Consider the following 72,089-nt stretch of genomic DNA (forward strand, 5'->3'; position numbering starts at 1 on the left):
AATTTTGTACACGAACATAAATAGAAACCAGGGTTGCCGTGCTTTCAGCTACGTTTTAAAGTCTGCCAAACATTATAGCGACCATGCTAGGGCATTAACTTTATGTTAAATACAAAACAGCTGCTATCTTCTGCTGATAATGCTAATTTATGATTCATACAGTGGAAGTCGACATTTAATAAACTTAAAAGGGAATGATCCAATCCAACATGTCAAAATATACCCTGACATTTTTCGCACAGAAATAATACATCGAAAGAAGTGAATTGTCAAAATTTTAGCTTCAAAGGCGTACTAATTTTTGCTGCACGAAGATTCTCTTGTAGCAGCAGTTTGTACATCCTTTCTACATCTACATCTATATAGATACTCTGCAAGCCAACGTGAGGTGCGTGGCAGAGGGTACCGTGTACAACTACTACTCATTTCCTTTCCTGTTCCACTCGCAAATAGAGCGAGGGGAAAATATCTGTCTATATGCATCCGTACAAGCTTTAATTCCTCGTATCTTATCTTCATGGTCCTCACGTAGTGTTTGTTGGAGGCAGAAGAATTGTTGTGCACTCAGCTTCAAGTGGAGATTCTCTCAATTCTCTCAAAAGAATATAGCCTTCCCTCCTGGGATTCCCATTTTTATTGGATCCTATTGGCAACAAATCTAGAAGCTCTCCTCTGAATTTCTCCAATATCTGCCTTCAATCAGTTTAAAAATTACGATCATATTTTGTCATCTTATCTGTTTATTGATGCAGCTGTCAACCAAGGCTATACACTTGCCGAGTTGCGCATCGACTGTATGCTACAACTATGGTGTACGGGTGTACATTTTTCCAGCCACCTGACGGGCCACTAATCTGGCAATTTTCAACATTTTTTAAAGAAATGGTTGCAGTTTTTCTTATCAGCTAAAATTTCGACATAGTTTTTTCATTGTATTCTTCACGTACAAAAAAATTCAGGGCGGTTTCCACATGTCGGATTTGATCCTTCTTCTGTTAGTGTCAAATATATCATCCAATTTACAGTCGTAAATCATAGCTTCAGCCAAGAAAGACGTAAATGATGCTCTTTGACGCATTTTAGGGTCACTTTTTGGAATCGATAAGATAGTGACTGATGTCATTCTTCGTCTTGGGCTTGTTTTTTGACTAAAAATTTGTTATATATCTTTATTATATAAAAGTTGATCAAAGAGTTCCGTTCGAAAGCCGTACAGTCCAGAATCAGTTTTCTAATCAGGCAAAATTATCCTGAGAATTAAGACAATCATCCTACCCATGCACTAGGTAGAAGATACCCATTCTGAAAAACACTGTGTCCTGCTGCGTGAAGAAGTTGGTATTTGCTTGCTGCATATCCTCGTCCGACAGGAATCGTCGACCCTACAAGGCCTTTTTAAGGGACCGATGGTGTGATAATCACAAGGGGCAGATCAGGGGTATAGGACACGCGATAGAGTGTCCCCCACTTGAAATGGTTACGACGTTTGCGACATGGATATGTGCACTATCATAAAGCTGCAGCAAGGAGCTTGACGCACCATTCCATAGCGGTGGTTATCGACTGACATACTCCCCCGTGTTCATTCTTCATTCTCTGATGGAATCATTAGAAAATGTAGTCCATCAACAAAGGAGGTGGCTTACAAAACACTCGTTCGACCTATACTTGAGTATTGCTCATCAGTGTGGGATCCGTACCAGATTGGGTTGACGGACAAGATAGAGAAAATCCAAAGAAGAGCGGCGCGTTTCGTCACGGGGTTATTTGGTAACCGTGATAGCGTTACGGAGATGTTTAGCAAATTTAAGTGGCAGACTCTGCAAGAGAGGCGCTCTGCATCGCGGTGTAGCTTGCTGTCCAGGTTTCGAGAGGGTGCGTTTCTGGGTGAGGTATCGAATATATTACTTCCCCCTACTTATACCTCCCGAGGAGATCACGAATGTAAAATTAGAGAGATTCGAGCGCGCGCGGAGGCATTCAGTCAGTCGTTCTTCCCGCGAACCATACACGACTGGAACAGAAAAGGGAGGCAGTGACAGTGGCACGTAAAGTGCCCTCCGCCACACACAGTTGGGTGCCTTGGGGAGTATAAATGTAGTTGTAGATGTCCACCGGTGCTTGTCCTTCGGCTGTCAAGAAAAGAATAACACCATGTTGGTCCTTTTTGGACGCAATTGGTAATGACTTTGCTGTGGTTCACGTCTCCGCATTTATCGCATGCATGCAATGACGTAGCCAAAATGAGAGATCGGGAAAGTCTGGACCCGCCACCCTATCGCCTATATGAAATTGCATATGACATAGTTGCTGTATATTTGCTGTATAGTGAAACTGAAAAAATATTTTAATTTGCAGTCAAATGGCATAAAAGGGCTATGCACTGTGGATGATCAACAACGCCATCGAAAGGTATCAACTCTTCGTGGCACTATGGGCTACTAGTCGTACCTACTTTAGCCAACACCAGCTACTGTACATTGCTGTCCTTACTTTATCTCAGCTGTTTCGTCAGACACTTCAGTTCTTACTTATTGTAGTGAGTGCTGCCGTTTATTACTGTTGTGCTGTGTGCTGTTGTGATACACTCCTGGAAGTTGAAATAAGAACACCATGAATTCATTGTCCCAGGAAGGGGAAACTTTATTGACACATTCCTGGGGTCAGATACATCACATGATCACACTGACAGAACCACAGGCACATAGACACAGGCAATAGAGCATGCACAATGTCGGCACTAGCACAGTGTATATCCAACTTTTGCAGCAATGCAGGCTGCTATTCTCCCATGGAGACGATCGTAGAGATGCTGGATGTAGTCCTGTGGAACGGCTTGCCATGCCATTTCCACCTGGCGCCTCAGTTGGACCAGCGTTCGTGCTGGACGTGCAGACCGCGTGAGACGACGCTTCATCCAGTCCCAAACATGCTCAATGGGGGACAGATCCGGAGATCTTGCTGGCCAGGGTAGTTGACTTACACCTTCTAGAGCACGTTGGGTGGCACGGGATACATGCGGACGTGCATTGTCCTGTTGGAACAGCAAGTTCCCTTGCCGGTCTAGGAATGGTAGAACGATGGGTTCGATGACGGTTTGGATGTACCGTGCACTATTCAGTGTCCCCTCGACGATCACCAGAGGTGTACGGCCAGTGTAGGAGATCGCTCCCCACACCATGATGCCGGGTGTTGGCCCTGTGTGCCTCGGTCGTATGCAGTCCTGATTGTGGCGCTTACCTGCACGGCGCCAAACACGCATACGACCATAATTGGCACCAAGGTAGAAGCGACTCTCATCGCTGAAGACGACAAGTCTCCATTCGTCCCTCCATTCACGCCTCTCGCGACACCACTGGAGGCGGGCTGCACGATGTTGGGGCGTGAGCGGAAGACGGCCTAACGGTGTGCGGGACCGTAGCCCAGCTTCATGGAGACGGTTGCGAATGGTACTCGCCGATACCCCAGGAGCAACAGTGTCCCTAATTTGCAGGGAAGTGGCGGTGCGGTCCCCTACGGCACTGCGTAGGATCCTACGGTCTTGGCGTGCATCCGTGGGTCGCTGCTGTCCGGTCCCAGGTCGACGGGCACGTGCACCTTCCGCCGACCACTGGCGACAACATCGATGTACTGTGGAGACCTCACGCCCCACGTGTTGAGCAATTCGGCGGTAAGTCCACCCGGCCTCCCGCATGCCCACTATACGCCCTCGCTCGAAGTCCGTCAACTGCACATACGGTTCACGTCCACGCTGTCGCGGCATGCTACCAGTGTTAAAGAATGCGATGGAGCTCCGTATACCACGGCAAACTGGCTGACACTGACGGTGGCGGTGCACAAATGCTGCGCAGCTAGCGCCATTCGACGGCCAACACCGCGGTTCCTGGTGTGTCTGCTGTGCCGTGCGTGTGATCATTGCTTGTACAGCCCTCTCGAAGTGTCCGGAGCAAGTATGGTGGGTCTGACACACCGGTGTCAATGTGTTCTTTTTTCCATTTCCAGGAGTGTAGTTTCTAACTGTGGATAAATTTGTAACAATAAAGAAGGGGAAAACCGATATTGAATCGACCACTAGCGTTTAATAAGTTAAAAATATGTACGCACTTTTATCGTAACCTATTTACCTGTCTACAGCAGTTTAATGTTAGCACTGGAGTCGATGTTTGGAGACTGGTAGGACTTTCGGGTTGCTGTATTTCAGTATTTCACAAGGCGGCGGAGCGGTGAACATCATTATAAATAATTTTATATTAAAATGAGGTCACAAAAATACCCCTGAATTTGCTGTGTCATCTAAAAATCGCGTCGATAAACAAAACTATAGTCGAAATGGCGATGGTTGCATTTCATTAGAAAAATTGCTCAAAATTCTATTAGTAACCCAAATGGCAAAATATCTCTCTACATAGTCACTCAGGTGGTGCTCAATTATGAAAACCAGATCCGATGTGCAAGGATAGGGAAGGGTTTATGGAGAGCGGAATGGGTATGTGATGACACTTTTTATTAGTTCGTTTTTCAGCAGGCTATTTGAATTCGTCCAACTCGACTGCACCCTGCACCCCTAACCTCCTTCCTCCCCTTCCGAAATCTTGTAATACTACAACAACTGAAGCGTTGTCAAATGTTCTCCGATTTTCTTCAAACTGCAATGTTTTTAATTTGTAGAAACAATTATATAAAAAAGTAATTTATCCACTACTTTCGTAACAGCACATATCTTGATTAGAGAGTAGTTCTTCATTTCATGGGCAGACAGTATTTTATTTTAAAAATAGTTTGTGTAAGATTTCGACAATATGCGTAGTTCAGCGATATTTACATCGGAAGGCGGCTAGATATTTCACTTCAAGAATGATGTTCTGCTTGAAATGTCTTACTCGTACTATCCTTCGAATAGTGAGTCCAGCTGTCACAGCTCCCACTTATTTGTAAATAAACGACTATAAGCGTCAATGTATGTTGTAAATCGCAAAGAGTTCATCAGCAACTATGACTATATAACTGTATTATCACTGATAAATACAAACTGCTTGATGAGGTCGAGTGAATCAAGTTCCCAAGATCCCAAAACTATAACTCATATATTTAAGTATTCAGATTTTTTTCACGGATAAATTTGGTTTCTACAGTTTCAAATTGACTGTTGAAGTAATGATACTTCAAAAATAAGTTCTTGATCATTTAAGGAATCTGAGGAATTTTAATGAAATGAAAGCTACTTTAATAACCCTTCCGGTTCCCTGATGTAGAGAAAGCTATTTACAGAAACAGTGGGAATGTACTTAATTCATACATCTTCGCAGCAGTCATTAGCCTCTGTCATCTACGGTCCATGGTGCACCACAGTTTCCTTGGCACTTATTTTGGACAGCGCCATTTGGAATGCAGTATACGTTAAACCATGGTGATGACATTTGAACAGTTTATAAACTTAGCCGTTTCGGAAATGCTTCCAAGCCTGTACCGAAAGGCAATGATCATGCCCTTTTGGACGTTAGATAAATCGCTGCCATTCCTCATTAGGACGACGACCGGACTGTTTTTCGTTGACACCCTCTATATACCCTCCACTGCAAGTGGTGCCACATGCCGATTGTGAGTGTTTCTGGCCGTTGACGTTGAACATAGGCGGCGGTGGCTGGACCGTGTACATATGCTGGCGGAAAAAAAAAAAACGGCACGCCAAGAGGGACTTGAGCGACATAAACGAAAGACGGTAGGCGTTTTTCTACATCTGGAAGGTGATGTCTATTCCAATTTCGCGCCGGTCGATTCAGAGGGCGCTACTAATGCCCGTGCGAGGTAGTAAATCAGGTTTGCTTCAAATATATTGTGTAGCGGTCGTAGGCGTTAGTTATCGTACACATTGGAGATGGTGACGTGATGATAATCGAGGAGGGCTTTAAGGCGACAAAGACGCCGTTATCAACACCTCACTGAGTTTGAACGGGTTCGTGTAATGGGTCCACGAGAAGCTGGATGTTATTTCTGCGATGCAGAGGAAGACTTGCAGGAATTTAGCACTGTACATAACTGCAGCAGTGTCCACGAGAATGTATGGTTGCAAGAAAACCGGGCTCCAGGCTGCGACATGGCACTACCGAAGAGGAAGATCATCTTGTTCGGTATATGGCTTTGACGCATCGTACAGCACGTGCAGCAGCAATCTAAGCATCAGTTGGCACCACAGTGACTCAACGAACTATTACATATCAGCTACTTCAAGGTCAGCTCTGTGTCAGACGCCCTGTACCGTACATTCCACTGACAGAGACCACCGCCATTTGTACCCATAGTGGTGTCAGGAGAGAGCTCATTGGAGAGAAGAGTGGAGGTCTGTCGTCTCTTCTGATGAAAGTTGGTTCTACAGTCTGGAACCGCGCGACTGCTACGGTCGCACGTTCGAATCCTGCCTCGGGTATGGACGTGTGTGATGTCCTTAGGTTAGTTAGGTCTAAGTAGTTCTACGTTATAGGGGACTGATGACCTCAGAAGCTAAGTTCCATAGTGCTCAGAGACATCTGAACCAGCCAAAGTTGGTTCTGCCTCGGCACCCGTTACGGCGGTGCGTTAGTTCGGAGGAGGCCAGTTGATGATGATGATCATCATCATCATCATGTTTGGTTTGTGGGGCGCTCAACTGTGAGGTTATCAGCACCCGTACAAATCCCAACCTTTGCTCATTCCAAAATCGCCACTTTCATGAATGATGATTAAATGATGACGACAACACAAACACCCAGTCGTCTCGAGGCAGGTGAAAATCTCTGACACCGCCGGGAATCGAACCCGGGACCCCTGCTCGGAGGCCAGTTGAGGACCTGCAACCAACCTTTCTACGTGCTAGACACACTAGAACTATAGTTGAATTATGGTCGACGGTGCGACTTCGTATACCGGGAGGAGTACTCTCGTGGTTAACCAACGCATCCGGAGTGCAACTTTCTATGTCAGTCTTGTGATCTGACCTACTTTGCTGCCATTTACGTACAGAACTCCAGAGGTTGTTTTCCAGCACGATAACACAAGCTCTTCTATAACCCAACATGCTGTACAGAGAGTCGACATGTTACCTTGGCCTACTCTATCACCAGATCTGTCTCCAATCGAGCACATATGGGACATAATCAAACAACTCCAGCGTTATCTACAACCAGCATAAACCGTCCCTGTACCGACTGGCCAAGTGCAACAGCCATAGAACTCCATTCCTACCACCGGTAACTGTACATACAGTACAAATACATTTGCATGCTGGCTTCCACTTCCATCATCCTGCCGGTTGCACCCTCTATTAATATACCAGGATTTCACATTTTCATTGGCTTATCTCACGCTTACATTAACCTGTGATCTTGCAGTATTAATCACTGCACGAATGCATTTCATTACTCCAAGTTAATTATTTTTTGTGGTTTCGATTTCTTTCCGTCCGTATATATACAGGGCGTTCCAAAATTACGACGACAGACTTCGATGGGATGTAGACGGTGTCTTGACTAACACAATGAGGTGTCCGGAAACGTCATCCAACGACGCTACAGAGCGTCGAAGCTATAGGTGTCGGCACCTGTATCACAGGGTGATTCCGTGATGGTCTTACAAACTTTCAGGATCGATGCAGAAGGATAAATGTTTCAATTTGAGGGATGGCACCCGGAACCTGATTTGAATGAGCCGTAAGTTGTAAGCAAAAATCTTTCTGATACCTCTGAGCTTGGAATAGGTGGATCTGTACTGTTGTTGCTATGGCTGTAATGTAGAGGTGGTATTGTGGACCAAAACAAAAAAAAGTCCAGTAAACATGGGCTAACATGCATATCTTCGCTAATATGAAACTCATCTCCTCTATTGAACTGACGCTCATAGCTCTTAACGTATGCATTTTTGAGACAATGTTTACTAGAATTTTTTCTTGTTTTGTTCCATACTAGCATCTCTGAAAGTTGCCTGTCCTATAATTTTAGTACACGTATTCCACTGTCAGAGGAATCAGGACGATTTCTGTCTATAACCGTCGACTCACACTCTATATATATATGGTGTGTGGTAGCGTTCTCGCTTATCACGCCCGGGTTTCCGGGTTCGCTTCCCGGCGGGGTCAGGGATTTTCTCTGCCTCGTGATGGCTGAGGGTGTTGTGTGATGGCCTTAGGCTAGTTAGGTTTAAGTAGTTCTAAGTTCTAGGGGACTGATGACCATAGATGTTAAGTCGCATACTGCTCAGAGCCATTTGAACCATTTTTTTATTCCCACCTTTTCGCGATTTCTTCAGTTTTAATCTACAGTTCATTACCAATACATCTGCCACTGGAAACGTCTTACAGTTTAAAACTTGGTTCCTAAATCTCTGTCTTGCCATTATATAATCTATCTGAAACCTTCCAGTGTCTCCAGGCCTCTTCCACGTATACAACCTTATTTCCTGATTCTTAATCCAAGTGTAAAGTATGATTGAGGTTTTCTCTGTGTAACATTCTACCATGCGGCTTCCTCTTTCATTCCTACCCCCATTCCATTTTCACCTACTACTTTTCCTTCTCTTCCTTTCCTACTACCAAGTTCCAGTCCCCCATTACTATTTAATTTTTGTGTCCATTCCCTATCTGAATAATTTCTTTAATCTCCTCATACATTTCTTCCATCTCTTCGTCATCTGCGGAGCTAGAGGCATATAAACTTGTACTGCTATGATAAGCGTGGGATTCGCGTCCGTCTTGGCTACAATAGCGCGTTCACTATGTTGCTCATAGTATTTTACCAGCGCTCCTATTTTTTATTCATTATTAAACCTAGTCCTGTATTACCCCTATTTGATTTTGTATGTATAACCCTGTATTCATTTGACCAGAAGTCTTGTTCCTCCTGCCACCGAGCTTCACTAATTCCCTCTATATCTAACTTTAACCTATCCATTTCCCTTTTTAAATTTTCAAACCTACCTGACCAATTAAGCAATCTGACATACCACGCTCCGATCCGATCCTAATAATGACGCTCTCCTGAGTTGTGACGCCCCCCCCCCCCAGAGGTCCGAATGGGGAACTATTTTAACTCCGGAATATTTTTTCCCAAGAGGACGTCCTCATTATTGAAGCATACAGTCAAGCTGCAGTTTCTCCTTACTTTCAGCCGTTCCAGTACCAGCACAGCAAGGCCGTTTTGGTTCATATTACAAAGCCAGATTAGTCAATCACTCAGACTGTTGTCCCTGCAACTACTGAAAAGGCTCTCAACAGATACCCTTCCGTTGTGATGGCACCTACGGTACGGCTATCTGTATCGCTGAGGCACGCAGCCTCCTCAACAACGGCAATTTACATGGTTCATGACATATATATATATATATATATATATATATATATATATATATATATATATATATATATATATAATGACCCCTTATGGCATTGGAGCTCTTCCACATTTAACTGTCTATTCCAATTGTCTTGTCGTTATTCCCACTCACAATGCGGTTTCGCTGGTAGTCTTCTTCCACAGAGAAACAATGGTTAGACTTTAGGTAATATCAAATCTGCAGTTTGCTAATAGTTTGAGTAAGTAAAGTGGACTTTTCCGTGATGCGTTTGTAACAGAATTAGAGCTACAATGTCGTTTTACAGCTTAGGTTCTGGCACAAAGTACTCAGCACATGGCACTTCAAACATAATAAACAAACAAAGGAATAGAACACTTCCAATTTCACACTCATGTCAATACGAACACACACTGCACTACATTTGCAATAGATAACTGATATTAAGTCATTTACTAAAGTGCAATGTAGTGGCCAGTGGTCTCTAAGGTTCAGTATAGTTTTTGATAAGTGCCATGCAACCTAATTTTTGTGAGTTTTAACCAATCACTACATGAAGAACTTCTAAAATGTCCGTGTACTTGTTAACTGCAGAACTAACAATGGATAACTCCAGTAATGTAGCTCAGAGAAAGAACTACTGGCTCTGGATTAAATATTCCTCAATAACAGAAAAACGCATCAGAAATTAATTTCGAATAACTGTATTGTTCTTGAAAAAGTGCACGAATTTACTGAGTGGTCGGTTCGCAGTCTAAATGGGGCCAACCTGAAACATAATAATATGCAGCACATTGTGGATTCGTGTTAAGATGTCAACGTTTACAGCTTCATGAATATGCCAATCCAGCTTTAATTAAACTCACATATAATCTTTTGATTTGGATCACTCAGTCGAAATGTGGAACAAGGAAAATGATCCACAAGAATCTTCATGTTTCGCGGCATAATGACTGCTCCATTCAATTTCGGGCGTGCAGCCTCATAAATTCCACTTCTCCTTCTGATATTTCGGCTGTGTATCGTTCAGCCATTTTCTCAGTGAGCGGAATGACTCTGTCGACTCTCTCTGAAAATGGGTGAGCGATAGACGGCTCAAATGCCAGAACAAGCAGTGAAATTCAAGCAGCTCCACACCCAAAGTTTAATGGATCAAAATCATCCACGTTCATTCGGTACTAAAACTCATCTCCAACCTCTTTCTGTCCTGTGCTACTTCGAGCACAAAGCGCAGTTAACGCCGAAGAGGTTAACCCACCACTTCCAAAAATATTCTTTTTTCTCAACGTATTTGAACATGGATACTCTCACCATGTTTCAGCATTGTTGTTAGAAATGACTGGAAACATATAAATAGAGTAAATAAAATGTAAAGTTTGACAGTTTGTGAAAATTATAGTTCATTTAAAATTAGTTGTGACTTTTGACGTTTGGCTCACCGGAGTGGACGTGATGCCGTTGCCTAGAGAACACCAACAAATGACTCTGAGCACTATGGGACTTAACATCTGAGGTATTCAGTCCCCTAGAACTTAGAACTACTTAAACCTAACTAACCTTAGGACATCACAAAAATCCATGACAGAGGCAGGATTCGAACCTGCGACCGTAGCAGTCGCGCGGTTCTGGACTGAAGCGCCTAGAACCGCCTGGCCACCGCGGCCCGCCGATAAAACCAACACCTTGGACACCAACGGCGATCCAGCTTTCCATACCACGCCACCAACGGTTCGATTGGTAAACCCACCGTGTTGCCAACTGCATATATTTTCCTCAGGTCTCGTTGTAAAGCGATATTTTATGGTGTTCAAGTGACCTGCAGTCGTCAGACGCTGTGAACAAGTGTTTTGTGTTTTCGTTGTATTAATAACAACAGTACAGCACGTCTGAACACGAGATTCACAATACAAGAGGTAGTCCACGAACTCGTTCATTGGCAGTGAAGATAACGTTCTGCTGCAAAGTATTCCCCAGAATTCGACATTAATACCTTCACTGCATCATATCAATCTGTTGTGATGTACAGAGCGCCAAGAACGCAGTGGAGGAAAAATGGTATTTTCTTCTGGGTACAAAGAAATATTCCGTTGGATGTAGGTGAACCTAGTATGTATAAAGCGGAGGTAATGGAACTCGTAGTGCTGTACAAATCAAAGACTTCTCGTTACCAGGTCGACGATCTAGCTAAAAGCATAGCTTAATCAGAATTCCTTCTTATTATCGTCATTCAGATCCGACTGTGAAGGTTGAAAGTAATGTGGCAAAAAGCAAGAAGTAGTATACGCTGATGACAAAAGGAGCTGTTGCAAATGTTACATCACAGGCTGGCCTCGAATAGTCAGTCATATCAAGAAGGTAGTTGAGGAGATATGGATTCATGAAGGACTGTCATGAGTTTTGAGCAAGACGTAACTTCCCCAGTTGCCATACTAAAATCTGCTTCTTTCGCCAAAACACAGTAGAGTTTACAAGTTTTCATCTCACTAAGATTTTAAAGCACTTGAAATTGCGACAGAGTCCTTAAACAGTGCATTATTCAACAAGTAACTGAGGGCTAGACAGGTCAACATTGTATGAAAATGTCCATTTTCAGAATAAAATCAAACGCTTAACTTTTTCACTTATCTTGTTGTAAAAACTCACAGCAGTTCTTATTGCACCAGCTATCGATTGTCCTTAGAAAATACATCATTTCAGTGAAAAAATCTGTAATTTCTTTAAGATAGGTAGATATGAAAATCTCGAGTATGAATCAAATGGCATAATGCTCTCCTCCTTGGGAGCTGTCATTTGCCAAAATCTTTTTTCCATAACTCAGACCAATTATTAGATATGAGGGATCTATGGATATTTCATTATGGCTTTTTCACAGGCGCGTGCGTTGTTGACGGAGCACTTTACATGAATTCCATCTTGTCGAGATTAGATACAGATAGCGATAACCTTCCAGATTGCAAGTATAATTCAATATGATATTTACGTTTCATATTCAGCAACATATGACCAAACGCGCACCAAACGCCAAATCGTAGCCACCTCTATTTTTCAGTGCATACTTTAAGAATTTCTTGGAGTAGTTTACCTACTACCGAAATATCACATTAACGATGACCATTTAAGGAACTGATAGGCAGTTCATCATGAAGCTGACGAATTAAGCTACAACATGTACTACAATCACGAGGATATTACGGGAGTAGTTTCTTTAAAATATATTTTAGTGTCTGCTAGTATAAGCGTAGGCATATCAAACGTTCCACCAGCTGTTTGCGCGACCAAACAAAATTGTTAGAGCACATTGATCCCAGAAGCTGTACAAAATGAAGAGATGCAGAGGTCCTCTGAATAAAAGGAAACGGACAATAACACAGGCAAACGAAAAATTTTTTTTGAAATATTGTTTTTACTTTGATAGCGGGTCTTTATAGATTTTTATGATATCAATCCAAATCTAGCCTTAGTTTTTTGTTTCACACACAGTTTTCGAGTTATATACTTTTAATTATATGGTATAAAAATCCTGTGCCATACGATACACGAGGAAATTCATGAAACACTTTGTTACAAAATGGTTCAAATGGCTCTCAGCACAATGGGACTTAACTGCTGAGGTCATCAGTCCGCTAGAACTTAGAACTACTTAAACCTAACTCACCTAAGGACATCACACACATCCATGGATTCGAACCTGCGTCCGTAGAGGTTGCGCGGATCCAGACTTTAGCGCCTAGAACCGCTCGGCCACTCTGACCGGCACTTTGATACAACATAAGCATGATTTGTATTTACAGTAAGCTACTTAAAACAATGATATGTGTTAATAGATGTTGTCAGCTGTAATTGGTTTGTATTTTCTTTCTCCTTCTCCATTAAAGCTTCTTGTGTAGCTTTTTCTACGATGGGTCGTTTGCTGAACTTCTCAGTGAAGTGACCAACAATAGTCCCGCATCATGTTCGTGTTACAGCGGCCTTGGAAGCGTTTTTCCATGGGATGAAGTAACAAACAGCCTCCAATCAACCGCTTTGTATTCAACACCAAACAAATTCATCAGACTGGGAATGTTTGACCAGTACATTAACTCACATTCTTGTTGAAAAAACTTGGAAAATTACAGCTCTCTCTTTCTGTACATGTACATTCTAGTTCCAACTGCCAATAAGTTCTTTTCTTTTAATCTAGAGCCCAGCAGTTCAGCTTTTTCTTTCGTTAAGCACAGATCCCCAACCCAATCGTTAAGCTCGTTCTGAGTAAACAATTTGAGCTCTAGACTTTCTGTATTACAATGTAATTCATCATCATCCGGTTCATCTAAATCAGGTAGTACATCAGAAAATACTTCTGTTGGAATAGAATTTAAATCAATTGGTGGTTCAGGAACTGGGAAATCTGCCCCATTCACGCCATTCCATTCTGGTTGGATGGTGGATGGATGGTTAGGGCAGCTTATTACCTTCTTGTTTTTCGAATTATGACTAGTAATATCAGCTCTGCAAAAGCAGCACTCATCAAAATGATTTCTTGGCTCCCTCCATATCATAGGAACAGCAAATCTAAAGACTTTTTTCTCGTTTTGAACCATTTTATCAGATATTCAAAACACACATAACATACCTTATGCTGCGCATAAGATTTGTCTTGATCACCAAGTTTAGATCCAAAGTATGATAGGTAAACCTTTTTCAAAAAGTCTGCAACGTTTCTTAGGTGTTTTTTAAACACAGATTCACCACAAATACAACAAAATCTGTCAGAAGAGTTTTTACAACCATGATTAAACATTGTACTGAGCACATGTACAGGAAACGGGAAAGAGAGGTTAGGTTGACAGTAAACAAAACACCATCTGTTAACACAAAAATAGAATCGCACTTTTTCGGCGAAATGTTTTTCAGAAGTGCTACCAACGTCATCTACAGTCATTACATCTTCTTTTTAAATTATTTTAACTATATAAAAGCTGTTAAATTCTTTAAAAATCGTTTAATTTAAAAAATTTAACTGTAAAATGTGAAATGGTGAGTGATACAGTTTTTTAGTATCATATTTGGATTTCCCACTTTAACAAACATAAGAATAAGGTATTTTCAGCAAAAAAGTTTTCCATCATTGGCCTGTGTAATCTAATACAGTCACTAGAACAATGGTGAATATTTTAATCTCGTAAACAAAAGAAGTGGAATAGTGTTTCTGCAAACTGCGTGTATATGTTCTTCTTCTCTATAGCGTTAAAATATTGGTCCAGAAAACCAAGTAATTGTGAGGAGTACTGCAAATAGTAAGCACAACAATAAACTTAAATTTCCCCAGACTAAAGTGTTATTATAGCGTTCCTTAGTAGTGTAATACAGTTTTAGGAAAGCTCTAACTTCTTGCGCGAGAAGCCGAACCAATTCCACACAAGGAGGGGAGATTTTTTTAAAAGCAAAAGAAGTACAGTTATAACGAAGAGTAAACAACAGTCTCTATTTTATTTCATGGAATAAACAACAACGTGCACTGTGTGCTCAATCTGGTGATGGCGATCCTCACATTATTAATTTCATAATCAGCAACGTATCGTACACTGATTGCTTAATTGAGCTGGCTGCCGCCTCCGAGTTCCAGATCTTATCTTATTCAGCGATATCTTATCTGAGGTAAACCGCATAAGAGTGTAGCAGGCACGGCTGAAATACCTGTCACATGGAGCGCGTGCCTAGAGAATGATGTGAGTACGAAGTATTAATTATAGCACTGACACACGCGCAGCATTTCATTTTTCATCCATTTATCGTGTTTCGCAGGTACTTGTACCATAAAACTTTAACAGTGACGAATGGAGAACTGTCAGAGAATACATCAGTGAACATTCATTTCCTACTACTTCTGCTTTCTGTGGCATCAGTATTGCTAATCTGATTATGTGATGTTAATCAAAGTTGACAGCCTTAGTCCCTTACTCTATTTATACACGGTTTGACTATAAACACATTCTTTCTTGGTTGGAACGTCAACTGTTTTGAAATAGGGGGATACTTTCGCAGTTATGCTCCTTAGTTAAGATTAATAGTCTTAACCACCTGTATAAATGTATAGCTATCTCCGTATGCACTGCATCAATGTAGTTTTTGGAACAGTATTTCCCAAGGTATTAGTGGATATCAGAGATCGCAGGATCGGGATATTCAGAATAGAATACGTGACTAAGAATACTCTTCTAAAACGTTATGAATTTCTGCGTTTTCATAATTACTTACATTACTGATGTCGAGAGACTTGTAAACAGCTTTTACATCAGACGAGCCGGCCGTGGTGGCCCAGAGGTTCTAGGCGCTATAGTCTGCAACCGCGCGACCGCTACGGTCACAGGTTCGAATCCTCCCTCGGCAATGAGTGTGTGTGATGTCCTTAGGTTGGTTAGGTTTAAGTAGTTCTAAGTTCTAGGGGATTGATGACCTCAGATGTTGAGTCTTATAGTGCTCAGAGCCATTTGAACCTTTTTGAACATCAGATGACATTAATCTGCTCTGAATTACAAACATGTATCAGAAGTCCAACTGAAAATTATTGTCTATCTTTTCACGTTGTTGTGTTTACATTTGAATCTGAACTTTTCTGTCCAATTCATATCCTTTCAAGAGTTAAGGAACACGTTTGTAAGTGTAAGAACGCCACCGATATTGACTTGTATAATATTCTTATTTATTGCTGTCGGAATGTGGTCTCTATGGTTGCTGATTTACATAGGGTAAAAAAAGAAGGGAGGCGACAGTATAGACTTACGCTGTACGCTGTTTTGCAACCAGAGTGGGCGAGTCCTGCCACCATCTAAAACAGCCCAATACATTAGCATTTATGACTGCTTCCTGTTCATCATTACTCTCATGGCATCTAACATCTGCTTTAAATAATAAAAATTACAGTACTAACATGAATAACATAATGTCAGCGAAGCAATTTCGAATGTTTTTCTGTTCTTGAATTTGTATTTGCTGTAATAATACGACACATTTGGCCTCCTTGACGTAATTTCAATTTCGAATAACCATGAAGAGAAGGAAGTGATGTGAAAAAGCATGGTTGCGTAATCCATTTAATTCCGCTTTTACTGTATTTGAATCGATAGCACATAAAGCTGGAACTCTGAAACCAATGATTGCTTACTGATGTTGCTTCTTGTTAGTTAAATTTTTAGTTTTCAGCTTGTATGCAGAACATTTTTTAAGTTCACGTTTGCAAAAACTTACCTACGTGCTGTTTGCTAGCCCATAAATGTGTGGAGTGAGGAAAGAAGTAAGCCATGCTATCGTATCTTGTGCGTGTCAACGAACTGAAATGTCAAAGAAACGAACTGCGTAGAGGCATTCCTCCATACAGAATAGAGTTCTTGTTTTATTAAACTGTCAATGTTTTAGTCTCATTGTAGTTTACACACCTCCTCTGCTTCAAATCACGTCTAAGATGCAACATTCAATGTGTGACCAATAATAACAATTTGCAGATCATAAAATACTATATAATTTCATAAAACATGTTCAAACATTGTGCAATACTATAAATGTTATTGAGGGAACAGTCAGAGATGCTTTGAGAAGTGACACGCCAGCCTCTCACGTTAACAACACTTTTAGTCAGATTGATATCCATATTTTGAGTAATGATCTTGGTATTCCACAGTACTACATTTGGTATTTGTGACTTACGACTCTTTTACATGAGGAAATTGGAAGCAGAATGTTCATATAACTACACTTGTAGCCTATAGAGAACTTGTACCCGAGTGGCTGTAGTGGAGGTGACAGAGAACAGGGAGAGAGATGGATTGTAGGCCATAAATGCTGAGTCCAGCGACCTGGCCGTGCAGGTGATTCTGGAAAGCAGTGCTCTGTGGGTTGTATCTAGAGAGGGACTTCAGGCTATGGCACTCACTGCCTTCTTTCCTCTTAGGGTCACAGCAGGAGGGCGCGGGTTTGCAAACATTTTACCTGAGCTAGGCGACAGTCCGGCGCGAAGTTGGCCAATTGGCGGAAAGTTGGTGGAGAAAGCCATTTGAGAGGGAGACTTCTACAATCTGAACTTTTGTGCAACGTGTGGGAAGGTCATAAAGTCCGAGGAGCCTCATGTTAGAAGCTGATACAATACGGACAGAGCGGCGGGTGCGCGTGTTTAGCGGAGGAGACTGTAGCTCCTCTGACGCCAGGAGGTTGCCAGGTTCTTTTGGCGAGGGGCAGAAACATATACTTCATGGGCACATCTGCCTGGAAAGATGAACAGCCTTCTTTCAGAAATTGGAAAAGGTCCGCCTGGAAAGATTAGATCTCTCCATAAATGAGAGACTGTGGTCCCATCTAGGTAGACGTTTTTTCCTCAAACATGACCGTGCTTGCTGTGAGAACGACGCCCCTCTATTCTAAAATCTTTGTTTCAAACAAGATACATTCTAAAGCGCTTATTGGTTTCCTATCAGGATACGCAAAGCAGAGGTTTGCTTCCACAGAGTGGGGGTCCCATTGCTATATCTGGATTTGGCTATCAGGCCAACATAACAATCAAGAGGCGAGATTTAATGCGTGGAGGATAGTTTGTTTGGTTAGCACAGTGTGGTATGTGTCTAGTTTTTGCCCCTATACCGGGGCTTGGTTGGAAGTGGCTGTCATTCTTTGCCTTCTTTGTCTTCTGGTCGTCATCCGGTGGAGAACTTCAGGTCTTCCGCTAGTGGATGAGACTAGTGGCCTGTAACTTGTGGTGGACTTAGAGCCAGAGGCAGGTTCCATCTGAACTGAGTATGTAGGACATATCGTGTGTCATGAGCATTAACTTATTCGTCCTGAGTCGGCCTTCAGACGTTTGACAATTCCAGGACTGTGAGTGAAATTGGTTTGGCCACACCGCGAACGGCTGCACCTCACACTGCAACGTGTCGGGATTGCAGCGCTCTGATGGGGAAGTATTTTGCGTTCTAATAGTCAGAACGCCAGTCTGCATAGTCCTCAAATTTTCGTGGACGCGTCAGCTGCCGCAGCGCGCTGCTCCTCGCCCACAGCGCGCCGTCTTCTGCTGCCGCCTGAATCAAAGTGAAAGGGTGACGCACTGCTGCACCGGCGTAGCACTGTTAAACGGTATTCACAGCTCCCTGTTTCTAGTGAACCACAATTTCGGGGTACTTGGTTGTAGTTGATTCCATTTTAATGGAAGTGGGTGTCAGATTGCCTTATAAAAAGCATTAATTCAGGGGAGAATTTGTTCAGCTTCAAACCCAATGAATGGTTTACCAATCAATCACCAACCCTTTTCTGATTTGTGCTTGTTATTTTTTTGTAAGATTTATCAGCTGGTTGTACTTATGAAAGGATCAATAAAAACTGTCATTAGTTTTGTAAAATCAAATATGCCACTGTTATCATTCATACTCCCTCAACTATTGATTGCTTTTATTCCATTTTGGTGCTACATGGGTACACCAGCAATTCAAGGTTTAATCTTATTAGTTACTTAGTTAATTTGATTACTAATTTGTGTTAAGAAAATGACCGCATACATAGGTAACAAAAGTGTCATGAGTAAATTCACGAATTTCATATATAAAAGTTAAGGGTGTAGCTCACTATTTGAAGGTTATTGAGAAGACGATACTTTTCTCTGTGTAAAGAGAGTAACATTTAGCATCACTCGGACACATATTTATGATCAAAGCAAGCGATGGCTTGCAGCTTAGCCTCCGTAAAATACATATTTTGCTTTAACATATATTTAAGTCATTTTTTTAATAACGAAAGCTTACCCTCAGCGATATATATATCTACATTTCCAACAGTAGCCTATTTTCCACTTTTCCCGGAATATTTCTCCTCTGTAACCGTGTCAGTTTTTCAGGAATAACCAAATGTGTGACAAATTGAATGTATGTCTTCTTTGATCATCTGCTTCATTTTAGTTTTTCATTTGATTCTGAGGTATTAGAAGTGATACAGATGTCTATACCATGCATTCGGATATAACAATACTTAGTTAGAAAGTTTCATGTTCCATGTATCATTTGCTTGATAAATCATAATGATGTGGAATTTGTAAATCTGGCTCCATGCTGAAAATTTATTAATTGTTTTGTTTATCACTTAAAGACAGACAGATGTTAGTAATTCCTACACACCGACATTAATAGATACTCTTCTGCGGAGTAGGAGGAGTTTCCAAAGCGAAACATCTTCAGTTTACTTTCAAATTTTAGTTTGCTGTCTGTCAAGCTTTTTATATCACCGGGTAAGTGATCAAAACTTTCGTTTGCAGCATTGTGAACCATTGTTTGTGCTACTGACAAGCTTAATGAGACGTAATGAATGTCACTATTTTGTTCTCGTATTATAATTGTGTACATCGTTGTTCCTGTTGAAGTGCAGAGGATTCTTTACATCAAACTTGAAGCGGGAATAACTTTACTGCCAATAAGATAGATTGCTACTCACACGCCGAACACCAGGCTAGCACGACGAAAAGCGTTCATCTAAGTTTTCGGCCAAAAACATTCTTCAGAAAGGAAGATCTGTATGCCAGTATCTGAAGCAAGCTTCCCAAATTTGAAAAATCTTCTCCATTTCTTTAGTAGACCATCCGTATAGCTACAGATTATAAATATCCGAACTTGCGTGATACCGGGTTTATAGTATACCTGTCGTGCGTTTTGTTTTATAGAAAAGACGGCATGTATGAGTGCACTATTACTGACAGGCTTTACAATTTCTTGAGACTTTTTAATATTCTTGTTAGTCCTATAGTTGGTAATGATTCCTCTAGACTGACATGAAAAAAAAGAGTGCCTGTGGTTTCTGATTTATTGTTAGTAGTTATTTCCACCAGTTTCAGAAAGAATATGTTTACATTTGCGATCACTAACACTGTCTGTCCCAAAGGTATTTAGCGAAAAAGTAAATCTTGTGTGTCAACAGCATCGGGTCACTCTCGCTATACCGATTGACCGATGTCATTTCCTGCACTGAAGCACAGAAATACTTTCAATCTCATGAAAATTATAGCACAGAGGTTTTACCTTCTATGACATGAGGACATTGTAACTGAAATGACTCTTACCTTTTATTTAACTGGACTCTTGAAATAAATTCACACTTATAATTCATAACGGCTGAGTTTATTTAGTTACCTATTACGTTTGATATTCATGATTCATATCATACAACAAAAATACTGCCTCTGAATATAGACGGAGCGCTTCGTGATAATCGGGCGGCTTCCATCAAAGCACTTCATCAATGTGTATTGCTTGTTATTAATCAATGATGATATGAAATCTCGATATTATAGACTATAACACAAGGGAAAATCCACTAACGATTTCGGCGAGTGTGTTTCTTTTTTCGAGGTTCTTTCGTATACAGAAAGTGTACACCAGTGGCGTACTAATGTTAGCTTCCTAGCAGTCCTCACTACTGGATTAACGTGGGAAAGATTCGGAGCAGAAAATTTAGCGATGATCCTAACATTCGTAAATGCAAAAGATATGAAACCTACACGAGAGCCATAAAGCCCAACTCCCACTTTTTTTTAAAAAAAAGAAGAAAAAAAAGAGAAGTTTTGAAGCTTCTAACGTTACACGTATTTTCAGAAGGAATAAATCAAAAGGGAAGAGCGGAACAGTTAAATAAATACCACATGCAACAGAATCTATCACAGGATGATATGAAAGTGCCCAGTACAGGACACAGATACATGCCTAACACAGCACCAATTGCTTTTCTGTAGCGCCTAAAGTTTTCTTCTGTGTTAGTTTATTGCTTTCAATTTCGACCATTTTTATATATTGCTCTTTGAACGTCTTTTCTGTCAACGATGCTTATCTTTGGTCGATGATATCCACTTACTATTGTATTAATTTGACTCTTTCGATAATCCTTATTTGGCGGTGGGAAATGTATTTTTGTCGTTTGTTTCAAAAAATAGTTCAAATGCGCCTAAGCACTATAGGACTTAACATCTGAAGTCGTCAGTCTCCTAGACTTAGAACTGCTTAAACCGGACTAACCTAAGGACATCACACACATCCATGCCCGAGGCATGGGTGGAGGCGACCGTAGAAGCAGCGCGGTTCCGGACTGAAGCGCCTAGAACCGCTCGGCCACAACAGCCAGCCAGTCGTTTGTTTCTTAAGTGGCCCCTAGACGGTCAATAATACAGGACAAAATATTGTGTAATATTATTGACGTTCTCCCTACGCTGCCCAATGAACCTGTGCAAAAATTGTGTTTCGGAATGTTGGCGATGAAGACGCTGCTGTGGTAATTGCTCTACTTTGTTGGAAGCAGTAAGAATGGGGCTGAGAAATTAGGTCAAGCAGTGTCAGAAAGATCACTCAAGAAAACTTATTGAGAGAATTGAGGTTGAACGAATAAATAAATAAATAAAACAAAAATCTATCTTATTACATAGGCGTCCCGATAGATAGGCACTTGCAACCCCATTACCGATCCCTCTTTGAATGTGGCGTACGAAATTTTTATTCATTATAAATTTCTTATAAACTTCTATTTCCTTTAGCCAAATGTAGCACCACGTAGCTGATCTCAGACAAAACTATGGTTTCAGCAGCTGCTGTATAGTCGTTTTTTGTTGTTTCAAGTGCGCTATCGAAATAACATACGTGTAACGAATATTGAGTGGATAACCATCAGTTCTCGGTGATATGTTTTTTGTGTCGCTTATAAAATTTAATTCTTGGGGCATGATACGTCCCAAGACTGACTAAGTCATTTGCATCAAAACTAGAAATTTTAGATTCTTGCACTCCCTCCTCCACCGGGATTAAATTTCTGTGGACCCTCAAATTCCCATGATCAAAGAGATAATACGAAGCGTGTTTTTTAAGTAAGGTCCGTTTTGTTGTATATACTAGCAGTTCGCGCGAATACCGCAACGAGCGCGTGCGTCGTGTACCGGCATGCCTCGGGAACAACAGTGCTCAGTTTCAGGTCTGTAGCTAACCTGTACGGTTGTGTTCTGTGCTTCGAAAATGTTTGACTATCAACTTGCCTCCGCGTGTGAGGTTCGCTCAGTGATACGGTTTTTGTCAGCAACGAGCCTGTCTGCTGCAGAAATTCATCGGCAGATTTGCGAAGTGTACGGTGATACTGTTATGAGTGAAAGCAAAGAATGTAGGTGGGTATGAGAATTCAATGATGGCCGTGTCAACGCCCGTGATGAGGACCGCTCCGGTCGCCCTTCTTTGATTACAGACGATTTGGTGGCTTCAGTTGAAGCGAGGATTCGTGAGAACAGGCGCGATAACAGGTCTCATTAACGAATTTCCTGATGTGTCAAGATCGGTGATTTACAACATTGTTTCTAAAACACCTAAATTTTAGGAAACTGTGCTCCCATTGGATCCCAAAACTCCTAACAGAGGACCATAAAAACCAAAGATTCGGGTGTGCGATGAAGTTCTTGACTCGTTATCACGAGGAAGGTGACGGCTTCTTGAGTCAGATAGCAGCTGCAGACGAAACATGAGTTTCGCATATCACACCCAAATTGAAGCAACAGAGCATGGAATGGAGACACACACACTCGCCTTTAAAGGTGAATGCCAAACAGACGCTGTCTCAGCGTAAAATCAAGGCGTCGGTGTTTTGGGATAGGCATATCGTTTTGTTAGTCGACTTCATGCAACGAGGAACCACTATCAATGCAGAAGCATCCGGCCAAACCCTGAGAAAGCTAAGGAGAGCGATTCAAAACGAAAGATGAGGCATGCTGACAGCGGGAACTGTCTGTCTCCATTACAATGCAAGACCTCACACTGCAGGTGAGACACTCGATTTATTGGACAGTTTTCGCTGGGAAGTTTTAGAGCACCCACCCTACAGTCCTGATCTTGCGGCGAGCGGTTACCGTGTGTTCCTCCACCTCAAACAACACCTCAGTGGCAACCGTTACAATGATGACGATGACGTGAAAACGGCAGTGAACTCTTGGTTATTGGAGTGGGTGGCAAGTTTTTATGAAGAGGGTATTTTAAAATTTGTTGAGAGGTATGATATGTGTTCGAACAAACTTGGCAACTATGTCGAAAAACAGAGTGAAGTATGTATTTTCTGAAAATAAATTTACTTTTTTGACATAACCTTTCGAGGTGTACTTATGTTCAAACGGACCTTATTTAAAAAACACACCACATACTGCAATGAGAGATGTTATTCCACCAACTCAGTGTTTACCTATTACTCTACAATACCTTACCGCTGGTAATTCTTTCGAGGACATAAAATTTACACATGCAATTTCACTTTAAAGTATTTGATACATGGGTATGGAAATGTGTCATGCAATAATACATGCATTAAAGGATTTTTTTTGTTAGATAATTTATACACTCACATAAATAGCTATGTATACTTTTATTCATGATTTTACATTAACTATGTTTTTTTAATTACCGTCCTTCGTGGCCTTTCGCCTCAGTATCTTAGCAAAAACTCACACCATTCTATGAATTTCTGTTTTTATACTCATCTGACGTAACTTCTCACTATGCCAGCTATTATTTATATTTCGTTGTACTCTAAACATAACAGTCTTTCGTCTTGTTTTGAACTCATGTTCAATACCATAACAACAACGAACATGAACACAGTGATATTCACAGTCTGCAGCACGTGATGGTCTGGCAAAGATATCGCCAATACTGTCCACAGACGGCACAATATTTCCGGAGGGCGCAAAATATTTCAAAAGTTTTAGATATTCTCAGTGTTATTTCGCAACCTCTCAATCACATCCCTAGATGTTTAATATTTTAGCGCTTCAGGAAAAATTGTGAAAGAGTATTGACCATCTAGGGGACGCTAAAGTCATAATTTTCTTCCATGAAATGTCATTGCAACAGCTATAGTCCTTAAAATTTCGACTGGTTTGTTGCAAAACGCCTGTCGACTTTTCTGTGTGCATTTCTCTATGTTTGTCGCTATTATATTCAGAAACGGTTTTACGACATTAATGAAAAGTGATGGACTTTTTATATTATTTCAAAAATTACAATTGTTGTCCCATTGCTTCTAAAATAGTAAAAGCTATAGTCTTCGTCTTATTCCCAGACGTTTTAAAGTTATGTCCTTTACAGATAAGCTTCGCTTATTCATAATAGTGGAAAAGATACAACAGTAGTCACAAAGCCTTCTCCAGAGTATAGAGTTAGACATATGGCAATAGTGGTACAAGGGGGGGTGTGGCCCCACTGCATTGTTACCAAATTTAATCAAGATGGCGCCGATAACGTCATCCAAGGTGGCGGCATGTAGACTTGACAACAGCGCATGACGTCATCCAAGATGCCGGATTATGGTGGGAAAATAGGACAATTCTGCTATGTCCACTAATCTAACCTCTATAAAAAAGGCGGGAATTTTGAATTTTGGTGGGAAAATAGACCAATTGTGCTATGTCCACTAACCTAACCCTCCAGAAGAACAAATTGCGGCAAGTTTGAATTCCAACAGGATAATGCATGCATACTTGTCTTTATTATTATTCATTATTATTGATTATCATTTATTATTATCATTGATTATCATTTATTATCATTATTATTATTATTATTATTGGCCTACCTCCAGTAGAAAATTCCCTCCAAATTCAAATTCCAAAACGATAATAGCTGCAAAACCATACTTTTCTTTATTATTATTAATTGTCATTCATCATTTATTATTATTTATTGTCATTTATTAGTTATTATTATTAATTATTACTAGCCTATCTCCACTAACATAGAAAGTCTCCCCATATTCAAATTCACATGCCATAATTCTGTACTTCTATTTATTATTATTATCATTTACTATTATTTATTAGCATTTATTATCACTCATTATTATTTATTTACTATTTATTTACTATTGTTCAAGATGGTCGACTTTTGTGGCAAGAAAGCCTATTCCCATACATCCATAACAAAAAATCTGTCACAAATTTAAATTCGAACACGATAATCTGTCACACCTGCGAAAAGAAAAAGAAACCAATTGGGCCATATGCACCTCATCCTACGAAGTTTGAATTTTTCGCTGTCACTTATTGTTTCACTCCCAAGCTATGAAAATCTCGTCAAATAATAATAAAATGAACTTTTACTAACCTAAGTCACCTCTTGTGAATTCGTGGGAAAAGGACTGAAGTCTTTATTTCAGACAGTACCGTCACCACTTATTCTCCAACATCACACCTTCGAGATCGCAGCAGCAGCATCCACCGTGCTCGCTACGAGGTTTGGAGTCCAGCTGTGTGTTAATTCGTATCTCAGACACCTGAGGACGCCGCCCTGACGTCATTTAAGATGGCGGGAAGAAAGCCAATTAGGCCACGTCCACGTTTGAATTTTCACGGTCACTTATGTTTCTGCTGCTAAATTATTAAAATCTTGTCACTTTTACTACGCTAAGTCACAAGGTAGGAAAATGACTCTATTTGAGGCATTACGGTCATGCAGGTGTGCCCCAACTGACTTCTTGATGCCCACACAGCGAACTCCAGAGCGCAGCTGACGAACGCACGGCCGGCTGAGCCCGCTTCATCGGCCTCTCCCTGGCCGGCTGACGTCAAGCGACCAGTGGCGCCCGCGCAGACCCCGGCCAGCGCGCCAGCTAGGCGTCGAGCAGCACCTCAGAGTCCAGCCACAAACGGTCAGCCGCGCTCGGCTCAGAGTCCGGCTACATAAACATCTTTTGGCGCCCGCGAGCACTTAACGCTGGACAGGATGGGACCTGTTGACCACGTGCTGGACAAAGGACACGTTCCACCCCAAATTTATTTTTCTGAACAGGTTCGAACATGCCGATACCTACCTCACACAACCACCCGAGATGTTTGGAAAGTTCTATCACATGACACACTAAAAGCTGTATTGGTCCTAAAGTTCGCAAATTCCAAGCACTGACAGACAGGAACTGACATGCTTACTTTGTCCAAACCACCCTCACGGCACATAGCGTGCCACCAGCACGTTTGATGGAGCACAAAGGACACTCTCATCCCCATAAATTTTGCAATTCAAGACCAATAGACACGAACCGACACGCTCGAACTGGAATGTTTTTTCTAACGAGTTGGAAACTTCCTTGACGTCACAACGTGCGATCGACCACTTGGCTCTTTCGGACAAAGAACGCTCTCACTAAGTTAACTGATCACCTGATTCTCATTATTCAGCGCACATGCTTCATTATCTGACCCAATACCTTCGCGAAAACACATATCCGAACACGTGAGCCATCGCACGCACCTAGCTTAGTACCTCTGCAAGTGAGTGTAACAAAGTTCGCATTACTATTGAATTAATCTGATCAATTAATTAACCTCTCTGATGTGGAAAACTGCAACGTTCACCTAGACTTGGTATCAATTTGCGCCACTGCTACGCCGACCTGGACTTGAAGTGAAATAGTTAAAGTCCCTGCCGACCACTACGTCCTTTTACCGACCCATGTTCGTTGGCTAACATGTACTAATGCTTGCTTCCGTTTACTGACGTTCACTAACGTGTGCTAACATACATTAACTTATATCACATTTTGTCTATACAAATAAGCCAAGCTTCAATTCTGATGGTCAGATTGTGTTTCGCTACCAACACAAGAAAATTGTGGCAAACGAAGCCACTAATTTAGGTCACCTGTGATGACTCAAAATCGTCTGCTTTGCGTCTCTCACACACCATGAGCGCGAGACCGCCTACATCACAGCCTGGACCTTTATACTCGCGTCGGACATACTCCTCTGTAAATATTCTAGCTACATTATGACCCTAATACTGTTGTTCAATCCACATGGTCCAGCACATGGCCAGAGCACACCCCCAATACCTAAGCCGAGAACATTGCTCACCCCATCTTTAGTGAAACGCTGAGAGATGGAGATATGCTGTAGTCACATCCCTCGCGCTCTCGTAGCCACTCGCCTCAGCAATTCGATCTAACAAACCCTCCAAGTAGAAAAAATAACAACCAACTCGAACTCTCTCATATTCTATATCGTGACACAAATACTAAACGTACATTTTATTTACACATCGAGTACACCTATCACTCTCATACAAAAAACACTCGCCCTGATGTACCTGGTGTCATATTGCACAGTCGGCAGGCAAGCAAACAGCTCCGAATTTCAGTGCACAATATCAAACTGTTCCTAAATAATGCAGTACACATAACTGTAAACACCACCAGTACTCGTAATCTGTCCAAATAACGCATAGCAAAAAACTCAACAGACGGGCGCAATCAACCTGTCCCACACTTACTCACATGTCCGACAGCTCTCAATTCGCTCAAAGGCCTCTGTTCGACCCCTCAAACATGACTTGATAACAGCCGCATTCACACCTAAAATCTGAGAAATTCATATCACCTACACGCCAAACATGACTATCCAAGCCAGGCCATGCGAGTCATCTGTCACCGTCCTAAATCAGTGCGGTCCAACACACATATTAAGGCCGAATTCCATTGCTTGCCGGCCTATATGTGACCCATCTCCACCTTCACGTGTGCTGTCAGAATAGCCGAGAGCGAGTTCACACACCCACCGTCTGCACACATCCCAGCGCTTCCCTCCCCTCACAATCTAAAACGATCATCTGAAAATTTAAAAAAAAATAAGAGCCCAGTCAACTTCTCCGAAATTGTATAGTGCCCCCAAAAATAGTTAACTCTCGTTTTCGTGTTTTCTCAGCTTATTTGTAAATTCAAATTCTTACCCTAACATAACTTGTTCACCAAAATACTACTGAATACGCTCCTCACCTCCTACCTTTCCAGCTCTCAACATACGCAAATGTTCTCAACCCTCCTATATCTTAGCACAACCGATTAATCATTCTTATTCCTTCTTATCAAATTTACTGGCCTAATTTCCTAAGGACCTGTTATCCTACTTTTCTTTCTGAGGCTTCCTGTGCTTACTTTTACAGAGATCTCTAAAGTACCCCCTTAGCCCCCTCAGCTTACACATACACACACACACACACATACACACACATGGTCATCCTCTCTACTCATCCCATAACATAAGCAATAGTATCTTTACAATCCATTATCTATAAACCCTACACAATGTAAGCAACATTTACTTTACAGTACCCACTACATGCCCCAATTCTCTCCATTCCTCAGGAAGCACTGTGAAACTGTTCTTACCTTCTACGCACGCCACACTCAGGGCAGATTACCGCTGAGTGTGGCGTGTGTAGAAAGAAAGAGTTATGTGATCTACCCATCGAATCTTCAGCATTCTTCTGTAGCACCACATTTCGAAAGCTTCTATTCTCTTCCTGTCCAAACTATTTATTATCCATGTTTCACTTCAATACATGGCTACACTCCATACAAATACTTTCAGAAACGACTTCCTGACGCTTAAATCTGTACTCGATGTTAACAAATATCTCTTATTCAGAAACACTTTCCTTGCCATTGCCAGTCTACATTTTATATTCTCTCTACTTCAACCATCATCAGTTATTTTGCTCCCCAAATAGCAAAAGTCCTTTACTACTTTAAGTGGCTCATTACCTAATCTAATTCCCTCAGCATCACCCGACTTAATTCTACTACATTCCATTATCCTCGTTTTTCTTTTGTTGATGTTCATCTTATATCCTCCTTTCAAGACAATGTCCATTCCGTTCAAATGCTCTTCCAAGTCCTTTGCTGTCTCTGGCAGAATTACAATGTCATCGGCGAACCCCAAAATTTTTATTTCTTCTCCCTGGATTTTAATACCTATTCCGAACTTTTCTTTATTTTTATTTACTGCTTGCTCAATATACAGATTGAATAACATTGGGGAGAGGCGACAACCCTGTCTCACGCCCTTCCCAACCACTGCTTCCCTTTGCTGTCCCTCGACTCTTATAACTGCCATCTGGTTTCTGTACAAATTGTAAATATCCTTTCGCTCCCTGTATTTTACCCCTGCCACCTTTACAATTTGGAAGAGAGTATTCCAGTCAACATTGTCAAAAGCTTTCTCTAAGTCTCCAAATGCTAGAAACGTAGGTTTGCCTTTCCTTAATCTTTCTTCTAAGATAAGTCATAAGGTCAGTATTACCTCACGTGTTCCAATATTTCTACGGAATCCAAACTGATCTTCCCCGAGTTAGTATTTTGCAGTTCTGACTTATTAAACTGATAGTTCGGTAATTTTCACATCTGCCAAAACCTGCTTTGTTTGGAATTGGAATTATTGTATTCCTCTTCCCCCTCCCCCCCCCCCCCCCCCCCATGAACCATGGACCTTGCCGTTGGTGGAGATGCTTGCGTGCCTCAGCGATACAGATGGCCGTACCGTAGTTGCAACCACAACGGAGGGGTATCTGTTGAGAGGCCAGACAAACGTATGGTTCCTGAAGAGGGGCAGCAGCCTTTTCAGTAGTTGCAGGGGCGACAGTCTGCATGATTGACTGATCTGGCCTTGTAACAATAACCAAAACGGCCTTGCTGTGCTGGTACTGCGAACGGCTGAAAGCAAGGGGGAAACTACAGCTGTAATTTTTCCAGAGGGCATGAAACTTTACTGTATGGTTAAATGATGATGGTGTCCCCTTGGGTAAAATATTCCGGAGGTAAAATAGTCCCTTTTTCGGATCTCCGGGCGGGGACAACTCAAGAGGACGTTGTTATCAGGAGAAAGAAAACTGGCGTTCTACGGGTCTGAGCGTGGAATGTCAGATCCCTTAATCGAGCAGGTAGGTTAGAAAATTTAAAAAGGGAAATGGATAGGTTAAAGTGAGATATAGTGGGAATTAGTGAAGTTCGGTGGCAGGAGGAAAAAGACTTTTGGTCAGGTGAACACAGGGTTATAAATACAAAATCAAATAGAGCTAATGCAGGAGTAGGTATAATAATTAATAAAAAAAGAGGCGTGCAGGTAAGCTACTACAAACAGCATAGTGAACGCATTATTTTGGCCAGGATAGACACGAAGCCTATGCCTACTACAGTAGTACAAGTTTATATGCCAACTAGCTCTGTAGATGACGAAGAAATTGAAGTAATGTATGATGAGATAAAAGAAATTATTCAGATAGTGAAGGGAGACGAAAATTTAATAGTCATTGGTGACTGGAATTCGAGTGTAGGAAAAGGGAGAGAGGGAAACGTAGCAGGTGAATATGGATTGAGACTAAGAAATGAAAGAGGAAGCTGTCGGGTAGAATTTTGCACAGAGCATAACTGAATCATAGCTAACACTTGGTTCAAGAATCATGAGAGAAGGTTGTATACATGGAAAAACCCTGGAGATAGTGACAGGTTTCAGATAGATTATATAATGGTGAGACAGAGATTTAGGAACCAGGTTTTAAATTGTAAGACATTTCCAGGAGCATGTGTGGACTCTGACCACAATCTATTGGTTATGAACTGCAGATTGAAATGGAAGAAACCGCAAAAAGGTGGGAATTTAAGGAGATGGGACCTGGATAAGCTGACGAAACCAGAGGTTGTACAGAGTTTCAGGGAGAGCGTAAGGGAACAATTGACAGCAGTGGGGGAAAGAGGTACAGTAGAAGAAGAATGGTTAGCTCTGAGGGATGAAGTAGTGAAGGCAGAAGAGGATCAAGTAGGTAAAAAGACGAGGGCTAGTAGAAATCCTTGGGTAACAGAAGAAATATTTAATTGATGAAAGGAGAAAATATAAAAATGCAGTAAATGAAGCAGGCAAAAAGGAATACAAACGTCTCAAAAATGAGCTCTACAGGAAGTGCAAAATGGCTAAGCAGGGATGGCTGGAGGACAAATGTAAGGATGTAGAGGCTTATCTCACTAGGGGTGAGATAGATACTGCCTACAGGAAAATTAAAGAGACCTTTGGAGAAAAGAGAACCACTTGTATGACTATCATGAGCTCAGATGGAAACCCAGTTCTAACCAAAGAAGGGAAAGCAGAAAGATGGAAGGAAAAAAAAACTGGATGATTACTTCAAAAGTAAGAGCTTCACAAAGTGGCCAGGTCAATAAAGCCGTTATGCAAGTAGTTACTCCTCGTAGTTGATGGAGTTATTAGAAGTCATCTTGAGGGATGTCGTGCCAAATTCTGTCCAATTGGCACGTTAGATCGTCTAAATGCCCATAATGTTGCAAACGTTCTCAGCTGGGGAGTGATATGGCGACCTTGCTGGCAAACGTATGGTTTGGCAAGCACGAAGATAAGTGGGCGGGTATTATTTTACTAAAATGGAAGCCCGGGACGGCCTACCATGAAGGGCAACCAGCCTGGACGCAGAATATCGTCGACTTACCGCTGTACTATAAGTATATCGCGGATGACAACCAAAGACGTTGTGCTACGAAAATACGTGGCACGCCAAACCTTCACTCCCGGTTGTCGGGCCGTATGGCGGCCGACAGACAGTCAGGCTGTTATCCCACCGCTGTTAGTGGCGACTTCAAACATGTCATTGACTAGATTAGAATTGTCTTCAGTGATGAGTCCCGCTTCGAGCTGAGCACCGATGACCAAATGAATAGCAAATTTGTCAGCAAGTACGTAATATGTTCTGCTTTCAGCAGTTTGAAAGTCTGTCAAACACGGCAAGAACTTTGGCAGCGTTATCTTTGTCCCGCTGGATATAATAGCGCGAGTGGAGCACACTAAGTTTCGCAAGGTCACTATTGGAGAAACTAAATTGAATCCTTTAGATGAGAAATTCTTTCTCCGAAAAGCTCATAATAGGCGTGTTCCATTATCCTTCAAGAGACTTAAGCCAACGATATGAGCCTATAACAATGTGCGTATGTGTGAAGCTTCTCTTTGTAAACGGTAACGAATTCAGCATTGCCCCACATCTTACAAGTGGGAGTGCACACAGACTGTCGTGAAGAGTAGACGCGCAATCTGAGTGCACGTGTGGAGAGAGCGGTAGTTGTGGGGATTGCGGGCAGACTCTTGTAGAGGAACAATCGAGCACTGCAGGGAAGTTCTGTTCTAAACTAACACCTACACTCACATTTCTTGTAAATATGAAGCCCATCCAAAGCCACACTTTCATGGTGACCAATCAAAAGGATCTGTTGTCACCTCTGCATTGATTAGTATCTAGAAAGATTTCCAGCGAAAATGTAACAAAAGCAGTGATTTATTTTCATCTGGCATTTTAACCATCTATGACTTTCGTAGAAGCATCATGAGTGGCGAATTTTGAGTAATACTTGCGTTTCTCTTATTGTCATGTTAAAATTATCTTTCATTGTTAAAAAAACACGCAATTTACACAGTGTCAACTCACTAACAAGTACCGACATAATTGCGAGAAAATTCTGAAATTGTGGCTGATTAATTTTATTGAGTGAGGAACTGAGAAAAAGTAAGTTCAATAGCTTATGAAAAAGCACATCCTCAGTACAAAAATAAACTTGTATTGCTTTCACTTATGCTGTTCCAAAAGCCACAAAATTTTTCGTTTCACCAGCTATCGAAGGCCCTTAAAAATTACATTCTTTCATCGTAAAAGTCAAGTTAGTGCAATAACATGGAAGGTAATGAAGTTTTGCATAATAACCATATGACAAAATACTCTCCTCTCTGTGTGCTATCATTTGCCAAAGTCTCATTTTGATACGGCAAAATATGAGGAATGGCGTGTGTATTTCGTTCTGGCGTTATCATTGGCCCGTGCGATATCCAATGAGTGTGCTACATCACATCAACTTTTTCGAGACTGGTGATAGATAGAGACCTCCACCCAAGTCTAAAGAAAAATTCAGTATCTTAGCTAATTTATGTATGGAGCAACATATTATGTAATGTGCACCAAATGCAAAAACATAGCGATCACTATTTTTCATTGCAAACTATTTCGGACTTCATGCAGTGTCTTGTTTAAATGGGCCAATGGCCTTGCCGCAATGGTAACACCGGTTCCCGTCAGATCACCGAAGTTATATGCTCTCGGGCTGGGTTAGCACTTGTATGGGTAACCATCTGGTCTGTTGAGCGCTCTTGGCAAGCGGGGTGTACTTGGCCGTTGTGAAGGAAACTGAGGAGCTACTTAATTGATAAGTACGGGCTCCGCTCTCATAAACTGACATACGGCTGGAGGAGCAGTGTCCTGACTACATTCCCCGCCATATCCTCATCGAGTGACGCCTGTGGGTTGCGAATGACACGGCGGCTTAGCGGTACCTTTGGGCCTTCGTGGTCTGGTCGGGAGGAATTTCGTTTTCGTCTTGTTTAAATATAAATATCACAACAACTTCGACCATTAAGGAAATGATGGGCACGTTGTAACAAAGTTGACATATAAAGATATGAGTAAAGCAAAAATTAATTTTTTACCAATTATTTTCCATAAAATCTTTTGAGAAATAGTGCAGGACATGCGCCTCGATTCTATCATCGCAGAGTATGGCCAACTGGCCCAAAACGGGCAAACAACATCCGGCTCCCCTTCCGAACAAACAAATGAACTTGCCAGTGCTTCAGACGAAAACTGGTTACTGCACATCTGTCACTGTATACTGTGTGTACTCTCTCTACTGTCTGTAGCATCTCAGCAGTAAATGGAGCATGACAACGATATTTTGACCTAGCTTCCAGTAATGTGCTTCTGACGGTCCGTTGTTACACTCTGTCTGTAACCTCTGCCCCCATTTCGGCCGATGCCATCCATCTATTTGTCAGAGACAGTAGAAAAATCGTTCGACTCTTTCGTGATGTATTCGTTGTGGAAGAACTTGTGCCAGCTTTTATAGGCGCAATGTTGTCCTCAGAACATCAAGCCACCACTAATTTTGCAGTTATTCCACTATAGACAACTTTATCTGTGATCTGTGGATATGAGACGTCCATGTTCCTCATGTAAAATTGTTGCCTTCACCTGAAAAATTCCAGTAACGTTAGACACACGAAATAACCATATCCTTCGATATTACTGAGAACGTACCATGTGTAAAAAAACTACTTGGGTGAGTGACTACTGTATTGTAATGACTGAATAATGATGTACGTTGTGAGATTCTTTTTACTGTTGCTATCATTTCAATTGGTAAGCCTGTTACAAATATGACACTGTCAATTTGCGATGAACTTAAAGAAAGTAGAAAACGTTTTTTTAGTATAAGTAACAGCAGAACTTAATAAATCCTGCTGTCTAATCGCATCAGTGATGATTTTTTTATGTGGGCCTTAGAGTGTAGTATAAGGCATATTTCTGCGCCTAACGTTTGCTATCCTAATGATAACGACTTCATAAGAAACTATTAAGAATCTGGAAGTAGTTTTAAATTTAAAACAAACTGAGCAAGACAGTTTATGGGTATCCATTCAACAATCGAGTCTTGACATAACAGAGCGAATTAAGGAAAACCAACGACATATAACTGCAATCGGGCTGATGATAGGTGAAAATTTGTGGACGACTGGTATTCCAATTCGGATTTCCTGCTAAACGCGAGCCGCTCCCCTTGACTACCTCAGCTATCTAGGCATGCTGCTCATCCGACCCAGATCCCCCCCTCTGTCCCTCTGTCCTGCACAAGTAGCGCTCCTGTCAATTCTTGTGCTGGCAGCTCCGCCTGAATCCCACAGGATTTCAGACGTAACGTGTATTCGTATTGAAACAATCGTAAGAGCCGTCGCGTACACATGTGTACAGGGTGGTCCAGTGATAGTGACCGGGCCGAATATCTCACGAAATAAGCGTCAAACGAAAAACTGCAAGGAACGAAACTTGCCTAGCTTCAAGGGGGAAACCAGATGGTGCTATGTTTGGCCCACTAGATGGCGCTGCCATAGGTCAAACGGATATCAATTGCGTTTTGTTTGAAAATAAGAACTCTCATTTTTTATTACATATTCGTGTAGTACGTTAAGAAATATGAATGTTTTAGTTGGACCATTTTTTTCGCTTTGTGATAGATGGTGCTGTAATAGTCACAGATATATGGCTCACAATTTTAGACGAACAGTTGATAACAGGTAAGTTTTTAAATTAAAATACAGTACGTTTGAACATTTTATTTCGGTTGTTCCAATGTGATATATGTACCTTTGTGAACATATCAATTCTGAGAAAGCATGCTGTTACAGCGTGATAAAATACCACATTAACGCAATAAATGCTCAAAATGATATCCGTCCACCTCAATGTATTTGGCAATACGTGTTACGAGATTCCTCTCGACAGCGAGTAGTTCGCCTCTACATCTACATCTACATGATTACTCTGAAATTCACATTTAAGTGCTTGGCAGAAGGTTCATCGAACCACAATCATACTATCTCCCTGCGATTCCACTACCGAACAGCGCGTGGGAAAAACGAACACCTAAACCTTTCTGTTCGAGCTCTGATTTCTCTTATTTTATTTTGATGATCATGCCTACCTATGTAGGTTGGGCTCAACAAAATATTTTCGCACTCGGAAGAGAAAGTTGGTGACTGAAATTTCGTAAATACATCTCGCCGCGACGAAAAACGTCTTTGCTTTAATGACTTCCATCCCAACTCGCGTATCATATCTGCCACACTCTCTCCCCTATTACGTGATAATACAAAACGAGCTGCCCTTTTTTGCACCCTTTCGATGTCCTCCGTCAATCCCACATGGTAAGGATCCCACACCGCACAGCAATATTCTAACAGAGGACGAACGAGTGTAGAGTAAGCTGTCTCTTTAGTGGACTTGTTCCATCTTCTAAGTGTCCTGCCAATGAAACGCAACCTTTGGCTCGCCTTCCCCACAATATTACCTATGTGGTCTTTCCAAGTTGATCGTAATTTTTACACCCTGGTACTTAGTTGAATTGACAGCCTTGAGAATTGTACTATTCATCGAGTAATCGAATTCCAACGGATTTCTTTTGGAACTCATGTGGATCATCTCACACTTTTCGTTATTTAGTGTCAACTGCCACCTGCCACACCACACATCAATCTTTTTTAAATCGCTTTGCAACTGATACTGGTCTTTGGATGACCTTAGTAGACGGTAAATTACAACATCATCTGCGAACAACCTAAGAGAACTGCTCAGTTTGTCACCCAGGTCATTTATATAGATCAGAAACAGCAGAGGTCCCAGGACGCTTCCCTGGGGAACACCTGGTATCACTTCAGTTTTCCTCGATGATTTGCCGTCTATTACTACGAACTGCAACCTTCCTGACAGGAAATCATGAATCCAGTCGCACAGGACCCCAGCCTGATTAAAAGTCGCTCGTGAGGAACGGCGTCAAAACCTTTCCGGAAATTTAGAAATACGGAATCAGCTTGAGATCCCCTGTCGATAGCGGCCATTACTTCGTGCGATTAAAGAGCTAGCTGCACAAGAACGATGTTTCCTGAAACCATGCTGATTACGTATCAATAGATCGTTCCCTTCGAGGTGATTCATAATGTTTGAATACAGTATATGCTCCAAAACCCTACTGTAAACCGACGTCAATGATATAGGTCTGTAGTTTGATGGATTACTGCTACTACCCTTCTTAAACATTGGTGCGACCTGCGCAATTTTCCAATCTGTAGGTACAGATCTATAGGTGAGCGAGCGCTTGTATATGATTGCTAAGAAGGGAGCTATTGTATCAGCGTAATCTGAAAGTAACCTAATCAGTATACAATCTGGACCTGAAGACTTGCCCGTATCAAGCAATTTGAGTTGCATCGCAACCCCTAAGGTATCTACTTCTAAGAAAATAATGCTAGCAGCTGTTCGTGTTTCAAAGTTTGGAATATTCCCTTCGTCTTCCCTGGTGAAGGAATTTCGGAAAACTGCGTTCAATATCTCCGCTTTAGCGGCACAGTCGTTGGTAACAATACCATCGGCATTGCGCAGCGAAGGTATTGACTGCGTCTTGCCGCTTGTGTAATTTTCACTCGATCAGAATGTCTTCGGATTTTCTACCAAATTTCGAGACAATGTTTCGCTGTGGAACATATTAAAGGCATCTCGCATTGAAGTCCGTGCCAAATTTCGGGCGTCTGTAAATTATAGCCAATCTTCGGGATTTCGCGTTCTTCTGAACTTCGCATGCTTTTTCCGTTGCCTCTGCAACAGCGTTCGGACCTGTTTTGTGTACCACGGGGGATCAGTTCCATCTCTTACCAATTTATGAGGTATGAATATCTCAATTGCTGTTGCTACTATATCTTTGAATTTGAGCCACATCTCGTCTAGATTTGCACAGTCAGTTCGGAAGGAATGGAGATTGTCTCTTAGGAAGGCTTTTAGGGACACTTTATCCGCTTTTTTAAATAAAATTATTTTGCTTTTGTTTCTGGTGGATTTGGAAGAAATGGTATTGAGCCTAGCTACAACGACGTTGTGTTCACTAATCCCTGTATGAGTCATGATGCTCTCTATTAGCTCCGGATTGTTTGTGGCTAAGAGGTCAAGTGTGTTTTCGCAACCATTTACAATTCGCGTTTGTTCGTGGACTAACTGCTCGAAATAATTTTCGGAGAAAGCATTTAGGACAATCTCGGAAGATGTTTTCTGCCTACCACCGGTTTTGAACAAGTATTTTTGCCAACATATCTATGGAAGGTTGAGGTCCCCACCAATTATAACCATATGAGTGGGGTATTTATTTGTTACGAGACTCAAATTTTCACTGAACTGTTCAGCAACTGTATCATCGGAGTCTGGGGGTTGGTAGAAGAAGGCAATTATTACCTTAGTTCGGCTGTTAAGTATAACCTCCACCCATGCCAATTCGCACGGAGTATCTCCTTAACGATTACAGCTTCTGTGCTTTCTATTAGCTCTTGAAGGTCAGGGACTTACCCAGCACAACTACAACAATTTACAACTACAATTCCGACTGTTCCTTGATCCAAGCACGCTGTGTATTTGCCATGCACCCTTTGAGATTGCACCCCACCCCGTACTTTCCCGAGGCCTTATAACCTAAAAAAAAAAAAACCGCCCAGTCCACGCCACACAGCCTCCGCTACCCGTGTAGCCGCCAGCTGAGTGTAGTGAACTCCTGACCTATTCAGCGGAACCCGAACCCCACCAAAGTGTGGCGCAGGTCAAGGAATCTGCTGCCAACACAGTCGCAAAACCGTCTGAGCCTCTGATTCAGGCCCTCCACCTGGCTCTGAACCGAAGGTCCACAGTCGGTACTGTCAATGATGCTGCAGATGGTGAGCTCTGCCTTCATCTCGTAAGCAAGACCGGCTGCCTTCACCAAATCAGATAGCCGCTGGAATCCAGAGACAATTTCCTCAGATCCAAAAAGACACACGTCATTAGTGCCGACATGTGCCACCACCTGCAGGTGGCTGCACCCTGTGTTCTTCATGGTATCTGGAAGGACCCTTGCCACATCAGGAATGATTCCACCCAGAATGCACACGGAGTGCACACTGGATTTCTTCCCCTCCTTAGCCGCCATATCTCTAAGGGGCCCCATTATGCACCTAACATTGGAGCTCCCAACTACCAATAAGCCCACCCTCTGCGATTGCCCGGACCTTGAAGACGAGAATCATCCTCTGAAACAGGGCAGGCAGCTGCATCTGGCACAGCCAGAGACAGTACCCGAAACCTGTTTGTCAGACGCACTGGGGAGGCTTTCTGATCACCCTCCAGAGACGTCTTTCGCTGCCTGCCACACCTTGGAACGACCTCCCAATCAACCACAGGCGAGGGCTCAGCCCCACTGCGGACAGCAACCGACGCAACCACAGTGGCAGACCGATTTGGGGAGAGGCGGGACGAGGTTGACATCCCCATGATACCCAAGTCCAGCTCCCCACATTGGTGCCCTTTGGCAACAGCCTCAAGCTGTGCGACCGAAGTCAGCGGCGCCTGCAGCTGTGAGCGAAGGGATGCCAACTCCGCCATCATCTGAACACAGCAATCACAGTCTGTAATGTTGGCACATGCATTGACAATGCACTGACGCATGTTGTCAGGCATTGTCAGTGGATCATTATCTCAAATATCCTTGAACTTTCCACACAGAAAGAAATCTGGGGACGTCAGATTCGGTGAACGTGCGGGGCATGGTATGGTGCTTCGACAGCCAATACATCTGTAATGGAATATGCTATTCAATACCGCCACAACAGCACGTGAGCTATGTGCTGGACATCCATCATGTTGGAAGTACATTGCCATTCTGTCATGCAGTGAAACATCTTGTAGTAACATCGGTAGAACATTACGTAGGAAATCAGCATACATTGCACCATTTAGATTTCCATAGATAAAATGGGGGCCAATTATCCTTCCTCCCAAAATGCCAGACCATACATTAACCCACCAAAGTCGCTGATGTTCCACTTGTGGCAGCCATCATGGATTTTCTGTTGCCCAGTAGTGCATATTATGCCGGTTTACATTACCGTTGTTAGTGAATGACACTTCATCACTAAATAGAACGCGTGCAAAAAATCTGTCATCGTCCTGTTATTTCTCTTGTGCCCAGTGGCAGAACTGTACACGACGTTCAAAGTCGTCGCCATACAATTCCTGGTGCAATCGATGTTGATGTAGCATTCTCAACACAGACGTTTTTGAGATTCCCGATTCTCGCGCAGTTTGGCCGCTTCTGATGTGCGGATTGGCCGCGACAGCAGCTAAAATACCTACTTGGGCATATCATTTGTTGCAGGACTTGGTTAACGTTTCACATTTCGCTGAACACTTCACGTTTCCTTAAATAACGTAACTATCCGGTGAACGGTCCGGGCGCTTGGATGATGTTGTCCAGGATACCGAGCAGCATACATAGCACACGCCCGTTGGGCATTTTGATCACAACAGCCATATATCAACACGATATCGACCTTTTTCGCAATTGGTAAATGGCCCATTTTAACACGGGTAATGTGTCACAAAGCAAATACCGTCTGCACTGGAGGAATGTTACGTGATACCACGTAATTATACATTTGTGACTATTACAGCGCCATCTATCACAAAACGAAAAAAGTGGTCCAACTAAAACATTCATATTCCTTTACGTACTACACGAATACGTGATAAAAATGGGGGTTCCTAATTAAAAAAAACGCAGTTGATATACTTTTGAAGTATGGCAGCGCCATCTAGCGGACTAACCATAGCGCCATCTGGTTTCACCACTTCAAGCTAGATAAGTTTCGTTCTTTGTAGTTTTTTCGTTTGACGATTATTTCGTGAGATATTTGGCACGGTCACGTGGTGTCTACTCTATCTGACATGTCAGACAGAAGAGAAACCATGCATACATGTACAGGGTGTTCGGAAGTTCTTGTTACAGACTGCTAGGACTTGGAGAAGGGAGTGAATACATAACCTATATCCGGAAACGTCATTGAACGGCGCTACAGAGCGTCAAAGTTACAGGCTGTAGCGCCTATAAAAGTTTGCACCTACAGGGTTAGCCGATGATGATGGTACAAACTTTCTAGGGTGATGAAGAAGGATAAATGTATCAGTATGAGCTAACAGTCCCTGAAACGGAAACGAACGAGGCAAAAGTTATTATCGAGATCCGTTCTGATACCTCTGACAGCGGAATACATTTACCGATATTGTTGTTTATGAGACTGTATGGTAGGCAACTTTCAGATATGGTAGTATGGACCAGAACAAGAAAAAATGTCTAGTAAACATGGCTCTAAAATGCATATCCTAAGAGCTATGAGCACTTGTTCAGTAGAAGAGGTGTGTTTTATATTAGCGAAGATGAACAAGTAGTCATAGATCCTCAGGCATACATTTGAGAGCCCATGTTTACTGGATTTTTTTTCCTGTTTTGCTCCATACTACCACCACTGAAAGTCTCCTTCCACACAATCTCAGAGCAACAATACCTGTACATATATTTCACTGTCAGAGGTATCAGAACAGTTTTCGCTTAAAACTTTCGATTCATTAGTTTTCGGTACAGAGACCCTTACCTCATATTTATATATTTATCCTGCTCCATTATAGTAGAAAGTTTTTAGCATCAACACGGAATTAACTTGCATACAACGTGAATCACCTAAAACTTGCACCGCAAATACTGCGGAAATGGAAAGCGCTACTAATGTGCGGTTTTCACAGAATGGATTTGCAGTCAAACACTCGTATTGTTAGCCAATCAACAGATTGTAATAATACTCTGAAAGTTTAATTTTGTGCAAATATACACTTCATTAAATGGAATAATGCCTTAGCAGTAACAAATTAAAATCACCTCTGGTAGCACACACTGGAAACAACAGAAGTGCATACACTAGTTATGTTGATTCTGACTAGTAGACAATAAAACATCACAAGTTGGATTAAAAATCCAATGTCTTTGCAGGCAGCTTTCCGCACAGAAAAAAACTCTACACACATCAAATCCTGGGAATGGATTGGCCAAGGTAGAGGTCCTTTCCTTGCAGTCCAACGATTTGGAAGCAATTAGTGAAGACATGCTGTAGTACTTCGTGCAATATGTGCTGAACAGTCATGATACTGGTACCACAGATTCCTAGTCGTCTACAGAGAAACGTCTTCTAGCATCTGTGGAAGATAATCTGTTAGGAGACTGATACTTATGCGCGTTTAGTGTTCCGTCTATGACAAATGGGCCTATGAGCTGATGGTTCAGTATCCCACACTACACATTTACACTCCATGGACGCTGACGTTCCACCTGACATAGCCAATGGGTATTGTCACCAGACCAATAGTGCTTGTTTGAGCGGTTTACATGGTCCTGATTGGTAAATGTGGTTTCATCACTAAACAAGATACATGATACATCTGGAGTATTCTGTCTTGACGCCCACATACTGAAGTTAACATAGATCTGGTAATCGTTTCCTTGAAACTCTTGATGGAGAGAAATGTGACTGGGATGGAACCTATGTCAATGCAGATAGCATTGGACACTTGACTGACTCATGCCGCTTCCTCATGCGATTGCGAGGGCACTAATGTGCGGATCAACTGCAACAGCAGCAAAAACATTTACTTCCCCTCTTGTCACTTGTTTTCTTCTGTTACACTGTTTAGGTGTTACATTACCACTTGCAAGTAACGGGCAGAAGAACTTGATAAATAACTGTCCAGATGGTCGACGTTGTTTGGTGTATCTTGTCACATACTCCATAGAAGAACGAACTGCATTCTTGCTACACTCTTCATCGTGAGCATGTCGGCTTTTGCTGAATTGGTAAATTCCATCGTTTACTGACGAGCTACTGGTTAGACTGTCACACACTAACTAACCAGTAAGTCGCAATGTTCTCAAGAAATACACAAGCCCGTAAGTATTATTACAATGTGTTTCTTGGCTAACAATACGAGCCCCTGATGGCAATTCATTCTGTTGAAACCGTATATCAGTAACACTTCCCATTTCCGCAATATCTGTAGTGCAAGTTGTGGATGATTCATCCTGTACACATATATTTACTGGAGCAGGCGATTGTAAGTTTGACGCTGTGACACTGGATGATATTTTTGGACACTGATTCCAATTCAAAACATGATGTACTCAGTCCACTCTACAAGCCCTAGCAGTTTCTAATGGGGATTTCCCTGCACCCTGTATGTGTGTATATTTTCATCACACCACCTGCTGAGACTGCAAGTTACTGAAATTTTTCCATTTAAAAGCTGCTATCTCTTTATAGCCTGTGACGATGTGCCAAGCATTGGAAGACGAAACGTTAGGCTCAAACCTAAAACTTAGACTACAGTCTTTGGCCCTTGCAGTAAAACTGCCAAGGACTGAAATACTGGCTGTGACAGTCTGCATTGTGTGTTATGTAATTTTATGCTGTCAGGAAGACTTCCAAATTAAAATGACCGAGAAGGACCCGGTGGTGGAAGACGTACTGCAGTGGACGCCACTGCAGTTCGCTGAGGAGACGAACGCCTGGTATTGGGTGGATTTATTGCTACAAGCTGGAGTCGCACAACAGGACCTCACAACTACAAAGAAGAAACTCCGCAACAAAGAAAGCGCCGCCCAAATACTGAGGGCAACTTGCGAGTCGGGGTACGTGTCCCTGCTGAACTTCGCACTGTCTGTGGACCCGTCGCTGATGGAGGCGATGCTGGACTCGTACGGCTCGACGGCGCTGCACGTGGCGGCCTCGAATCGGCGCAACGCGGCCGTCAGGATCCTACTGGGCGCCGGGGCCGACGTGGAGGCCACCGACCTGCGGGGGCGGACGGCGCTGCATGCCGCGGCCGAGAATGACGCCATCGCGTCCATCCATTTGCTGCTCGAGCACGGCGCCAACGTCTGCGCCAAGGACTGCGACGGAAAGACGGCCACGCTCCTGGCCCAGGAGTGCGGCCATGCGGCAGCCAACAGCACCCTCCAACTGAATGGCTGCATGCAGTGGTCAATACACAAGGTTATCTTCGCAGCTGAGGCGGGCAACGTGGAAGCCGTCCGCCAGATGCTGCCGGCCGTGAAGACGGTGGTGAAGCCTGGCGAGTGGCCGCACCTGCACTGGGCGACGCTCAACGGCAGCGCGACGGTGGTGCGCACGCTGCTGGCCGCGGGCCTCGACCCCAACGGCAGCGACCGGCACGGCAACACCGCGCTGCACGTGGCGGCGGCGCGCGGCCGGCCCGCCACCACGGCGGCGCTCGTCGACGCGGGCGCCCACCTGGACGCGGCCGACTCGAGCGGCTCCACGGCGCTGCACTACGCGGTGCGCACCGACAACGTGCCGGTGGCGCGGCTGCTGCTGGCGGCGGGGGCCGCGCCGGACCCGCGCGACGACCAGGGCCAGACGCCGCTGCACCGCGCCGTCGCCAGGGGCTCCGCCACCGCCGTCGCGGCGCTGCTGCACGCCGGCGCCAGCCCCGACGTCGCCGACGCCGCCGGCCGGACGCCCGCCGGCCTCGCGCGCCAGCTCGGCTACAAGGACGTCCTCAGGTGCCTGAGGCTCGCACCGCACTGACCACGTGCGCGCTCTTCCACCTCTTGTCTACAGAAATAAAAGGAGTGTTGCACATGCGGATGAAGCTGCTCTGCACCTCCCTTTCTCATCCACTATTGGACTGTATGATCTATTGTGGTTTCTCTTCACCTACTGCTTGATCTAGAAACATATCTTCTTCCTAAGTAATCGTGCTTTGGACATCCACTGTATATAGTGAATCAGTTTCTATGTTCTATAAAAATTTGTTCTACATTCACATCTATACCGTGAAATCCGCCATACTACATGTACTACCATTACCGAGCGAGGTGGCGCAGTGGCTAGCACACTGGACTCCCATTCTGGCCATTCTGATTTAGGTTTTCCGTGATTTTCCTAAATCGCTCCAGGCAAATGCCAGGATGGTTCCTTCGAAAGGGCACTGCCAACTTCCTTTCCTAATCCGATGAGACCGATGACCTCGCTGTCTTGTATCCTCCCCCAAAGCAACCCAACCCACCATTACTTCCCCTACTACCGTTTCATGCATGAATGGAGCAAGATAAAACTGACTGTTCGTGAGCTTTTGTACCAGTTTGAATAGCTACATTTATCGTCATGGTCCTTTTGCGATCTTGTAGGAGGAACTAATATGTTGGTTTGCCCCTTTGCCTTCGGGATTTAAATGGTAAACTGCACAGTAAAGCACAACACCTCTCTTCTAGCGTCTGCCACTGGAGTTTGATGAGTACCTCCGTGAGGCTCTCGACATTGCTCAATGAAACTGTGAAGTAACGCATTGTGCTCCTCTGGATATTCTCTGTTTCCTTCATCAATGCAACTGGTGTGAATTCCAGACTGAAGAGGAATACTTAGATATCGGTCGACCAAAGGTTTCTTAAATTAACTCACTTACAACTGAACTACTTATTCTTGGATTCTTCCCTTGAATCATAGTACACCATCGGCCGTGAAATGATTAGTATTATCTAGGCATTCAACTTTAAATTTCCTTACATTCATACTCCAAGGTATTTAAGTCATGCAACAATTTTCAGGAATTGTTTAGCTTACACTTAACCAAACAATGAAGAGTATAGACACCTCTTTAGCTGAAATACGAGTACTTTACATTAATCACTATATCTAACACATTTGGAACGAGAGAACAGTAACTCCTATCTACAATTCAATGGCACCTGAGGGATTTTAAATGCATAATACGTTTCGATCTGAGTGGATCATCTCCAGACCTGTTAGCTTCTGTCAACAACCTGCCATGGCTGCGTGAGAATCTCTTATAAAGTACTGAAGTGATATCTAGATTATTATGAGTGGTCTAAACATGTCATCTATTTAGAAAGGTGCATCTGAGACAAAAGAATAAATCAGAACTGTTTAAATATTTTACAATTGCTTGCACTGAAAATTAACTGCCATCCCCTACATCAAACGTCGACTGCTGCAGTTTGTCTCCTTCATCATTATGCTTTTTTTTTCTTAAGGCAACTATAACTGACGCCAAACTTACATTTATGCAGTGTCATTCAGATTGTTTAACTCAGTTCCAGACGTTTCAAGAGGGTTTAATATAACAAATTTGAACATACTCTGTATAATGGGTCTATATGCACATATTTCTATTCTTAACTAATGAACAACGTTACATCATTTATAGAGTAATAATTATAGCCATTACAAGTTTTATATTTTTAGGGTGGTTAGTACCTACAAGTACATCTTGCAAGAGCACTCTGTTAATTTCACTTAGCCTGGGCAGCAAGTCTGGTGCTGAGGTGTGGATACGTCGATGCAAAACGGTGAGTCTGTACTGACAGGGGTAGTCCATTTATGTTAGTGGTGCTTTTATGACAGTGCAGCAAACATCAGGTCGCAAAGTTCATGATGTGTTTGTGGGAAGACTATTCGACTCAAAGTAGAACGACCAACACACTGATACACTGATGTGTGTTTGTATTAAGGTACCAATATAAAAGTACCTGTGTTTGTATTAAGGTACCAATATAAAAGTACCTGGACTTATGCCTGTTACACCCCATATGGCACCACCTGAGTAACTGGACCTTAGAAGAAAAGTTTGGAGATTACAGAAACGGAATTGTGGACACTCGTACTGAGCTGAAATATGAAACGTTATGTAACGGTAAGTCTGGCACAGTGCTGAATAGGTACACCATTTGCGTTCTAGTGAAAATTCGCAGAACTGGCATTCGATTCTATTCTGCTGTTCTGTCCGATTACAAGCAGTTTTATGTATATACATATCAGTTTCAGTAATCTTACCACGTCGCATCAGTGATCGGTCCCATGAGTGACACGTGCTGGGATGGGACAGTCCAGGTCATCTCAGCCTTGATAGGCCAAACAAGGTGCAGCTTGACGTGACAAGCAGTACTAATGGCAAAATGTCCTCGAAGCGACACGTATTAGAAAAATATATTGCCACCATATACTTTTTAGCACATTATTTCTTCAAATGCAACGTTGATGCTTCAGTCTTGTCCCGGGATTATTCCTCCGCACTTTTTTTCGGCTGTTATATTTATTACTGCATTTTTCAGTTCATTTGCATTCGCTTTGAAATTTGGTGGCTTTCTCTGTTTCTCCTGTAGATTGGAGGGTTAGATACTAAATGTATTTGTCTTAAGCCTTCCACTGTATTTGATTGCCTTAACTCTATAAAACTCTAGCCTAAACTGTAATATTTAACTTGCTGTTCACAGTGTAGATAATGCAAACATAGGAGAACATTTTAGGAGTGCGTGGAAGATGTATGTTTGGTACAATACTTCATTTGCCAATCATATAAAACTGAAATTACATTAGCTCGGATTTCATTACTCCTACCCAGATGGTTTTGGAGGTTCTGTCAGAGATGTGCTATAGCTCTGACTCTTACTTCAGTTCTTTTTGTTCGTTTCTGTATTCACAGACTACAATTATAGCGTAATAAGCGAGCTGTCGGGAACATTCACTGCCAGTGACGATGTATGTTAAAACATGTAAGATAGTGAAAAGTTTTATCAGCTTCCGAAATTGAACAAATATATTGTTTAAGGTGTTTGTGTGACAAGTGGCTTCCTTATGTACGAATTATTTTGTACTTATCCACTGTTAAAATGCTGAAACTTACTAAATAAAATGGAAAAATGTTTTTTTTGTTTACTAACTTGCTATCTCCTGTAATGGAAAATCAACCTGTGTGACACTCAAGTGGTCAAAGCTCCTTCCTTTGGTGATGATGACCTTTGAGACTGGTTACCACCAGTCATCAAAAGTGAGTCGACTGCTTTTTAATAGCTTTTCATGTAACATCTTTTCTCATTTTTCCCTATAAACTCATGCACGAAATGTCAGTACTCGATATTTGACTGTTATTTGTCACTGTTATCCATAATACAGAAAAATGTAGCTCAAATCACTAGAGATAGTTTGTGCACTCACCAAGAGTATTCTTAGTCCAGAAAAGAACTGTCAGGCAGACGTGTAGTGTCAGTTTGCGAACATTTTGTGTAGGCCATTGCTCAGGTATTTTGGAATTCTCACTCGTGCATTCTTATACAGATATTTCATTGTGGGATTTGTTGTTGACAGTACTGACTCATTCAGAAGAACTCGCAGCGGTAATTCGCTGAACACTAGACGAAAAATGATTTGCACTTTGGCATCTCTTTCTTAAGCATTATACGGGCAGGTGAGCACTACTCAGCAGGTTTCATTTTCATCTGTCTTCCAGCAGAACAGAAAAATTTGTTGACAGAGACCTAGTCTTCAAATTTAAGTTGAAAGGTTGCCTTGTGGCATATTTCATCTGTTCTGTGCAGGAGATCCGTAGTGTAGTTGAACACTCATCTTTGCAATTGTTCAGGATAATGTTGCCATCAACGCACAGGTTTCATGGATGGACCATCGCTATATTCTTGTTTGGGCGCTAGCTGCTGCTATCTAGCTACGCTGAACCGACTTATAAGTTGAAAAACGTGTTGTAATATGACACTGTCATATTCGAGTAATTTTCACAAGAAAGAGGAAGTAAATTTTTGAGGAGTGGCAAGTCATTCCGAGACGCAGACGCAAGGAGGGAAGAAGTGTATGTACCTGACATCTACCTGTGTCCAACATGAGTGACAACAGAGCAAGCTACCACCATCTGGCGGCATCTCACCTCAGTGAGACCACCAACAACCGCGACGTTCATCGGAAAACGTACTGCTGGACCAGTCGTTTGGCTGTTCCTTTACCAGACATTTCCCCTATTTCCATTTTGAGGACGATGAGGAGGTGATTCACACGGTGAAGCGCTGGTTCCGCCACCAGGACAAGGATTGGTACCGACACGGCATACGCGCCGTTCTTTCGCTCTGGAGGAAGGCCATAGAATGAGATGGAGATTTCGTGGAAAAATAGGGTGTGTAGATAACACACCAATCTTTTGTGTGTTTATTTCTCATTATGTTCAATGAACAATAGTTGAGGAAATACGTGGGGCATTACTTTCTGGGCAACCGTTGTAGTTACGTCGACAAATCACACACAGTGGCTTCATGACAAGCAAAATTAACAAGTCGCGGACTGATCACACACAATACGTGTTCAATGGCGACATGTGAGGTGGTCGTGCAGCCCAGGGAAGCAGTGGTACTCGTCGTTCTTCGAAGAAGGCTTGCACTTACCTTGCTGTACGTGGCTGGTCATTCTTCTGCTGAAATGGGGTACGTGGAATTGCCTGCAAGAGCGGCAGTATCTTGGGTTCTAAAATTTCCCTCGTGTAGAAATTGGAGTTCAGATTGTCCTCAATACATAGGTGGCGACATCGCACCCTGTTCCGAAAGACACCTCAAACTCCCACACTACGAGTATATAAGGTTGCCGCTCAACGACGCTGTCTGCGCAAGTCTGTTCACCGGGGTAGGGTCTATCATGTAAGCGGTCATAGCTGTATGACGCCGCCCGGTTTGAGGTGCTATGTCATGGACTCCGCGGCCCCTCCCGCCGGAGGTTCGAGCTCTCCCTCAGGCATGGGTCATGTGTGTTATTAAAATGGCTGTGGGCACTATGGGACTTAACTTCTGAGGTCATCAGTCTGTAGCGCCTAGAACCGCTCGGCCACCCCGACCGGCTGTGTTTTGTTCGTAGAATAAGTTAGTTTAAGTAGTGTGCAAGTTTAGGGACCGATCAAATCAGCAGTTTAGTCCCTTAGGAATTCACACACATCTGAACCTTTTTTAATTTTATGACATACTTTGGCTGGACTCGTCCTAGAACACTGTATTTTGCCTCTCAGTATGTTAATGATGTCTCCATTTCAGTCTGAGACGCTGGTGGTTTCTGGTCATTGGAAGCTGACGCAATAGCATGTGTCCCATCTGTCCCCTCAGCAGACCGCATAGAACCATCGACAGAGATATGCCCACTCACACAGCAATGGTCTAACATCGAGCCAAAATGAAACAAACTGCTCTGTCAGCTACGGCCATGTGGACAAGAAGACGGTCATTCCGTGATGTAGTCACAAAGTATGGTCCATTACCCACTTATTGCTGTGTATGGCCCTCTTATATCCACTGCATGCAGATACACATCACTGTTGAAGCACTGTGTTGTGTAAGAGCAGCAGTATTACAGTACCACAAACCTATTTCCTGGATATCAGTCATTCTGCTCCGTTCTAAATCAGTAAGAGTTTCAAATGGCTCCCGTTGACGTCTGCGAGGGATACCGATGAGTGTTTGCACGTTGACTTCGTTTGATGGCTCTGCACCGATTGATTATGGCGTAACATTGCCTGGCCGGACATATAGACAACGGCGTCGCTGGGCTACGTATACGTCATCTGTCTGTAGTCATAATCCCTTCTTATTGTTCCACTGTTCTACACGTCTTCCGATTTTGGAGTCATTCAGACCATAACTTCTGGGTGCTGCAGTTTTGACAAGCAGTAGGTAATGCAGAACGTCCTCATGTAGGCTGAGGGGCGCCGAGCTGCTGCGCACTGGAGACTGGGACTACTACTACAGGTTGAGATAAATGGTAATGTATTTTTCGTAATTTCCTTTTACAGTTCTTCAGTACTCCTTTATACTTGAGAAAGCCTAAATGTGCCATTTCAGTGTGACTGTGGCAGTTTTGTTAGAGTGCAGACAGCGAGCACACGCATTCACACCCAACTCACAAGGAATCCCCTAAGTACGAGGTCACGAAAGGCCAATGTTGTTTGTGGAATTCGATAGCCCATATGTTGTTTATTACGGAACCACAATATTGGCTGCTAATGGCAACAGGTGGCGGGACCGCAGGTATCCAATGGTGAGCATAGCGTAGTTGAAGTGCTTACTTGACGAGTTGCTCCCAGCAGTGCTACAGAGCAAGTGGTGCTGATAGAAAGCTGCTTTATATCTAAAATAACACTGCCGAAGTTGAAATTTCGTTCGAAAGGAGCGCAAGGAATTTCGTAGAGTGAGAAAGAAGTGGCATATGAAACATTAGCGTTTGTGTAAGAGGAGTCAGTGGAATGCGTGGTATCATATACGAGTGACTATGTGGACAGTGTACTTGATGAATAAAATGATGACGATGAATGTTTAAACAGTGATAATGATTTTGAAAGAGGTGTCGAGCCCTGCAGTTCATTATCCTTGGAATCCACGGAGACACAAATCCCAACTCCAGAGAAACATGGTGAAGGACAATCGTTGTCGAAGGAGCGGGTACTAAATGTAATTGGTACATGGGAAATCATCCGCAGCATAATAAGATAACAATTACGAATAGATTTTGAATAAGTCCGTAGCAATGTGGTGGTGTAGTGCATAAGAAAAACTACGGATCTTCAAAGGAGGACAAGGCACACTTATTAAAAAAATTGGTGTTGGCGCCTTTCAAGGATGGTCGATACATCTTACAGGATATACATGATAATGACCTACATCAAACTGCGTGCGACATACGTTACGTAATTTCAAGGGAAACGGTGGATAGCTGCAGAGCTTCAAACAGTGCTACAGAACTGTAAGACGTAACACAACGAAATTTCAAATAAAGGGTCAACTTGAAGATGCCACAGAACTGCGGAATCGGCCCGAAAGTTTGTAGAGAGATAAACAGACGGGTCCAGTCGTTCAGTAAGGAATCTGTTTTCAACTCCGACCAATCGGGATTTGAAAAGGAAATTCACATGAAAGGCATCCTGGAAATTAGAGATGCCAAGTGATCTGTATCAACATCAGCTAACATCAATGTCTTAACGCATTCGTACCGCTTATTCTGACTGTTAATCATGATGGTTAATTGGCTGGAAACTTATTCACTGTGCTGCGGGGATTTGGAGGTGCTCGCCCCTTACGAATCTTTCTCATGTGCGTAATCTTGCAAGGGCCGTGGGAAATATTTACTTGACACGTCCGAAAATGGACGTAAGAGAACTACAACTATGATATGAGTACTGCTTTTGACAAATAGATGGTCAAAATAACTTACTTTTGTTTGATTCTTGGTCTGCTTACAAAAACCATACTCGTTTACAGAAAACTATCCATCCTGTACACTGTGTGACATGGCAGTTCATAGCGCGTGGAATCACCTAAAAAATTCTGTTTCTGCAGATTTGTTTTTTCCATACCTATAAAACATATTATCGCACAATCTCCAGCTATGCCTTGAAGGACAGCCAGTTTCACGATAATCTACACGACCGACTGCTATCACATTCCATCATTTCTCAGCCCGTGACACAAATATGATTCCATATGCATTCTTTAAGGGAGGATATAAGGATTTTGGTCCAAAAATCAATTTTTCAAAAATATTATTTTCTTGATCTATACAGTTTAATCTAAGTATTTGCGTGAATTTTATCGTGATAGCGGCCTTAGAAATGCCTTTAAATTGGTAAACTGATTAACTCTGCTGCCATTTCCACCTTTTCCGACATTTGGGAAACTGCTTGCTTCAGCGGAATTTTTGTCAGTGTGAAGACTGTTTTCTTTCGATATCCTCTGCTGACGTCTATATCTCTAGCTGACATCTATATCTTTGCTTGAAAACTTTCTTGCATGAGGTTTATTTACGTTTTGACAATACTAACACATATTAATAAGGGGAAGATTGAATTGGCAAACTTTTAAGTGGAAGTCAAAATTTATGCATAATGGGTGATGGAAAAACTGTCTTTAGGAAACGGAGGTTTCGTGGAAATCGGTTTACGAACAAAAAAGAGGAAGCAGCTCGAAATGGACAACAATAAGCTTTCAGCATCAGCTTCAAAATTTGGGACAGTAGAACTGTGCAGATGCATGAATGATGTTGATATGGATTCCACTGCATTCAGACTTATTGACTTAGAACTTCTCTGCCAGCCTATAAAGTTTTCTTGTCCATGTGTTGGGTGTAAAAATACAGATTACATGATTGTTGTTGAGGAAAGAAGAGTGGGAAAAGTTTGTGACCTTAAATTAATTTGTAATTCGTGTAGCTATGAATTTTCATTTTCCTCCTTCAAACAAACTTATACTGCTAGCTTTGAAAGCAATTTTAGGTTAGCATATGCACTGAGATGTCTTGGAAAGGGCAGGGAAGGATGTAATTTATTGTGTGGTTTTCTGAACAAGCCTCCACCTTGTGCAAAGTTTGAAAAAATAAATAAAGAAATGTCTGATGCTGTATGCGTTACTGCCAAAGTTTGTATGAAGAAAGCAATGGAGGAATTGGTGGAAATAAACAAAAAAGAAATAGATCCTGGGGCAGATATTCATGACAATGAATCTCCTACAAATGTTACTGATCTGTGTGTGTCTGTAGATGGAACATGGATGAAAAGGTGTCACACATCTCTGTATGGAGTTGTATCTCTTACTGACATTGACTCAGGTAAAGTTTTAGATGTAGAAATTATGTCTAAATACTGCCACCAGTGTGCAACAAGGAAAATTTCCGACAATGAAGACAGTGAGAAACTGCGGCAAGAAAAGCATGCAGTAGCATGCTCTAAAAATTATGGTGGCTCAAGTGGGGGCATGGAGGCTGAAGTAGTTGTGAGAATATTCTCCAGATATGTTAACTAGTACGGAGATAGATATACTAAATACCTCGGTGATGGGGCCCCTCTTCGTTCAAAACAACAATAGATAAAAATCCGTACAATAAAACAATAGAAAAGTTGGAATATGCTGGCTACATCCAAAAGAGGTTTGGTGGTAGGAATCGTCGCTTCCTGAAAGAGAAGAAAGGTGAAGTACTTGAGGATGGAAAACCACTAGGAGGAAAAGGCTTACTCTGAAAGAAATTGATTCTCTTCAGTTATATTATGGGTGAACTATCAGGAAAGAACACGTAATTTAGAGGCAATGAGGCATGCTCTGTGGACAATTTTCTCCCAGAAACTATCCACTGACCAAACAGTAGTACACAATCTGTGTCCGAAAGATGATTGGTGTAAGTTCAACAACAGAAATGGCACGTATTCACATAAACACTCATTAAGCCCACATTCAGGTTTCTTGCAAACCCTGATTTATTGAGGAAGTGTCTTCACGGAAAGACACAAAATGCAAATGAAAACCCCAATAATTTAATTTAGATTAGATGCTGAAAAAGGACATTCTTTGGACTTGAAGTACTCAAAATAGGTGTCTATGATGCAGTTTTATGTTACAATAACGGAAATAATGGTAGAGTTGAAGTGCTGAAGAGAGCTGGAAGAGATCCTGGTGGGTTTACAGCAAAAGCATTTTACACCAGGGTCAAGAAAGCTAACAGATCAGTGTCTTACCTGGAAATACAGGCCAGGCAGATTCTAAGACGAGAGGAGACAAACCTAGAGGATGAGGGGCATCATTATGAAGGATTTTAAAATTGAGGTGAGCTTAGTACATGTAGATGTATGAGAAGAAAATCGTTGTACCTCATTTTCCTTGTTTTATATTTTTTACGTCATTAGAAGCCTTTTCTCAAAACGTATATGCGCTAATGCTATAAAATTTTCAGGAACTGTTCGAAACGTGTTACTGTCTCCGCGGAACTAAAAAATACGAAATTCTGCAATTACATTTTGATTTTTAGACGATAGTATGCAGAAAAAGTTAATGTTGGATGTGTAAATTTAAAAACTCTGTTAATGATACAATTTGTACGATAAATTAATAACTGTAGTTCAGTGGTCTTATAAGCTTCTCAGGACACTACAATACAATTTTCAGGTTAATTGCATTGTCGGAATTTGAGGTATGACTTTTTATAAAAAATTCAATAAAAATTAAAAATTCCAATTTATGGCAAAATATTACTCCTGTATATTTTACTATATTTTTCCCTTAAAACATAGTTCTTTTTCTGTGCACATACAAAATTTTAGATTTGTACATTAATAAATATGGCTGTAATGATTTTTTAAATAAGTGTGTACGTTTTCCGTTACATCCTCCCTTAAGAAAGGATACCTAGCTGAACGCAAGGATTGTAACGCCCATGAAGTTTGCCCTCTAAGGTGCTAACCTTAGTGTTCATTCGGTGTTCATGACGCAAGTTAATGCTTTGTTTTCAACATTTCTTGAATGTCGACTATGTGTATTTTGTGAAGTATAATACACACATGTCATATAACTTTGATCTCTGCACCTCCCGGACACTCATTTTCTGTCTCTCTCCTGAAGTACATGGTGAGTCGCTAGCAGATAATATTTCTCCTGTCATAATTGTTAACACAATATTTTCAAATGAGCCTTACTAAAGATTGAACTTGCGTCCTCGCGCGCAAGGTGTTTCTGGCCAGAATACCTCCCCAAGATGGCAACGCCTGTCACCGAAATACAGTGTGCACAGTTTTCAAACTTGTTGCCTTTAGGGGACTGGAGGAACAGGATGTGTTGATTCTTCCGCTAAGCAAGAGCTGAAAATTTACAGTTAACTTACAGGAGCCAGTAATGTGTACCACGATTCCATAGTGCAACTCCCTGACCCCATACTGTGACAGTAAAATCACTCAAGAATTGCTGCTTTCATTAGCGTGTATACCACTCGAAATTTTCGGAAATTAATTTACATTACTCACTGATTCATGTAACACCACTGATTATTTGTATACCAAACGACATGGAATTTGACGGTGGTGGATAATTATGAGCTGGAAAGTATTATTTCATACCAAAAGTTTGTATGTGGTGAAGCAGGAATCTGTAAAGACAATTCACTTTCAACTCACCTGTACCCTCAACCCTCCCTCTTTATCATCACTGGTTGCCAGGAACTAACACTGAGAAACGCGTTTATCACGTGAGTGAATCCAGTGCGCAGACATAATCAAGCACAGATTATAGCTCATGTACTTTCAGTCATCTACCTAATCACCTAATCACTCAAAAACACCGGGTGAACCTCTGCAAGAGATGATCGTGTTAAAAAAATATTAAGGGGCCGTATGGTACCGTTAAAATTAATTTACTCTTAAAGAAGAGTCGTAGTTTGAATATTTAGATCAAGAAATTTGATTTAATCAGGTTCAACTCGTTCCTTTACTTTTTGGATAGAGATTTAACAGTAAAAGAAGAATCCACCGTAATTATAGCTTTCTAGAAATCAATTTCGTCTTTTACAAAGTCTTCTATATTTATTCATCTTCTCCATCTCTCCGCCACTTTATCTTTACATTTTGATCCATCAACGAAACAGTTCTCTCTCTCTCTCTCTCTCTCTCTCTCTCTCTCTCTCACACACACACACACACACACACACACACACACACACACACACACACTTCTTTTGGAATTAATTTTCTTCTTCTCATACTTTCCCTCTTTTTCCTCTGCAATCACTTCCTTATGACGGCGATTTTCGTTACTTATCTGCGTTTTACAACTGTTGCCTAAAGTTACGCCCCAAAAAGGCATCTTCTTGTCTTGGAATTACCTCAGTACTCTGCACGCAAAGAGCACCTGTTGTCACATTTTGAAGTTCACTGACTTTTAACGTACAAGATGCGACATAATGTGCCCTTATTTACAGCTGGTGAGCTTAACACCGATTCTGAATGCAAAATAGCAGGCACCACGCGCTATTTGCACAGAAGCATACCATCAGCAGATAAAAGGAGTGACTGACTCCTATGTTATTATTTTTGAAAATTATTTATTTGTTTTTAGTTTGATACACTCATTACTCCAGTTAAGTAAATGTTACTACCATCATTATACACTGAAAAGCCAAAATATTATTACCACTGCCCATCGCGACCTTGGATACCAACTAGTAACGTTGCGGTCACGTGACACAGTAAAGATATGTAAGCGGAGCAGACATAGACGTAGGAACACCCTGAGAAGGTATGGGCTGCGAATTGGAAATTCATTGAGATACACGACTTTGAGAAAAGAGCGGATTATTATTATTATGCAGAGCCTGTGAACGAATATCCCGAAAACGACGAAGCTGGTCGAATGTTCACGTGCTACTGTCGTGAGCATCTACGGTAAGAAGTAGAAGGACAATGAAACTACCACTAGGCGCTAAATGGTTGGACGTCCACGACTCTTCACAGAACTTGGGGTTTGTAAAGTAGGATAGATCTGTGCCACGTCTGCCGAAAGAGCAAAATGCTGGTGCACGCACAAGTGTTACGGAGCGCTCCGTTCATCGTACGTTGTCGAACATGGAGGTCCTCAGCAGATCAGTCCTGCGTGTTAAGTGTTAACCCAACTACATCCTCAAATACGATTGCAGTAGCCACGGGGCCATCGGGATTCGACCGTCGGTCAGTGGAAACGTGTCGTTTCTCTTGGTGAATCACATTTTTGGCTACACTATGTTGATGTTCGTCTTCTCAAACGCCGTCACTGAGGTGAACGGCTTATCGAAACGTGCAGCGCGCCTCGGACATAGGCTGGTTGAAGCCTTATTGTGCTATGGGAAACATTCTCCTGGTCTTCCTTGGTATCTGTGATAATAGTGGAAGCCGGAATTGCTTCATCATTCATGTAGCACACACACACAAAGCACACACACACACACACACACACACACACACATACACACGCACACACACACACACACACACACACACACACACACACACACACACATACACAAACTAAACATCAATTATCTTTCATCATTTTAAAAACAATGTTTTTCAAAGAAAATTGTTTTTCATTCTAAAGTTTAATTAGGCCAAACAATCCTGTTGGAAGAACATCCGCAACTGAGCATTACAGCAGAGGTCCAAACTACCACTTCAGTTGTAAATTACTTTATATTTCACACGACTGGTTTCGGACTGTTATAAGCACATCCTCAAGTTCGTAGCTGCGCTATGGTCCCCGAGAGCCGTGTACCAGGTGCGGTGTGCTGCCTATGAGCGCAGAACAGGGCGTAGGGTTGGGAAGAAGAGACTTCGTTCGTTTCAGAAGTTGTCATCTTTCTATACCGATCCACCTTTTTCTGGATCAAGAAAGTTTTCGTCTTGGCAGATCTCAATGAACTGCTTTGCTGGGCCTTCCTCATGTAGGTTTTCGCGGTTTCTCTGAGTCATTTAATGTGAATGCAAGGGTAGTTCATTAATCAGACCAAAGTGGCTGTCGGCTACCTCCTCTACATGATGAAGTGTCTGACTTCAGTTAATTCAACGGAACGTTTGACTTCCCCTGATTCTCCCCCCCCCCCCCCCCCACCATCCGCGCTCTTTCCTAAACTTACACGCATAACATAAAATTGCCAAGCTAACTTTCTGTGAGTTTCGGATAAATAGCGGCAGTCGAAAATGGATGGCAGGGACCAAATCGCAATAAAAAGAAAGAAAAACATTTCGCCGCTCATGACTTCGCATTCATATAACTACAGGACGGCGAATCATTTCTTCTGCTCGCTGCAGTTTTATTAACCAATAAATACGACTATACGACGTAGTATTAATTCTCGCAGCTACATGATACAGCGCGCAGATGTCGAGTGCTGGAGTGGTAACTGTAAACAGGCGCTTGCCAGCAGACAAGCCTGTGGGGTTTGATGACGGGTTATTGAAGCTGATAACGCGCTGACACGGCAGTTGACACAGGTAATTCTCTACGATCTGAACCGGCACACTCATTAACAGAGTAATCTCCGTACATTACCGTGCTGTTATCAGACACCTAATTAAGCCCGTTCTTGTAACGATGACGATACACACACAAATGTGGGGTAAATCAGAGGTACCACAAACACAGCTGCGCTCTTGATATTAGCATTTATTTCAGTGTTTCTTTAAAGGAATAGTTATTTTAAGTTTATTAGCACAAAATTCTATGATAGATACTTACAAGGGGAAGGCCTCAGTCACGGTCAACCGATTCCGCTCAAATTTGGCAGGTCGCTTGTGTACAACCTAAAACGAAGGAATCTAAGATATTTTGGGTCAATACCCCCGCGTTTTTGCGAAAATCACCCCTAAAGTTTATGACGAGGAATCGACTCAGAATTGGCGGGGTAGACAGATAATTGTAAATAGAGCATTTTTCATCTTCAGGTATGGGGTCCGAAAACACATACTTTTCCATAAATCGAGGTAAGATACTTTTACAACTGCCGCTTCTGTACCCACACGATAAACGCTTTTCACCGACAGCAGCGGTAGTCGACGGCACGGTAGCTCAGCGTGTTCGGTCAGAGGGTCAGCTGCCTTCTGTAATAAAAAACTGAGTCAACGGCTCAACACTGAACTTGAACGGGTGTCATGGGACATCCGCACCGAAAAAATGAATCGAACAAAACAAGAACAATAAAAAAATAGCGCAACGGCCAAGGTAATTGTATGGGATTTGGAGAGCCCGGGTTTGAATCTCGAAGAAACCTACAGAAGTTCATATTTTCGTTTGTATTTTTCCATATCACACTTGATAGGGATAGGAGGGTCAATAAGGTAAGTAAATCAATAAGGAATGATAATATTGAGGTAGGCAAATTTCCACATCGTCGGTAACTTTCCGCTTGTCATCGTCTGACAGGCTACCAGCTATATATTACAGCGTTAGTCGAAGGGTGTACATCCTCCATTATTCAGATTAGGCACCTGAAAGATGTGACACAGCAAACGATAACTAGTTACTACGGCATAAACAGGCGATCTAATTACTACAAAGAACATACAGTACTCGTCACATGTTACTTACGGAAGAACACTGTATTCATTCACAAAACGTATTTCATTAACGATGGAAAAATCACTACATGTGTCCGCGAGGTTCGAGGCAGCCTAATGACGGAAAACAATTCTTTCCGATTGACTTCTATTAGGCTCGTGCTGGACACCTTCATTCTTCCAGGTGCACAACTATGATATTACAAGAGGCAACCTGGACAACATAACTCTCCCCGCGTGCATTCTGTCCCGTGCCTCGCTGTAAACAAGCAAACTCACGGCGTTTGGAAAATTAGTTTACCTACCTTATTATTATCATTCCTTATTGATTTAATTACTTTATTAAGCCTCCTATCCCTATCAATTGAGATATGGAAAAATACAAACGAAAAGAATAACATCCGCTAGGTTTCTTCGAGATTCTAACCCGGGTTTTCGATTCCCAGCCAGTTACCTTGGCCGCTGCGCTATCGGCACTGTCGTCGAAAAACGTTTACCATGTGCGTACAGAAGCGAGAGTTGTACTCGTTTCTTTCCTCGATTTCTGGAAAAGTTTGCGTTTGCGGGCCCCATACCTGATGATGAAAAATGCTCTATTTACAATTCTTTATCGATCCCTTCAATTTTGGGTCGATTGCTCGTCATAACCTTTAGGGGCGATTTTCTCAATATTGCGGGGGTGTTGACCCAAAATATCTTGGAATCCTTCGTTTTAGGCTCTAAACTACCGACCTGCCAAATTTGAGCCGAATCGGTTGACCGTGTCTGAGGCCTTCCCCTTGTTAGACCAAAAGCTTTCCACCGTTCAATTAAATGGTGTCTTTTCAGTTATTGAGCCTAGTGAATATTTTCAGTGAAGCTGTATCAAGTTGCTCAACATAATGTAACATTGTTGGTAGATTGAAGATATTATATCATTCGACTGACCAACATCATCAGTGCTGAGCATTACAGAAAAGTAGATGTTTTGCTGTTGCAGTTTGCCTGCAGACCCGAACAATGGAGTTGTGATGACATTCTGGAATAAATTCATTGGCATCATTCAGTATTATTTTCGTATGACCTCTAGGGAGAGTTTAGAGTACTGATTCATCATGGACCTAGGTTGTCGTTCATTTGGTCTAAGTACTCTGACGGTTAGGTGAGTAAAAAGGATATTTATGAAACAGATTAAAGAGAGAAGTCCTCCCCAGAGGAGACGTTGTATGAAAAATGGTTATGTTATATTTGAACAAGTTGCACAATAACGTGAGTTATGTGCCAAGTCGATCTTCAGCGTTTTTTTTATATACCTTCTTGGTGTAGCTACGTTATATCTCTCACTGAAACAGACACACTGTATTTCCATGCCCTCATCTCGTGGTCGTGCGGTAGCGATCTCGCTTCCCACTCCCGGGATCTCGGGTTCGATTCCCGGCGGGGTCAGAGATTTTCTCTGCCTCGTGATGGCTGGGTGTTGTGTGCTGTCTTTAGATTAGTTAGGTTTAAGTAGTTCTAAGTTCTAGGGGACTGATGACCATAGATGTTAAGTCCCATAGTGCTCAGAGCCTCTTGTATTTCCATTGTCTCGTCAAACTCTTTGTTTTGGGCAGTTTAACAGTATGGAAATTCATGAAAGGTGGTGAAAGTTTACAAGGAGCTTACGATATCAGAGGCAGGGGCCCACGTGCAGGCCGGCCGCTGTGGCCGAGCGGTTCAAGGTGCGTCAGTCCGGAACCGCGCCACTGCTACGGACGCAGGTTCGAATCCTGCCTCGGGCATGGGTGCGTGTGATGTCCTTAGGTTAGTTAGGTTTAAGTAGTTCTAAGTCCTAGGGGACTGATGAACTAAGATATGAAGTCCCATAGTGCTCAGAGCCATTTGAACCAACCCACGTGCAGGCTCAGAAAAACACGTGACGTTCTTGGGCTGGAGATGGGAGTGGAGGTAGGGGTGGGAGTGGTTGGGGTGGTATGAGGGTGAGGGCAATGAATTGGTAAATTTAATTAATTTACAAATCAGTTTCATATCAAAATTAGGGTGAGAGCCCCATTATCCTACTACCCTTGACACTGAACTGTGTAACCGCATCACTAAGAAAAAAGCCAAAACTTGGGAATCGTGTTACTCAATTTGACGCCCAGTCTAGACGTCCTGAAATTTTCCTTACTTTTAAATATCAGCGAAGCTAGTGTTGACATATTCCCACAGGTCAGAGTATTCCTTGTATCTTGCTAATCGTGATCATTTGACTGAAGGTTATGTACGGATGTAATCTGTGACCACACGACTCAAATGTTAAATGTTAAATGGAAAGTCGAAGATCCTAGAGAACACACTCATTGATTTCTCCAGCCGTTATAGCCCCTAGAATGCTGCTGCCTGATATGACCGACTACTTAAATAGAACAGCAAGATAAGATAAAACGCCGAAGAGACTGCAGAATGTTGCACCGTAATAATCGTTTATTGTAGTAGACCGTGTGTTGAGAGTACGCTAGGAAGAGTGCTATGAAGTATTAGGCGTAGCAGGGCAGTTGAGCAAATGATGAAGTATTTCGCTAATGCGGAAACACTCTGCAAATGCTTGAAAATAATATACCTACTTCAAAAGGAGCTCTACTGTGAGTACTATTATCATTTACATCTACAGATACTTGGACACAAGTTACTTCTTTACACAAGGTCAATTAAAATTGTTTGTTATCCTTCTTACTTATGTTATTAGTTATATTATTAAAAGTTATAAGAGAAGTAGATGGAAACAGAAACTTGATGAAGCAAACACAGCCTTCAAGAAACACAACTCACGAGTCTTTTTCAGAGAAGTGAAGAGCAGAATTAAAGGCTTCGAGGCAAAAGAATTCTTCGTAATAGGACAAGATGGCACAATAAAAGTTGACAGTAAACATGTGTGCGAGGAAATGGCTATTTTTGGGATTTGCTGAATGCAGAAGCACCGACAGGGAAATGTGCACACTTACACTCTAGGGACGAAAGGCAGGATATTCTAGACATGCACACTCCAGAGCAGAAGTAGCAGAGGTAATTGAAAATCTCAAAAACAACTAGGCTTCAGGCAATGATGGTATCTGTGCTGAAGAGATAAAGTGGGGTGGGTCTGGAATAGAAAGAGGTATAATCGATATCTGGACTGGGAAGAAGACATTATGATACCACTACACAAGAAAGGGGAAGTACTGGATACCTACAGGGGCATCTCCCTCTTAAACAGGTTTTGTCGATAATCTTGCCGAACAGAGTTGAAGAGCAACTGGGGCCGACAATAGGAGAGTACCAGTGTGGCTTTAAAAAAGGGAGCAACCGTGCAGAACAGATATTTGGAATAAAAAGGATAATGGACACAGGAAAGAAAAAGAGATAATAGTGACATTTGGGGACTTCCGAAAGGCCTAATATTCAGTTGACAGAAGTACTCTGCCTCATGTGTTAGAGGACTGGATGCTACAACACATGCATTAATAAAGGAAACGTTAAGCGACACAACTTCCGGGGTCAGGCAGCGCAGTACGCTGTCAGACAGCTTCGAAATAAAAACAGGAGTACGGCAAGGGGATGGACTGTCACCAATTTTATTTAACCTGTTTCGGATGAAGTAGTGAGACAGTGGAGACAACTAAATAGTAACAGGAAGATCAAAGGTGTGCAAATAGAGTACAACGTCAAACATAATGCAACAGTGGACTGCCTGGCATTCGCAGATGACATGGCAGTCTTAAAAGAGACAGAAGAAGAGGCAAAGACAGCACTAAAAAATCTAGCCGAAACAGCAGAAAAGATTGTATATAAGACCAAGATGTTGAAAACTGATTCTGACTGGAAGATAGATGGCCAAGTGCTTGAAAAGATCAACAATTTTTGTTATTTGGGGTGACAATAACTGGTCGCATACAGAGCAGTAGATAGGCACAGCTTTTGCACAGGGCTCAATATGCGGTGGAAACAACATATGGGAAGAAATATCTGTCACGGAATGCCACAGAGCGACATTACACAGCAACTAAAGTAAATGCTGCTCTGTATGCATCAGAAAAGATCACACTTGGCAAGAGAGCTTGTATACAGTTGAAGGAGGAGCGGAAAATCTTGAGAGACGTATGGGGCACCACTAAACATGAGGATATCTGGATACACAGAACACGACAGGAACTGTATGAACATATTGAACCCATATGAGCGAGATACTAAAGAGGAGGTTACGATTTGTTGGGTACATTATGAGGATGAACGAGGAGAGGTTGCCTAACAAGGGAACCTCTCCATCGCACCCCCCCCCCCCCCCCCCCCTAAGATTTAGTTATAAGTTGGCAGAGTTGATAGACCTTGAAAAACTGAACACAGATCAATCGAGAAAACAGGAAGAAGTCGTGTGGAACTATGACAAGAAAAGCAAAATATACAAACTGAGTAGTCCAAGCGAACATAAGTAACATCAAGAATAGTCTCGATTCAGGAGCGCCGTGGTGCCGTGGTTAGCGTGAGCGACTATGGAACGAAAGGTCCGTGGTTCAAGTCTTTCCTCGACTGAAAAGTTTACTTTCTTTATTTTCGCAATGTTCTGATTTGTCCGTTCGTTCATTGACATCTCTGTTCACTGTAATAAGTTTAGTGTCTGTGTTTTGCGACCGCACCGCATAACCGTGCGGTTAGTAGACGAAAGGACGTGCCTCTCCAATGGGAACCGAAAACATGTGATCGCAAGGTCATAGGTCAACCGATTCCTCCACAGGAAAACAGGTCTGATATATTCTATACGACACTGGTGAAGGCATGTGCGTCACATGACAGGAACATGTTGTCGACCCACCTAACTTGTACACTTGGCGAATGGGTAAAAAGATTATTCTACCTTGCCCGATTTAGGTTTTCTTGTGGATGTGATAATCACTCCCGAAAAGTGATGAAAACATAAGAGTTTGGCACATAAACTGCAACAAATGAATGCAACAGTTTCACAGTCGTACAGTTTTCCCTGTGCTCTGTCAAAACATATGTTTTTAACGTTTTCAAATTTTTCCGTGTATAGACCTCTAAATCGTGCATATGTCCAAGCAAATCTGAACACGTCCTGGACTTTTGGAGAGCGAAGTTGATTATATGTGAGTGCCTGAACTTTGATAATTGACACACGATCACGTAAACAATACTGCTTTGTGCTCCTGTGCAGCTTCGTAAAATCATAGAATCTTTTCACAAAGTATTTCACGTCCCGAAAACCAAACACATCTAACGGTTGCACAAGAGGTGTACAACCTGGAGGAATGGTAATCACGTCTACTCCCACACTAAAATTGTAGAATGAATGTTCCTTCTGCCCTGTATAGGCTGTATAAAAAATTAAGCTTTTCACACGAGGGAATACTTGAACCAAGGACTTCTCTTTCCGTAGTTGCTCACGCTAACCAAGGGACCACGGGAGCACGGCGCTCCTGAGCGCAGACTATCCTTGATGTTGCTTATCTTCGTATGGACCACTCAGTTTGTATATTTTCCTTTTTTTCATAGATCCACACGACTTCTTCCTGTTTTCTCGATTGATCTGCGTTCAGTTTTTCAAGGCCTATCCACTGTGCCAACTTATAACTAAATCTGAGGGGGGTGCGATGGAGAGGTTCCCTTGTAAGAAGATTTGGAGTGCAACATGTCGGACCGGAAACAACTGGGTGAAGGAAGTCAGATATGACTGTAAGGCTGTAGGAATAAAAGAAAGGAATCTGTAGGCAGTAGTACAGGACAGTATACAGGACAGTATAAAGGGTTGGTGGATGATCACAGGTGGCCGGACATCAAAACCAAAGTTGTGTTAACAGAAGAAGGAATAAACAGCAGAAGAGACAGAATGAAGAGGTATTGGGAAGAAAGAAGGCGTGCAGAACAAGCCACAAGTGATCCTGAAGGGTCCTAACCAAGCAGAAGAAGGAGGAGGAAAGTTATATTATTAATATATTGTTAACTATCGGAGGTATGTCAAAAGCAGAAGAAATTTATTACTTCTGGTATCAGAAACTCGTCAGCTGGGGCTAAAATCGGTGCGGTTTAAGCAGTGGAGGAGAGGTCCGACGAAAAAGATCGTCGGTCGCAGAATGGTCAAGAATTAGGTGAGTCGTATCTCTTTAGAAATAACACGTAGCAGTGACTCGAAAATTCGAGCATAATATGATTAAGATAGCGTGTAATATTTTAAAAAAAGTCACTGAATCATCACAAGATAAGAGTACAGCGAACTCTCGACTTCTCGGGTGCGGAGTATCCGTGTATAATTAGGCTACTAGCTGATAAAGAGAGTCCTGATGTTCTCTGTCATAATTACACCAAATATTTTTGCTTAGAAAACAGATTCCTGTTTGTGAAAACGTAGCTGACACAAACATGCTAGAGATTGTTAAACAGCGACGCCTACGAATTGGAATTTGAGCAGCTAAGAAAGTAAACTAAAAATCAGCAATACAAAATACATTGGAATTTATGAGCATTTTTCTTACCAAAATGTCAGTTTCTAATGAATAATACAGAACAGCACTGCAGTGAAGTTTCAAATTTTACATGCAGCGTGTTTGTAAATACAAAAAATAGCAGTAAATTTCGGATTATCAGTGTATTCAGGTTATTCGTGTTGACCCCAGCAGTCTCGAGTTTCCTCTGCGTGGTGCTATATTGTCTTGAAGGTAAGTGAAATTTGACGTAACATAAATGAAACCTACGTCTGTGAACATAATATTTACCAGCAATAATTCGCAAATGTGTATTAATTCGAAACGAATCAGTTAAATCCCCGAATTTTGGCACCGAACAGAAGGCCAACTCGCTTCAAAATCTGGACATGAATATGAAATCCTACAAAACACATTTTTTTGGATTATTTGGGTCGCTGATTAGGAATCAGATGTCGGAACTATAAAATTAAAAATGGCAGATCCAATTTGGCGGATCAGAAATTTAGCGTATTCGAGTAAAAATTCGAGTGTAAAGTTCTGTGAGATCGCTGATGACAAATAAGCTGAAATTGCCATAATGAAATGTTTTATTCAATATTTCACACTTCTTAATCGAAATCATAGTCACATTCGTCGCTTGTGTCATTATTACTTTCAGAATGATTGCTGTCGGATTATACACTAGGAGACGGTTCGAAAATCAGATCTTTTACCACAGGTGTCATTTGTCTATCTCATTCTGGACTCCTGAGATAGATATATCCGAAGATGAAAGAAGCCGATAAATACGACATGGATCGCTTGCTCACGGGAATACTGATGTGTAAAATCGCCTTGATAACGCTGGGACTTTTTATTCCAAGCTTCCTGTGCATCTTCAGATTGCCTGACAATCGGTAACGGGTCAGGTTTGATTATAGCATATGAGTGCATGAAAACTATGAGGACTGATATCGGCGTCGGGAATTATTATTTTCGAAAAATATAGCTTTTTTCATAATACTTGATTGATATGTTTTACTTCTAGAAATCTCTGTATAAAATTTGAATAGTTCGGCACCATTCGAGAAAAAAACAATACTACTCAGATTACTCGAAGAAATTTTAATTTTATTAAAAATTATTTGCCAATTTCCGAAAAAAATTATGATTGCAGTTCCGAATAGCTCACCCAGAGTTCTACAGAAAACTCTAATGACATTTTTCATGCTGCTATCGATTTATGAGATAACTGTAATAAAAGGGACCAATTTTTACAATGTGGCACTGCCGCACGATAGAAAGATGACCGTCCACTAAAAACGTGCAAATATGCGCACGCAAATACATTTGAACTCATTGACTATGCTATTAACGTACTAGGACAGCCATTTACAAAAATCGAACCACGCAGAGGAAATTTTGTAGCCAACGATTCCGGATAATATCGGCTGCAATTTAATTTTAAGTCGATATACGGCATTGCAGCCGTCATAAATCCACAGACGTACCTTCTGTAGCGCTACACATCTTATTTCATCCTGATAACTACACAGTATCGGTATCAGATATTTAACAGCCCATACAAACAATGTCTGAGAATGTGTGTCGTTGTCCGATTCAGTGTTGACCGTCAACTGTCACGACACATGCGGTACCGACTTGAGACTGAAATGACACCGCAGCAATGGGCAGATATGCAATAGTTCAATGTACATAAGGTTTCGCGGGCCTAAACTCGGGACACACATTTTTTTCTGCTCTGTTTTGAGGTGAGCTGGCCCACTATGCGCCTCATTATGCTTACGTCAAACGCCCGCTTTTAATGATCCACCCAGCCAGTGATCATCGTGGAAGAGGACTTCAGTTACTGGAAATGTTCGGAACCAGTCGATGTCCTAGAGTGGCAGGGAAAGGTGTGTCCACGGCATATGCTTAGCGCATCCCTTTATGAAAATGATGTTATTCTGATGTATGAGGCAAGTGAATGTAGAGTGGCACGCAGAGCAGAAGAAAGTTAATAATGAATGTTCTGGCAAAGACAGAGAGACAATAAACATTTCGCAACGTTCTGAGAATTTAGCAACACACTATTACTCATGAATATGACACCTGACGTACACAGCCGCAGAAGTAGTTCATTGACCGGTAGAGTCACAAAATATATTGAGTGAGACTGACCACGTAACAAGACCGGAATTTTCAAAGATCAGCATTAGTACTGCAGAAGAAAACCAGTGATAAATTTCAAAACACTGGTTAATATCTCCGTGTCTATTTGTGAGAGTTTCGGAACATTGTTAAACGTTACTGATGAGACCAAGCAAAAACAGTATGAATAACAAAGTAGCAGATATAGTAAGAAGCGTGAAAAAAATGTTTCAGGACGAGTTAGAATTAAAAAGTGAAATGTATCGGGAATGCATAAATAGAAAGTAAAATTGAATAGGGAGGAGAGCCGTTTCAATGCCCGTCCGATTATTGATATTTAGGCTTTTCTTCGTTTCTCTCAATCGTTTAAGGTATATCCACGAACGGTTCCTTTTTTTAAGGCACAATGCCGAATTTCTTTCCCATTTTTCGCCACTTCGAGTATGTGCTCCACCTCTTAGTATCTTGTCGTCGACGGTTCGTTAAACCATAATCTTCCTCATTTTTCTACAAAAATGAATGAAAATGGCAAGAATAACTAGTAAAAACTCATAGAAACATAAAAAGAGTTAACAAGAAGTATACGGAAAGATTAAAAAATGAACTGGAGTTAACCGTAGCAAAGAATTCAGTGAACGAAAACCAAGAGTACAAGCAGACACTTCATAAAATTGAAGCAGAGTTATCTCGTATGTTCAATGGCGACACGGGCGAAAATTTTCTTTGTCCGCAACTTGCACTTTCAAAAATCTCAATACTTTAACCAAGTTACCGACTCACCCCCCGTCCAACTCACACAGAGACTGCTCCCGAATACTGCCCAAGCCAGCCTGCGCAAGCCAGGTTGGCAGGCAAGTGGTTATATTCTCCCACAATCACACAAGTCAAATCAAGTACATTTGCTTCCTGACCGTGTAAAAATATAAATTTGTTGATATATTGAAGAATTATATATGAAATCACTTCTACATTTTATCAGGTTATCAGGGTGTTATTAGATTTTTAGCACAAACACTGGTTTTAGCCTAAATTACACTTTTAATATGAAAAAGGTTACTTTTGGCGATATTAATGTTAATAAATATAAACAATTAATTATGAATCTATTTATACTTTCCTAACTATTGTTATTCTATAATGCTGCCGCTGCTTCTACGTTATAAATCTTATGGCTAAATTTTCCAAATTTTCTGCAAGGAATGCACATTCCAGCCTATAGTTCAAAAATCTTAAAGCTTATCATTTTCAGTGTTTAACCGGGTCCAGTAGCCTGTCATGGCCGCCTTTTCCAACGTTTTTCACGACAACGGCTCCCACCACTGGGGACACCGTGAGTGTGCTTTCACAGCGAGTTTTGTTGTCGGCTGAGCGTCAGAATTTCTCATGCGTGGTGACTGCTCAAAGTACGCTGACACTTATTGGACGAACTACAAAGCTACTGCCGCTATGTGCGGCCACGCACGGCCTCCGCGTCACTCGCTACCGCCCCCCACTCCTCTTGTCAAATGCCAGCTCGCGCAGCCACAACTGTTACACAGAGCGTAACCAACTCGGGACACTAGCCCGCACCCGCTCTCCAAGTTAATAAGGCACGTTTCTGTGGGCTGAGCCGTCACGAGTCCAGTTATGGTTTCTCAAGCGAAGACGCAAAACAAGACAATAACAACATAACATTTCTTTACCACAGTGATAGCAAATTTAAAATTAAACTTCACCTCAATAATAATAAAATTGGGTGAACAACAACAACATCATCATACTTCACAATACACGCCCCGTGACCACAAATACAAGAGTGATCAATGAAAATAACTTCCACAAGTTAACCGATAGAACAAGCAATAAATCAGAAAACAGTCCTCTGGCTTCGTTGGGTTTTCTTAAATTAACACGCAACTAACGTACAGGTTCCATAAGTCCCGTCGCCTACTGCTCAAAAAGCGATGCTATTATAAAACCACTACAATGGACACAATATAATAATAAGACCAATATGGCTCTAGCGTTGAGAAAACAGCTACAAGCCCAGTGTACCTGCAGATGTAATAAGCTAGACAAACCGCACTGCACGCACTCTCCTCTGCAGGGTACTACTGATTAGTCACACTCAATTCGCAGTCCACTAACTTATGTCACTTAGTCGACCAAAATATCACCGTCGCTCACTAAAGTACACTATTAATGACACCTTTGGAAGCTCATACCTGCGTCTCCTAATGAACGCCGTCTTCTCCCCGGGAAAACATAACTTCGCACCCTCCTGGGTTGTTATGTGTCCATACACAGCTGTCACACCGCGCGCTAACCTTTTAGTGAAGTCCCAGTCTCGGCTTCTCGTCACACCAGCTATGGAGAAGGATCTGTGTTGTTGCTGTCTGCCGACCGACTGCCTCCGTCCATCTCTCCTCCTCTACTCCGCAGCTGCAGCTGCAGCTGAGGACACTGCGATGCCTTCGGCCTGCTGCCTCATTGAGACAAGACGTAGTCCAGTCAGGTGCTCAAAGAGGCCGAATAGCTGAATGTTTTCTACACTTTTTTTTGACAAACTGTTTATATGGTTTCGAGGGTGCTGAATACGAATAATCGAAGTCCCAACAAAATTTTTGACCTGAGGTGGGTAAAAAATGGGAAAAACCCACAAAATTAGGGACTTTTTTTGGATTTTCGCTTGTAAATCGTACAGGACGCAGTTTCAGCAAAGGTGACTATATATGAAAACAAAGAAGATAAAATTTCCCACAAAATAGGTTTCAGTGATGTTTTTCGTCAGGCTAACCATAAGACGTGTAGACGTGTAGCGCGTGTTGCACTTAACGAGATTTAAAAGCTTTGTTGCTGTTGCCTGAGTTGCCATTTATATAGAATAGCAAATCAAACCTTATTAAATATTTATTCGGCATAAATGGAGGCTCTACTCGAGCGCAACAACATTAATAATTTGAACTTGTACAAAAAAAAATTGTAGCTGGATGTAAATGAAACATATCACAATTCTGAAAATTGTGGAGAGAATGTTTGCATGAAGCTCAATAACATTATTTTGGTGAGTAGATATAAGTTAACTACTACCTGGGATTTTCAATATTGTGAAGATGAAAGTATTAAAGTGAGATGTAAAGGAATGAAAAAAACTTAAAAATAGCGATAGCAAATTGCATGATCTGGAATTTTCCCTGTTACTACTTGTATTTTTTAAAGGAACAACAATCTTCAGATAGAGGAGTGTAGTCAGCGTATGGATAAAAATATTCAAGGACTTCATAAAGATAAGTATCGAAAAGATTGATTTCTTAACATATCTAAGGAATGTGTATTGAGTACCAGAAAATTAAAGTTACGTGTGAATGTGGTAGAAGTGTAGTAAATTCCTGTCTCAAAAGAAGTGTACGATTGACAGTTCACAATCTCATGGTCGCTAAAGAACGAAAACAAGACAAATTTTAGATAAATAAAATTTATTTTAATAACAAGAGAATTCGTTTCGCTTTTTTTATTAAACTGGATTTTATTAACAACGGCAGAATATATGAATCAGGTTCTGAGTAAAGAGAGAAGAAAAGCGATCTTTCTTGACGAATTGGGGAAAGTGAACCAGAACCTAGAGAAACATCCTCCTAACCTCGTCACTTCCTCCCACTGCAAAGCACCTAGCTTTCTGAAGCAGTGTGTTTGGTGACGAGTGCTCTGAAACTGTTTCCCTAAAATATTTCACAATATATTATGCTCATTTACTTTGATAAAGTAGTCGATCACTGACGCTGCATAATAGCTGCAATCAAGATTCAGTACCTCCAGTCAGTATTCATTTTATTGCTTCTTCTTCACTTCTCGTTCTAGTGTGGTGAAAGGGCTGCACAGTTAATTGCTTACGAATTGGTTGGCAAAAGATAAAAATCCTTTTAAGAGGTACTGGCTACCATAAAAATAGTAGGTGAATGACGCAACCAGCTACACATTTGTGGCTGGTTGTGTCAGTCACCATCTAACATTAACAGCTGCGTAGTTCACAAGATCCTACATGCATGAAGTAAGATTACTATAAAAATGTTCAGAATCTGAGGCAAAATCGCAGACTGAGGTAACAGACAGGCTTTCAGTTCTCTCAACTTATGCCCGCCAGGTGGACGTGGGATGCCGACTATCTGTTGAAAAAACACAGTATTTTTCCTAGAAATGTTTTTGCAAGATAAGAGGTCTCTAGTCAGGTGACACTTCCGAGAGGTTTCCGCATCTTCGTTACCTCAGGAGA

Source organism: Schistocerca gregaria, chromosome 2 (genome assembly GCF_023897955.1).
Source record: "Schistocerca gregaria isolate iqSchGreg1 chromosome 2, iqSchGreg1.2, whole genome shotgun sequence".
Classification (NCBI taxonomy): Eukaryota; Metazoa; Arthropoda; class Insecta; order Orthoptera; family Acrididae; genus Schistocerca; species Schistocerca gregaria.